Source organism: Ahaetulla prasina, chromosome 5 (genome assembly GCF_028640845.1).
Source record: "Ahaetulla prasina isolate Xishuangbanna chromosome 5, ASM2864084v1, whole genome shotgun sequence".
Taxonomy (NCBI): Eukaryota; Metazoa; Chordata; class Lepidosauria; order Squamata; family Colubridae; genus Ahaetulla; species Ahaetulla prasina.
In genome coordinates this window covers 20182951-20255039 of record NC_080543.1, presented here as the reverse complement: position 1 = coordinate 20255039, position 72089 = coordinate 20182951, and the positions used below count along the sequence as shown (strand labels likewise).

The 72089-nt window shown below is 39.6% G+C and overlaps 2 protein-coding genes across 3 annotated transcripts; both read left to right on the top strand.

The window, feature by feature from the left end:
- The first annotated feature begins 20647 nt into the window (after positions 1 to 20647).
- On the top strand, positions 20648 to 33712 carry LOC131200037 (stromelysin-1-like). 2 transcript variants are annotated; one of them, XM_058186352.1, is made up of 10 exons: positions 20650 to 20808; positions 21673 to 21917; positions 22030 to 22178; positions 23459 to 23584; positions 25815 to 25976; positions 26292 to 26448; positions 27197 to 27330; positions 28351 to 28510; positions 32351 to 32451; positions 33082 to 33712. In XM_058186352.1, exons 1-10 carry the CDS (start codon positions 20719 to 20721, stop codon positions 33180 to 33182), a joined length of 1425 nt encoding a protein of 474 aa, XP_058042335.1. In that variant the 5' UTR covers positions 20650 to 20718; the 3' UTR covers positions 33183 to 33712. The 2 variants fall into 2 exon arrangements, with proteins under 2 accessions (XP_058042336.1, XP_058042335.1); XM_058186353.1 differs by lacking the exon at positions 23459 to 23584 and having other exon boundaries at positions 20648 to 20808.
- A 19316-nt stretch (positions 33713 to 53028) lies between these two features.
- On the top strand, positions 53029 to 66152 carry LOC131199619 (interstitial collagenase-like). The gene is made up of 10 exons (XM_058185581.1): positions 53029 to 53194; positions 53717 to 53961; positions 57257 to 57405; positions 57516 to 57644; positions 58553 to 58714; positions 59456 to 59573; positions 60533 to 60666; positions 62688 to 62844; positions 64379 to 64482; positions 65848 to 66152. The coding sequence occupies exons 1-10, from the start codon at positions 53087 to 53089 to the stop codon at positions 65949 to 65951; spliced, it is 1410 nt and encodes a 469-aa protein (XP_058041564.1). The 5' UTR covers positions 53029 to 53086; the 3' UTR covers positions 65952 to 66152.
- Positions 66153 to 72089: the final 5937 nt, after the last annotated feature.

The following is a 72089-nucleotide window of genomic DNA, read 5'->3' as shown; positions in this document are numbered from 1 at the left end:
ATGCACCAAGACAAATTCCTTGTGTGTCCAATCACACTTGGCCAATAAAAATTCTATTTTATTTTATTCTATATCTGCAGCATGTCCATTGCTGACCCTCAACTAGTGCTGCAGAATTTGTGCAGGATGAGTGACAATGACTGTTTCGCATCCGTGATATTCCTTAAGTCACACCAGGAGTAAAATCTACTGACCTTCCTTACCGGTTCGGAAGTGCATGCACCACGTGCACGTGCTTGTTTCAGTCATGTGCGCGCACACGCCTCACATGTACGCACAGACCTTTTGCCCCTGCACAAAACCTTCTGCGAATGCAAAGAAGGTAAAACTCACATTACTTCCTGGTTAAAACCAGGAAGTAATGACACCCAGGCGATGTCGTGTCCCACTCCTCCGCTGACGGCCGGGTCAGGGAAATCCGAATCAGGCGTGCCTCTGTAGCTCTGCCAAAGTCCTAGCAAAGTCCTCAGGGCAGGCAGGAGACCAGAAAGTGACTTCAGCAAGATATGTTTAGACTTTGCCTGACTCAGAGAATGCCAGAAAGCAGGTCCTTTATATAGGCCATGGGGTGTGGCTCCATGACTCAGCATTTATCCAGGCCTGCCCCTCCCTTCCTTCTGTTGCCTCCGTCTATCAAGTCTTCTGACGCGAGGGTCACTCCAGTCTGCAGCTGTTGGCAATTGACCTCCCTCAGGCTCACATGCTGTGGAGGAGGGGGAGGGGTCTAGTTGCTCCGTTTGCCTGGGCATGGAGCCAGAGCTGGGGGCTGGAGATACTTCCTCCTCTTCAGCCTGTCTGGGCATGGAGCCAGGGCTGGGGCCGGGAGGCATACTAGGACATTCCTCCGTGTTCGGAAGCAGATAAGAAGGCCCCGGCTGTGGTGAGATCGGACGAGACACAACAGGTAGGTGGGCAGAACTTCACTCCGCCATCGCTAGTGGATCGCTAACCACTGCCCATGATTGCTACTGGATCGCATGATCCGGTCCAAACTGGGAGCATTTCACCCCTGAGTCACACATATCTCCTGGGTGGTGCTAAACAATGGTTATTTCAAGGTGAGAAGTGTAAAGTAAAGCCTCAAAAAATATGGCAGCCAATTATTTTATTATTCATTTATTTAGCATATGACAAAATAAAACATCAATAGATATAGAGATAGAGATATATAGTAGACAATACAAAATAGGAGATAATATGTTAAGATAAAATAATAATAAAATCACTATAACATGGAGCCATTATTCCAAACTGGTTTCCTAGATTTAAACCTGGTTAATCCTAGTGATCTCCTGGTTAGATCACATCACACCCTACTAAATTATGCCCCAAGGTATAGGAAAAGGGTAACTTTCAATGACGCAAATCTTTAAACAGTCTTTATCTGGAGGAGATCTTCATTTTCCGGGGAAAAAATATTTTGTATTTTGAAGCCTGCATTCAATCCTAAAATCTATAAATGAGTCAAAGAAGAAATTCTAAGCCGATGCAAGAGTAGTTGCAAAATACAAGGAAGCAGTATGAAAAAACTGGAATCAGTAGCTCCAAGGGAAATTTGTCAAGTTAATTAAATGAGATTTCCTTGGAGGCATTTTTTTTTAAAAACCGTTGGATCATATCCCTATGTTTTAGTTTGTACTAATGGTGCATTTGGCATTCAGTTGGATCCATTCCATACATCACTTTTAAAAGATTGTTTCAGCTCATGGCTAACTACCGAATCTAGTATAAAGGAAGGCGGTTTCATCCCTCATTCAAAATCTGTTTCATATTCATATTTTCAGAATGCTGACTTGGTCTTTTTTTTTTTAATTTAAGGATGTTAATCATATGTCACTGCAGATGAATAAAAAACCATAAAAATCCTCACATGCGAGGATCTCATCTTCAAAGCAGTTTTCAAGCAAAGGACCAGAGTGACTTCTGAATGTTTTGGGAGATATAACTGATGGTTTTTTCATCCTTTGCTACTGCACTAATGAGAGTGAGCTTCAACGTTAATCCTATAAGTCAGTGATGGCAAACCTTTTCAGCACCAAGTGCTGAAAAGGGAACACTTTGTGTGTATATGCACACTCGTCAAGACTGTGACCAGGAAGAGGAGATGCCCAGGGGCCATGCATGCCCCGGATAAGGTACTTCTGGTTTCTGGCTTGTGCATATGCACCGACCGGCAAGTCTTCTGGTTTCTGCCGCCCATGCGCATGAGCCAATCAAGAGGCTGGCATGCATGTTCATGCTGGAAAACGGAAGACCAGCTCTTACAGTTTCTGGCACTGCTGCACGCACAAAGGGCAGATGATCGTTGCGTGTGCATGCATGCCAGAAACCTGGAAAAGGAACAGGTGATGCTGCACATGCCAGGCAACATGGCTCCATGTGCCACTTCGGGCACACGTGCTATAAGTTCGCCATCACAGCTATAAGTGGATCCCATTTTTTGGGGGGGAGATATCTCATGCAAGGTAAAATACATAGGACATCTCTATTTCTGTCAATACCACAACCATGTGATCTGAGAGACAATAACTAACTACAAAGTCACTTGTTCTGAGGTAAAATGGGATTTCTAAAGCCCCCCCTTAGTTATATTTGCCTTATAACTAGTATATTGTTCTCTCAAGTTGTACATTTAAAAAAAAAAAAAACTTATATTTATATGAGCCATGATGGTGCAGTGGTTAGAATGCAGTACTGCAACCTACTTCTGCTGAAGTAGTTCGATTCTGACTCGACAGTTCGATTCTGACTTGCTCAAGGTTAACTCAGCCTTCCATCCTTCTGAGCTCGGTAAAATGAAGACTCAGATTGTTGGGGACAATAAGCTGATTCTGTAACCTGCTTAGAGAGGCCTGTAAAAGCATTGTGAAACGGTATATAAATCTAAGTGCCATTTCTATATGTATTATTCATTTTTCTGATTTGTAAGCATCCCAGACTCATCAAGGAATCAGGCAGCTTCAAAATTGGATAAATAAATAAATATTTACTAACCCTCGTCCGAGTCATTTCTATGTATCTTGACCAGCACAGAGAATAGAAGGATGTCTCGAAGGAAACCACAATGCCTTCTTCCAATCTAATGTATATTTCTGGATAAAATTGTTGAATCCAACTGTTTACCCAGCTTTGTAACCATCTAATAGGGGCATTACTCAATCCATATTTTGTTGTCTTCTTTACTGAATCTCAGGGAAGTCATTGTTAAATGTTTTGTTCAGGTCAAGATATACTATGTCTACTGCATTCCAGTGGTCAATTAAATTTTCATCAGGAAAGGAAATCATTCTAGACTTTTAACCATTATATCACACTGTGCCGAACATATTACAAGCAGAGCCACAAAGCAAAGTCATGCTATGTGTACAAGATGCTAGTTGACTCCATGCACGAACAAGCAACATCCTGTCTCCTGTGGAATTATTTGCAAATTAGGTGCAGCCCAGAAAATAGAACATACCAATCTCTCCACTCCCATGCTAAATGTGTTTGCAAATAATGTATTTACATAGATTGGCCTGATAGCAATAGGTAATATCAGTAGAAGGTGGTATCTTTTCTGCATAAAGCAGTAATGATCATGGCAAACTTGACAACACCCAAGGAACCATGGTGACACAGTGCTTAGAATGCAGTATTGCAGGTTAACTTTGCCCATTGCCAGGAGTTCGATCCTGATCAGCTCAAGATTGACTCATCCTTCTATCCTTTTGAGATTGGTAAAATGAGGACCCAGATTGTTGGGGGTAATATGCTGACATTGTAAACCATTCAGAGAGTGCTGTAAAGCACTATGGAGTGGTATGTAAGTCTAAATGCAACTACTATTTCTCTTCATTCTAAACTTGAATTTTATCCCCAGCTTTCCTAAAGCCAGGTTTTTAAAAAACAGCAATATTGTTCTGTCCTCCCTCGCCTCCGTCCAAGTGAGGGCTTAATTAGCCGGCACTATCAGCTCTGGCAGCAGAATAGCCAGCGTCTGCCAAGAGCCTCTGTTATCTTTCATGACGTTGGTGAGTCACCCAGAAACAAACTTCAGCTCTTAATCAATGCATTTGCATGTTACAAAGAGACACAGCAGCTCTAACTGCCTTTTATATCCTGTGGGATGTGGCTCCATGACTCAGCACTTCCTGGGCCTGCCCCACCCCTGCTTCTGTTGTTCCCTCCTCTCCTGCCTACGAAACCTAGGGTCCAACCAATCCTGATTGCCATCAGCTGGGTCTGAAGGCATGGCCTGGGGGGGGAAGAGTCAGGAGACGGAGGCCTCGTTATCTCTTCCAACTGGCCTGTTTCTGGCTCCTGGAGCTGAGCCAGGGAAGCCGGTGCTCCCGAGGTAAGTCCTGATGGCCCTTCCCCCTCACTGTCCAAGTCACTTTCTGGCAGGAGGGCCGGCTCGGGGGGCGCAGACACAACAAATATTTACCAAACACCTATAACTGTATTTCCTGACTTTGGCACCCTCCACGTGTATCTTCAGCTTCTGCAATTCCTAGACAGCACGACAATTGCAGAAAATTCTTGGGTGTTGAAGTCCACACATCTGGAAGTTGCCAAGATTGGCAATACCAATCAGCAATAGTCATTTCACCTTGTACCTAGCAAAAGTAGGGACACTAAGAAGTAAGAGGGAGATTCCACCGCAAAATCACTAGGAAGCACAAGAGACAAAAAATAGCCCAAACTCATACAGGAAACGCCATGCTCAAGAAAAGACTGAAGGTGTTGGATGTTTCACTTAGATAACGGAGGAGCTGGCACCTGGGTCTGACAAAAACTGTGAAGTCTGGAAATCATTGAATAAACCAGTGACGGCGAACCTTTTCATCACTGAATGGCCAAACTGAAATGTGCATGCATGCATACATGCACCGGAGTGCCAGAAACCCAAAGACCAGCTGGCCAGCACATGCATGCCATTTTTTTGCCATTGGGGCCATTTTCAGGGTATTTTTTGGGCCATTTTCAGGCTGGTTTTCGGGCCATTTTTTGGTCCGTTTTAAGGTCATTTTTTTTTGTTTGCTGTATTGGGGCCTTTTTCAAGCTGTTTTCAGGCTGTTTTTTGGTCCGTTTTCAGGTCACTTTTTGTTGTTTTGGGCCTTTTTCGAGCTGTTTTCAGGCTGTTTTTGGTCCGTTTTCAGGTCACTTTCAGCCCTTTTTGAGCCATTTTCAGGCCATTTTTTGCTGTTTTGAGGCCTTTTTCCAGCTATTTTCAGGGCCTTTTGGTCCGTTTTCAGGTCATTTTTCGGGCTGTTTTGGGGCCTTTTTTGAGCTGTTTTCAGGCCATTTTTTGGGCCATTTTCAGGCAGTTTTCCAGTGCTCCGGTGCCCACGAAGACCAGCTAGCATGTGCGCACTGGAAACCAGAAGAGCAGCTGCCCACAGAGAGGGCTCTGTGTGCCACTTCTGGCACGTATGCCATAAGTTCACCATCACAAGAATAGACTGTGCATGAGTACAACAAGATGCAGAGATACTCTGAACAAATGAAGCTATCCGGTTGCTTCTGCTCTTTGTAATTGTGTTGACATGCAGACAACAACACATATATATTCCTGCCCTTTGTTCACTGATCAGTGTACACTTGAGGATCTCAGGGCAGAGCAATAGAATGCAATAAATGTTGCTAGTTTCTGAGCAAGATTTGCTTAATTTGTCCACATTTTAATCTTGTATTTTATATTTTAAATTTTATGTTGTATAGAATCCCTTATTTTAATTGTGATACTTCTGACAGGAATAAACAAAGAAGCACTAGATTATAAATTTGATGAGCAGAGATTTGCAGAAGTAATGTTAATTCAAAGAAATAGAATCACCTCAGCATTTGCTCCATCCTGTATGCTCCAATTACAACCAGGAGCACCTTTTCAGATGTTTCACTAGGGGCACATCTGTACATTCTGCTTGCTGGAAATGCAAATTCTCTTCTGCCATGTTTCAAAAATTTGCTTCAAAAGTACTGTTTCCCACCTTGAGATGTTTTCTTCCAGTCTAACAACATCCTGAATCTCATCGGCTAAAGATCCTGGTATATTCCTTCCTTTACAGCTGTTGATCATTGTCCTATATAACCATTTCATTCTGACACACTATATTCCCAGGTTGTCATTAAGCTATCTTTTTCTCCCCTTCTAGTCAATCCAACAATGGTCCATAAAGCTGCCCAGAGTTGTTGTTTAATAAATTATGATGTTGGATTTGGCATTTTTTTATCCAGTCTATTGAGTTCTTCCCAAGAACCCGGATCAGGCAGATGTTTGATGGTGTTAGACATATTGACAAAGGATGCAAGCTTTTCCAAGTAAAGTTGCCTTTTGCAATTGACTGGTGGTGATTTTGTCAATGCCAATGTTAAAGTGTTGCATCCAAGGCACTCATTATTATTGATACTATCTTTTATTTATTTATTTATTTATGGAGCATAATTATTCTACTTTTTTAAAAAAAATAATTTTTATTGAACAGTTTGTCTTTAAAAACTACACAAAAAACAATGACACATATATAAAAACAAAATACGTCAAGACATAACGTATTGAACATTACATAACATTAATGGTAATTTTACAGCATTCTGTATCGACATACGTATTTTGCTTTTGTACTTCTCTAGTTCTATTTACTACTCAATAGTGGGATATTCACATTACTCCAACATATATCACATTACTCCAACATATATATATATATATGTATATACTTGTTTTCTGAGGTTTTCGCAGGTGTTTGTATGTAGATCTTTGGTTATTTGGGTTTTCTCCCGCATAAAATTGGAAGTGTCTTGCTCCCAGAAGCACAAAGCTGAAGCCTCAAGATGACGAATGAGATTTCGTCGAAACGTCTCCAAGACACTTCCAATTTTACGCGGGAGAAAACCCGAATAACCAAAGATCTATATGTATATGCATATACATATGCATATACATATACATATACATATACATATACATATATATATATATATATAATTTATTTTATTTATTTGTCACAACAATATATGTAGGCATCATACAAAAAGATTGTATAGTATATGGACATATATATGAGTAAATATTAGGAGGTATAAGCATATATATATATATAGGAAGAAGAAAAGAAAAAACAATAGGACAGGAACGGTAGGCACGTTTGTGCGCTTATGCATGCCCCTTATGGTCCTCTTAGGAATGGGGTGAGGTCAATAGTAGAAAGTTTTTGGTTAAAGCTTTTAGGATTATGAGAAGAGACCACAGAGTCAGGTAAAGTATTCCAAGCACTGATGATTCTGTTACAAAAGTCATATTTTCTGCAATCTAGATTAAAGCGGTTGACATTAAGTTTAAATCTATTGGTTGGTCTTGTATTATTGCAATTAAAGCTGAAGTAGTCTTTAACAGGAAGGACATTACAATAGATGGTTCTATGAGTTAAACTTAGGTCTTGTTGAAGGCGACGGAGTTCCAAGTTTTCTAAGCCTAGGATTTCAAGTCTGATGGGATAAGGTATTTTGTTGTTTTCAGAGGAATGGAGAACTCTTCTTGTAAAATATTTCTGGACACGTTCAATTGTATTGATGTCAGAGATGTGGTGAGGGTTCCAAACAGGTGAGCTGTATTCTAGAATTGGTCTAGCAAATGTTTTATATGCTCCGGTTAGTAGTGTAGTGTTTTTGGAGAAGAAGCTACGCAAGATTAGGTTTACAACTCTTAGAGCTTTTTTTGCTATGTAGTTGCAGTGGGCTTTGGCACTTAGATCATTTGACATGAAAACTCCAAGGTCTTTAACGGGATGTAAAATAATGTCCATCAAGTATGTACTTAGTGTTTGGGTTCTTTTTTCCTATATGTAAGACTGATATATACAGTACATACATACATACATACATACATACACATATACATATACATATACATATACATACACATATTATAATATTCATTGTTCTTATCTACATTCATATTCATTTACATTTACATCTCTTTATTTAATGTTGTTCAGTTACTTTAATTTAAGTTTCATCAGTATTAAGTTAAACATTTCTTGTTCTGGTTTCTATTTTTGAGCCAACTGTACCTTTTATTCCATATTTCATAATATTCCGAATCCTCTCTCTCTTTCAACTCCATAGTTATTTTATCCATCTCTGCGCATTCTAGAATTTTCCCAGTTACTGTTTTGTCTGAGGGTATATTTTTTTGTTTCCAATTTTTTGCAAATGTGATTCTTGCTGCAGTAAGTAATTATTCTACTTCCGTCTGCATGTCTTTGTATTTTGTGATTCCCCCCCCCACTTCTTTCTCTTTTATTCTGCTGTATCCAGGTATTTTCAGGTCTGCTGTCCAGTTTTTGTTTTTATTTATTTGTTTGTATGTTTCGGCTTTCTTATTGACAGATCTGGAGGGTTTTGTGGCAGGTGCCTGTCTCTTTGATTTCTAAAATTCCAAATAGATTTTAACTTCTTCATTTTCTATTGCTCTGTCTAGTTTGTGGTCCCACCAATTCTTGCTTGCAGGCAAATGATATTTGTGGCAGATATTGTTGCTACTTTGTCATGCCATTGTTTGTAGTCAATCTATGAGCGCTTCCTGCAGTAGCTCACTAGGTGGTGGTGATAGTAATAATGATGATGCTGATGACCATGATGCTTAGTAACATCTAGAATTTGATTTTCATAAAGCCCTGTATTGCAATGTCTCACTTTCTCTTAAAATAATGATGATGCTTAAGACCGTGCCTAAGATGGCGCCGACGAAGGCTGCCTCGGTGAAATGCTCTCTAATTGTTTCTTTATTTCTAATTGTTCTCTGTGACTCACTACGGATTTCCTACTCACGAGACCATCTGCTAAAAATTAAGGAACATTTCTTTAAGGAGCAGCTTTCTTTAATCTCACCCCCGCCTGTCTTTACAAACACGGAGGAGATTCTAACACAGGAGGAGGCAATTCCCACGGAGCCATGGATTACTAAAAAAACCAAACGACGGAAACGAAGGAAACGAGGTAAACGATCTGGGATCTTAATCAAGCTAAGAACTCGCACCTAAAACTCCTCTGCCTTCAATTTTCCTAACAAATATACGCTCACTTGCAAATAAGATGGATGAAATACTCCTCTTAAACAAATACTATTCTGATTTTCGCAATTCAGCAGTCCTATGCTTCTCTGAAACCTGGTTAAATGAATCCATTGAAAATAGCAGCCTGAACATTCCAGGATTTCAAATTGAACGATCAGACAGGGTTCCAGAAACATCTGGCAAAAAGAAAGGAGGAGGCTTATGCCTATATATTAATTCAACCTGGTGTCAAGATTTTAACATAATTTACAAATTCTGTGACAACAATTTAGAGACTCTAATTATCAACTGCAAACCTTACTATTCGCCTCGTGAATTTTCCTCATTTCTTCTAATTGCTGTTTATGTCCCACCACAAGCCTGTGTAAACGAGGCATTACGAACTCTAGCTGACCAAATCATGGAGGCTGAAGCCAAACACCCTGATTCACTGGCCATTGTTTTGGGAGATCTAAACAAGGCAAACTTAAGGAAAGAACTACCAAAATACTTTCAGCATGTCAATTGTCCCACCAGAGGCAAGAATACTCTAGACCACTGCTACACAACACTAAAAGATGCCTATCGGTCTTTACCACGTGCAGCTGTAGGACACTCTGATCATTGCATGATTCACCTTGTACCTGCTTACAGGCAAAGACTTAAAGCCATAAAACCAATAATTAAATCAGTGAAAACCTGGACGGAGGAATCAGAATTAAAGCTACAGGCATGTTTTGACTGCACTGATTGGAATATTTTTAAAGATACCTCTGCAGACCTGGATGAACTCACAGATACTGTAACATCATATGTCAGCTTCTGTGAAGACCTATGTGTACCTACAAGGAACTTGCGAATACACAGCAATAACAAACCTTGGTTTACACCTAAACTTAAGCAGCTACGACATTCCAAAGAGGAAGCCTACAGAAAAGGTGATAAAATGCTGTACAATCAGGCCAGAAATGCACTAACAAGGGAGATAAGAGCAGCAAAAAGAAGCTACTCTGAAAAGCTAAAGAATCAATTTTCAGCAAATGAACCAGCAAACATGTGGAAAACTCTTAAAAATATCACCGGCTATGGCAACCCTCCTTCCCAGGCTGAAGGTAATCAACAACTGGCAGATGACCTGAATGAGTTTTACTGCAGGTTTGAAAGGAAACTACAGCCACCTATCTCCACAACCCCCATCTCAGACACAGCAACAACAGCCAAGCCTCCTACAACTGTCCCCATTTCATTGGGTTCACAACCGCTAGTGATCACAGAAAAGGAAGTGCAGGACCTATTTCACAGACAAAAGCCAGGAAAAGCTCCAGGCCCAGACAAGATAACTCCTTCTTGCTTAAAAGTCTGTGCTGACCAATTGGCCCCCATCTTCACCCATATTTTCAATAAATCACTAGAGATGTGCTATGTTCCTTCTTGCTTCAAACGCCTACCATCATCCCAGTGCCAAGAAGCCCACCATCAAGGAACTGAATGACTACAGACCAGTTGCTCTAACATCTGTAGTCATGAAAACCTTTGAAAGGCTAGTGCTTTCCTACCTGAAAACCATCACGAATCCGCTTTTAGACCCCTTGCAATTTGCATACCGAGCAAATAGATCAACAGATGATGCTGTTAATATGGCTCTGCACTACATCCTACAACATCTTGAGTCTCCAAAGACCTATGCAAGGGTCCTTTTTGTAGACTTTAGTTCAGCATTCAATACCATCATTCCAGACATTCTTCTAACTAAGCTAAACCAGCTACAGGTACCGGAACAGACTTGTAAGTGGATCACAAGCTTCCTAACAAACAGGAAGCAGCAGGTGAAGCTAAGCAAGATCACATCAAATACCTGTACAATTAGCACAGGGGCCCCCACGGCTGTGTGCTCTCCCCACTTCTCTTCTCTCTGTATACCAATGACTGCATCTCCAATGATCCATTTGTTAAGCTACTGAAGTTCGCAGATGACACAACAGTGATTGGTCTCATTCGAGACAATGACGAATCCGCATACAGACGAGAGGTCGAACGACTAGCCTTGTGGTGCAACCAAAACAATCTGGAACTGAACACACTCAAAACCGTAGAAATGGTGGTAGATTTTAGGAAAAACCCTTCCATACTTCCACCTCTCACAATACTTGACAACACAGTATCAACAGTAGAAACCTTCAAATTTCTAGGTTCTATCATATCGCAAGATCTCAAATGGACAGCTAACATCAAAAACATCATTAAAAAAGGACAACAAAGAATGTTCTTTCTGCGCCAACTCAGTAAGCTCAAACTGCCCAAGGAGCTGCTGATCCAGTTCTACAGAGGAATTATTGAGTCTGTCATTTGCACCTCTATAACTGTCTGGTTTGGTTCTGCAACCCAACAAGAAAAACACAGACTTCAGAGGATAATTAGAACTGCAGAAAAAATAATTGCTACCAACTTGCCTTCCATTGAGGACCTGTATACTGCACGAATCAAGAAGAGAGCCGTGAAAATATTTGCAGATCCCTCGCATCCTGGACATAAACTGTTTCAACTCCTACCTCAAACGACGCTATAGAGCACTGCACACCAGAACAACTAGACACAAGAACAGTTTTTTCCCGAAGGCCATCACTCTGCTAAACAAATAATTCCCTCAACACTGTCAGACTATTTACTGAATCTGCACTACTATTAATCGTTTCATAGTTCCCATCACCAATCTCTTTCCACTTATGACTGTATGACTATAACTTGTTGCTGGCAATCCTTATGATTTATATTGATATATTGATCATCAATTGTGTTGTAAATGTTGTACCTTGATGAACGTATCTTTTCTTTTATGTACACTGAGAGCATATGCACCAAGACAAATTCCTTGTGTGTCCAATCACACTTGGCCAATAAAATTCTATTCTATTCTAAATATATGTATCTTTATGCCGCAGTGCAGCCCTATTGGAACAAGGCTACAAGCCTTCAGTAATGCGTCTTTGCTTCCATGAAGCTAAACCATCAGTTCTTTCTTCTGTCTGTGGACCCTCAATGGAATGGAAGAACAAAGAACAACCTGTTTACTTTGTATTGTTATACCTTGGAGAAGCAAAGATACAGTAAAGGAGAGGCAGACTGCATTAGTATCAAAAGAGAGAATATAAAAAGATAACTGAAGGAATCCATGTATGCAACCATCTAGGACAGAGGTCTCCAACCTTGGCAACTTTAAGCCTGGAGGACTTCAACTCCCAGAATACCCAGCCAACACTGGCTGGGGAATTCTGGGAGTTAAAGTCCACCAGGCTTAAAGTTGCCAAGGTTGGGGACCCCTGATCTAAGAGAACAAAGGAAAGAACATGGATATTGAGAATGGAACATTCCCAAAAAGGAAAAGGCTGGTACTGAGCCATGGTGGTTTGAGTGCAGTACTGCAGGCTACTTCTGCTGACTGCCGGCTGTCTGCAATTTGGCAGTTCAAATCTCACCAGGCTCAAGGTTGACTCAGCCTTCCATCCTTCTGAGGTGGGTAAAATGAGGACTCAAAATTGTTGGGGGCAAAAGGCTGACTCTGTAAACCATTTAGAGAGGGCTGTAAAGGATTGTAAAGCAGTATATATGTCTAAGTGCTATTGCTATTGCTATTGGTACAATAACCATTCAGAAGAAAAACAGCGCATCTCTCCTGCAGGCATCACATAAACATAAAAAGTGGGTGACATTTGATTGCATCTGCCATCATAACATTTTGACTCTTTTGGGATGTCCATAGTTGTCCACTTGAACTCATGAGAAACAGGAGATAAAACAGAAGTCTCTTTAGCATGAGTCACAGCCCAGACAAAGTACTTGCACGTAGAGCAATTAGGTTCCCGAGAATTTGCAGAAGGAATCCTCTTGGCAACGATATTCTCAGAATAAACGTCTTAGTAAACTACATTTGCTAAATCACACATTTCCTTTTCCTCTCATCTGTACCAAAAAATAGACATTAGGGGTGGGGAGAATCCTAACAAAATTTGTTTCTTTTACTGTGAGAGAAAAAAAAACCCAAAAAACCTGCCAGTTAACTAGCTAATTCTGCAATCACATCAAAGCAAATTCCTTCTTAATCTAAATATTTAAAGCACTAATAGTATGCCAAAATCGGAAGTGTGCTTCTCAGTGGTGGGCTGCTCCCGGTTCTGTCCGGTTCTATAGAACCGGTAGTAAAACCGGTGGGAGGCTCCATCCACCCTCCCCGACATCATCAAGGGGCTTCTGTGCATGCACGTGCTCCCATTGCGAACCATTAGTAAAGGTAAAGAACCCACCCCTGGTGCTTCTCCTTCAAAAAAGGCTAAGGTGTTTTTCTACTTTATTCTCAAAGTGCTTGAAGGCATCTTTTCCAGGTATATAGTATAATGGTTAAGGTATGTGATGAGGGAAGAGCCAAATTTAAGTCTACCTTCAACCTTGGGGACTTATTCTTTCATCTCAATCCACTTTACAAATTTGCTTTTATGGGGGTAAAATAAGAGAAGATTCCTCCCATATACACATACCAATATGACTTTAACTGTAGGAGATAGTTGAGTCCAGTGGTGGAATTCAGTTTTTTTTACTACCGGTTCTGTGGGTATAGCTTGGTGGGCATGGCAGGGGTTAGTGGGCGTGGCAGGGCAAGGATACTGCAAAATCCCCATTCCCTGCCCACTCCTGGGGGAAGGATATTGCAAAATCTCCATTCCCACCCCACTCTGGGGCCAACCAGAGATGGTATTTGCTGGTTCTCTGAACTACTCAAAATTTCCACTACCAGTTCTCCAGACCCTGTCAGAACCTGCTGAATAGCACCCCTGGTTGAGTCCAAGGATGGGGGTCAAATGTATCCTCTCTATACCCCCATAAGAGACTTAAGTAAGAGACTCTTATCAATTTGCCTTAATTTAGAAGATCAGATTATTGTGTATAGTTTGCATGGAATAAACTCATAGTGCTTTTGAATTCTATCCTGGTTCTTGATTTCCTGCACTGGACATTAATCTAGAGAATAAGCAAAAACATGAATAAATGCAATTTGAATTGTATTGGTGTAGATAAATTCAATAGGCTTGCAAAGATATTCATATACCTGAGTCATTGATGATCCTAACACTCCTTTTTCTGTTTAGCTGTGGCACAATACACAACCACATTTGCTAACAATTCTTCTCATATAAATGCATGACTTCTCCCTTATGATTTATTTTCTCCTAGAATTGTAACCTTTGTTATATTAATAAAAGGCCTTTGATTCACAACTGGATATCCCAAGGATGTTCATAATGGTTGTGTTTACAACTCTCCCATTCAAAGTGGGATGTTATTCACATTTTTCAAAGATTAGGAATCTCTCTATAAAGTGTTCTCTTTCTGGACACAAAGGAAGACAATCGTTGACATATAATCACGTTCATCCTTAACTCTGTTAAGCCATCTTCGTTGCTCTTAATAGCAGAAGATCATTAGAACTTGCTAGTTTTAATAAAATAGCTGACCAGAACCCAGCAGCACATGCAGATGTGAACACACTACTATTTGTCCATGTATTTCTACAGGAACTATGCTGATTTCAAGTAGGTATCCAGATGGAATTTGTTGTGCTAGTTGTCTATCTTTTCTTTTCTTTTCTTTTATGCACACTGAGAGCATATGCACCAAGACAAATTCCTTGTGTGTCCAATCACATTTGGCCAATAAAAAAATTCTATTCTATTCTATTCTATTCTATTAAAACCTTACATGGCACAGGTCTAAGTGACACATGGAATTTCTTGTCTCCAATGGTTGCTGCCTATCCCACCAGTGTCAGGTCTGTCCGAGCTTGGGAAATTAGGAAAGAAAGACCCTTGACTCCATTGTAGAGAAAGGTAAACTTTGACTAAAGGCCAAGTGGCATTAAAAAACCAGATCTGAACATTCCCGCATAAGCCCAGATCACTAACCCTCCCCTCCCTCTGGTCATCTCCCTAGTGACCAGGGAGAAGAGACCAAGATTCCCTTCTCATTTGAGATAAGTTTCAAATAAGAACTTGTAAAGAAAAGAATCCATAGGAAAAACAGAAAAAAAATTAACTGAAATAAAATTTTAGAAATAAAATATTAATACCATTTCAAATATCCTTCAGAAAGAAAACAATCTTTTAAACTGGAAAGCTATTAATAAAAATGAAGTTGTGTTGAACTTCAATTCCTATTAAACCTTAGTCATCTGTAATGGTAGGAGTTGATGTCTACCAGAAAGATCTAACCTTATGGAAAGGAGGAAGGGACGGAGGGAGGGAGAGAGAGAGAGAGAGAGAGAGAGAGAGAGAAAAGGACAAACACTTTCTTAGAAGTATTTTTCAGCCACTGAACACATCCCGTTTCTGGCCCAAATTTTTTTTTATTTCTTTTTGTCACAACAGTATACACAAACATTGTCATAAATAAAACGACATATCTTGAAGAATATATATATATATATATAAGTAAAAAAAATATGCATCAACTATATTAATTTGATATAATGAAGGGAACAATAGGACAGGAACGGTAGGCACTTTTGTGCTCTTATGCACGCCCCTTATAGTCCTCTTAGGAGTGGGGTGAGGTCAATAGTAGACAGTTTTTGGTTGAAGATTTTGGGATTTTGAGTAGAGACTATGGAGTCAGGTAATGAGTTCCAAGCATTAACAACTCTGTTACAGAAGTCATATTTTCTGCAATCAAGTTATTAATTTAGAACACATCTGGGATTAAGTATAAAATAACAACTGCTAAATGCCTCAGTAGAAGGCAGGTTTGTGCAAGAAAAGGTGGGTATTCATAACCCTGAGGCAAAAGATAAAAATCACAGAAACTTTGTACAATAATCTGAGGAAAGTTCAGAAATAGAGTGTGTTGAAAAGGCAGGGAAATTCCCTAATTAAAAGGTGTATCTGAGCCTGGGCTACCTCAAGCGTCATACAATGTAATGCCTCCATTTACAACAGGAATTTCTCCCACCTAAACTCTACATCTGCTTAGGAAATCTCCTGTCTGTTGGATCGGGCGATGGAAGAGACGGACACGGTTCTTCAGTAACAACAGCTTTTTATTAGTAGACCAGTATAACCCAACAATAGGCTCATCTGACAGGTTGCCCTTTTGTAGGGAGCTGTTAGACGGCCTAGCCAATGAGCTTCCAGTATTTTCCCGCTGTTTTTTTGGTGGACCTGAGTGAAAACTATAGCTCACTCCTTATTTGGTATGTAACACCGTCAGCATCAGAATTTGGAAGAACAAGGATTCCAGGAGGAAGAGGAGAATAATTTGGCCAACATAATGTGCTTTATTAAATGTCAGTGAAGACAATCCATATTTCTTTGCCTGTTCAATATGCAAGCATATCATTCAAAAAGGTGCGTCAAGATGTCCATCTAGAAGCCTTGAATCATCCATAGCTTCTCGACAGGTCAGGGTAGCTGCCTGGAGGCCCATCTGAGGCCTTCACAGCAGAGCAGTTTCAAGAAGATCCAGATGGCTGTTTTGCTCATTGAATGCCATGCAAAGCTTAATGTTGGCACTATACCAAAAACTACACAACTTCTACACAAACTGCACTATAGTTTGTGTAGAAGTTAAGGCATCAAACTAGAAACTGGGAGTTTGTGAGTTCTAGTCTTGCCTTGGGCACAAAGCCACATGTGTGCCCTTGGGCCAGTTGCTCTCTCAGCCCTATGGAAAACCATTTCTGAAAAACTTTGCCAAGAAAACTGCAAGGACTTGTCCAGGCTCTTTCCAATAATTAGACACGATTGAATGAAGAAAAAAAAATGTCTGCCATAGACAGCCAATTGGTAGAAGAGGGACATTACTGTGAAAAAAAAATCAGATTTGTTATGGGAAAGAGAACTTGAAATGTGTATATGCAGAATATACAACAAATGTATAAAATATGCACATTTATATACATATCTCTTGCCAGGGATGTCAAACTCATGACGACAGGTCATCACGTGATGTATCGCAACTTTCCCCCCCATTCACTAAACCGGGGGTGGGGATGGCCAGCACAGCACATGACCTATCTGGCCCGTGGCCCGCGAGTTTGACACCCCTGCTCTATACTGAGTTTTATAATTACCCCTTGGATGGGGTTCCAGGAATGGGTTCTCATCTGAAATGTTGTCGTGTCCCACTCCTCCGCTGACGGCCGGGTCAGAGAAACCCGAATCAGGCTTGCCTCTGCAGCTCTGCCCAAAGTCCTAGCAAAGTCCTCAGAGCAGGCAGGAGACCAGTAAGTGACTTCAGCAAGATAAGTTCGACTTTGCCTGACTCAGAGACTGCCAGAAAGCAGATCCTTTATATAGGCCATGGGGTGTGGCTCCATGACTCAGCACTCATTAAGGCCTGCCCCTCCCTTCCTTCTGTTGCCTCCGCCTATCCAATCTTCTGATGCGAGGGTCACTCCAATCAGCTGTTGTTGGAAGTAAACTTTCCTCAGGCTCACATGCTGTGGAGGAGGGGGAGGGGTCTAGCTGCTCCATTTGCCTGGGCATGGAGCCAGGGCTGGGGCCGGGGGATGCTCCCTCCTCTGCAGCCTGCTTGGGCATGGAGCCAGGGCTGGGGCCGGGGGATGCTCCCTCCTCTGCAGCCTGCTTGGGCATGGAGCCAGAACTGGGGCCGGGAGGCATACATTCCTCCGTGTTCGGGAGCAGATAAGCAGACCCCGGCTGCGGTGAGAGCGGACAAGACACAACAAATGTGTCTCAAAATGACAGTGACAATCTTATGGGTGATGGAGGTTGCCCTTGCTGTTATTAACTTACAAGTCAGATAAGATGTATGGATCAGTGGTGGGATTCAAAAATTTTTACTACCAGTTCTGTGGGCATAGCTTGGTAGGTGTGGCTTGTGGGTGTGGCAGGGGAAGGATACTGTACAATCTCCATTCTCACCCCACTCCAGAGGAAGGTTACTGCAAAATCCCCATTTCCTCCCGATCAGCTGGGACTCGGGAGGCAGAGAATAGATAGGGGCGAGGCCAGTCAGAGGTGGTATTTACTGGTTCTCCGAACTACTCAAAATTTCCATTACCAGTTCTCCAGAACTGGTCAGAACCTGCTGAATACCACCTCTAGTGTGGATGCTATTTTTCATGGATATCTCCTACTCTAGAAGTCTGTGAAAAAAAATCCTTACAAGATAGACAACATGAAAGGAAAGACATTATGGAATGTCATGAAAGAACATCTAATTAAATGAAGATGTCATGAAAGGACAAGATGTAATAAAAGGACATCTTAAAAAAAAAACATCCTGGAAAAAATACCTTACAGATTTTTTTGGAACAGGAAATGGGATAATCCATACCATTATAATAATAAAAGTGAGAACTAAGGTATAACAGAACAATCTCCAAGATTTAAACTGGACCAGTCATATCTGATAGATAGGACCTTCTTTTAATATTGGTCTGACCTCAAATGTTTGAGGTGAAAGGTTTAAGCAGGGAAAATGGCTGATGACCATGCTACTTTCCTTTGCGTAAGAGAGCGTTGGAGATTCAAGATATATTTGTAATTCTTGCTTTCTCAACAGAAAACAATACCCAACTAATAATGAGCTATCCCTCTCCTGAAGCATCACCCTTATTTTATCTCACTTTTCAGATTGCACACATTTTATACTTCAATTTTTTTTTCACATCCATATGCCACTTTGAAGGGTTAATTGACCATTGTAGCAGACATGATGAACTTGCAGCTGTCTTATCACTCCATTTTGCGATTGTTTACCTACTCTTAAGACAACATTTGACTGGTCCAGATATGTACCACCAACTCTTGGAGGAAGCATTATTTAACATGTCATTTTTATGTACTGTAGCCAGACATTAGGGATCAGATCTCAATCTTGTAGTCTAGCCATAACAGCGTCATATTCAACACTGTGGGGTTTATTTCTGAATAAATATATCCTACTATCAAATCATTCATCTCCTTTAGAGAGAGACTGGAAAGCAGGAGATGAGGTGGCTACACGATACAATATTTCCTGAAAGTTTTTTTCCCCCCACATATTTTTAAAACATTCAATGAAATTCAAAACAACGATTCTGGAAATCCCAAGAAGCCCCAAAACTAAGACTGCCTCTGGCCTTCTTCATGACAACAAGGCTACAAATTCGCACATTGTATTCCCATCCCTTCCCCAACCCAACTTTGTCTGTTCACAAGATGATGTCATTTTGACAGTCATCAGTGCTTTCCTCTAGTCTGAATTCATATGATTATGACTTGCAAATAATCTTAAAATGTTAGTCATCCAATGCCAGGTCTGCACCCTATAAGGAATTGATTGACATAAGTTGGTAAACATTTTTAGTTCCTTGATTACATTCTAGGTAAAAACTAGGTAAAAACTGGAGCCGTATCGTGGCGTGACCTGATGAACTCATTCTCTGTATGAATTGTATGCATAGGGTATTCACCAGAGATGGTATTCAGCCGATTCGAATCGGTTCACCTCAATCGGTCTGCGTCAAGTGCCCGATCTTCGGACCTTCCGTCGTGAGCTCAAAACATATTTATTCATTAAAGCGGGACTGGCATAATTAGTGATGTACTTTAATTGGGGTTTTAATATTTTTTAACTGTTTAATTTAAATTTTAATAATCGGCCTTTAAAATTTGCTCTTTTTAATTGTTGTTTTAAACTGTATATATCTTTGTTTTTACTTCGGCTGTACACTGCCCTGAGTCCTTCGGGAGAAGGGCGGTATAAAAATTTAATAAAATAAATAAAAATAAATAAATAAACCAGTAGCAGAAATCGTGGGTGGGCTCACCCACCCGCTCCAGCTCTATGTCATCCTATTTAGGCATGTTTTTGAGGCCGGGCGCATGCGCGGAAGGCACGCGCGCTCGCATTTGCAAACGGGTAGGGAAAATAAGGGACGCGGTGGCTCAGGGGCTACGACGTTGAGCTTGTTGATCGAAAGGTCAGCAGCTCAGTGGTTCAAATCCCTAGTACTACTATGTAACTGGGTGAGCTCCCGTTACTTGTCCCAGCTTCTGCCAACCTAGCAGTTTCGAAAGCACGTAAAAATGCAAGTAGAAAAAATAGGGACCACCTTTGATGGGAAGGTAACAGCGTTCCATGCGCCTTTGGCATTGGCCACATGACCACGGAGACGTCTTCGGACAGCGCTGGCTCTTCGGCTTTGAAACGGAGATGAGCACCGCCCCTTAGAGTCGGCAACGACTTGCAGGTATGTGCGAGGGGAACATTTACCTTTACCTTTATGGAAAATAAGTGAATACCACCCCGGGTATTCACGTATATACATATGTGCATGCATACACAGTTACAAAACTAGAGAACATACAAAGCATATTGAAGTTTATGTTTCCACCTAACAGTTAGAACATAAATGGGAACTGTTTCCTATGCCTAAAGCATGGATGATTGCAACATCTGCCATGATGAAGAGTGAAGAAATCATATTAAATCATTTAACACAGCACACTTGTTCTTTTTTCCACATCTCCCCACCCCCCCATATCCTCTGTCATCGATTAGGTAATCATTTCAGTTGAGGCAAGCTTAAATCAATTTGCAAGGCACCGAAATGCTATATAAGTAGACAGCACATCTTAAAACTAGCTACCCCTTGCCTTGGCTTGGAAGCAGAAAAACAACAGCCAGGATGAGAAGCCTCTGGCTTGTGCTCTTTGGTGGGGCAATAGCTTTTGCTTTGCCTGTAAAACATGAAAAAGAAAAAATGCTTCTTATGCAGGTAAGGCCAAAGAAGCAAATGGAAGTGTATATTGATGCAAGGTAACTGTATATTTAAAATAATGTAAGAAATATAAGCAATAGCACTTAGACTTTACAGCACTCTAAGTGGTTTACAGAGTCAGTAATGCCATTAACATTAACTATCTAATCATTATGTTTTATTTATCACACACATACATGCATACATATAATTATTTTGTCATCTTCCAGAAGTACATAGAACATTTGGGATTAATAAAAATAGAGAAAGGTGAGAAAGAGATACGAAAAGCCGCACTCTTGCAAAAGTTGAAAAGTGATAGCTTCAAGGAATAGAGCAGTATCTATTTATCTGGAGATCTAGTATTACACAATAAAGTGTTTAACTTGTATCTCAGGTTATGTTTTATATTTCTAAACAAACATCTAAAATCTAAAATGTAATCTAAAATCCATGTAAAAATAATGGAAAGAGCAACTGCGTTCAAATACCAAAATATTTTCTTACAAAGAAGACTTATCATGAATAATAGTTGGACTATTCACACACATCCCAGGAAGTATTGTGGACAGTTAAAATGATGAAGAATTTGGGAAAATCTAATTTTTACATCCAGCTCAATGCTGTAATGGAGTACAGAAAGCTGCGAGAGCTGTTATCATCTACAATATTTCTACTCTATGGTGATGCTGGATAGATTGCTGATAATTGATTCTTTTGTCCTCTAATTTCTATCTTTTATAAAACGTAGAACAAGTATAACTAAACTGATGTGTTCATATTGGCCTTAAATAATTAGATATGCATTTGACCATAGACTTCTTAAGTCATTTTAAAATGTAAGCAAATTGATTAATAGAAGTATACAATTTTCTATTTCAGAGGTATCTAGAGAAATATTACAACTTTACATCAAATGGGCAACAAGTCTTTAGAAGCAGAATCAGCAGCTCCATGGCGAATAAGATCAGAGAAATGCAAGCATTTATCGGATTAGAGGTGACAGGTGATCTAGACTCCAATACGCTGCAGGCGATTCAAAAACCCAGATGTGGGAATCCAGATGTGGGCCAATTTGCCTTCTTTGCAGGTCAACCCAAGTGGCAGAAGAAACATCTAACCTACAGGTAATCTTTCGACTCAGGTTCTCAAAGGAAAGGTTGATATAATTCATATAGATGCTGAAAACTTGAAAGGAAGACTTCCTTCTGAATTTGGTTCCCGTTTATTTTTTCAAAGGATACTGAACTACACACCAGATATGAAAAGAGTCGATGTTGATGAAATCATTGACAAAGCTTTCAGAGTTTGGAGCCGAGTTACGCCTTTGACATTTGAGAAAGTTCTAGGTGGCAATGCAGACATATTTATCTCTTTCCATTCTGGAGGTAAATTAAGCTATTTTACATATACAATAGTGGGACCGTGGTGGCTCAGTGGCTAAGATGCTGAGCTTGTCAATCGAAAGATCGGCAGCTCAGTGGTTCGAATCCCTAGTGCCACATAATGGAGTGAGCTCCTGTTATTTGCCCCAGCTTCTGCCAACCTAGCAGTATGGAAGCACGTAAAAAATGTGCGCCTTTGGCATTTAGTCATGCCGGCCACATGGTCACAGAGACGTCTTCGGAGACTGCGGTAGCTCTTCAGCTTTGAAACGGAGATGAGCATCGCCCCCTAGAGTTGGGAACAACTAGCACATATGTGCGAGGGGAACCTTTACCTTTACATGTACAATCTGATAATATATTCCACATATAAAGGGTTTATGGAAATATTTAATGCATTCATAATTCTTACATCAGGCTTTTTCTTAATCTTAGAACTTTTCACTTGCCAAATGAAATACACTTTCTTCCAATAGTATTTAGATTTCTTAAACTATTTGACATCTCACTTTAGAATTCTAGGGCTTGAAGAGCAACACTTAGAAGTGTATTGTGTCCTCATAAAAATCACACCTAGTTGGTGTCTAACATTTCTTTTCCTAGAGCAAAGATTTATACTAGAATTCCAACTTTTTATTACTATAATTATCCCAAAGTAACATCACTGAAATGAAGTTGATCCCACCCCACAAAAAAGTAGACAGAAACAAAATTATCTACACAAACATCTTGTGCGATGTTGTGCATCTACATGCAACTCCACGTACGCAACAACTGATCCCTCACTCTTTTTGAAGTGACTTTGATGAAAAACTTGTCTCTCTTTGTTTTTATAAACAATCTTGTTAAATTCATGATTTTATTATCCCTCCCCATCTAACGATTGCAAAATTGACAGATCTATTAATGATGTTAGTTTTCTGACTGGGAGCCCATCATCAATGTTTCTGTTCAGTATCTTCAAGCGTCAGAGTAATTTGTTGGCATTCCAAAATTAAAGTCATTAAATTCATTAGCTTGTTAAAATCCTCGATAGAAATAAATTTCAGTTCATCTGATCCTCCTCACTTCTTCTGTTGAATCCAAGTCCAATTTAACACATTCTCAGTTTTGCTTGAACCTGATGAAAAACGAAAGATGATGAGTATTACTGTAGTTTAGAAGATGGTGTATTACAGAAAATCTATTTCTAAAGTTTCCCCAAAATATTAATTCATGTCACGGACTTCACTAAAGCAATGTCTGAGATGAAGATGATAAAATATTTTTTCTGTTATATTTAGCTCATGGAGATTTCTATCCTTTTGATGGACCTAGTGGAACACTTGCCCATGCTTATGCTCCTGGTCCTGACATTGGAGGAGATGCCCATTTTGATGAAGATGAATTCTGGAGCTATGGTGTAGAAGGTAATTTTGTTGTTGTTAGTTGTGAAGTCGTGTCTGACCCATCACGACCCCATGGACAACATTCCTCCAGGCCTTCCTATCCTCTACCATCTTCTGGAGTCCATTTAAGCTCACGCCTACTGCTTCAGTGACTCCATCCAGACACCTCGTTCTCTATCGTCCCCTTCTTCTTTTGTCCTCAATCATTCCCAGCATTAGGCTCTTCTCCAGTGAGTCCTTCCTTCTTATTAGAGTGGCCAAAATATTTGAGTTTCATCTTCAGGATCTGGCCTTCTAAAGAGCAGTCAGGGTTGATCTCCTCTAGGACTGACTTGTTTGTTCACCTTGCAGTCCAAGGGACTCGCAGGAGTCTTCTCCAGCACCAGAGTTCAAAGGCCTCCATTCTTTGGCGTTCAGCCTTTCTTATGGTCCAACTTTCATAGCCATACATGTAGAAGTTAAATAAAGATAAAAGTTAAAAATATAAATAAATAAAAAGATAAAATAAATAAATAAAATAAATAAAATAAATAAAATAAATAAAAAAATAAAAAAATAAATAAAATAAATAAAAAGATAAAAGATAAAAGGATAAAAGATAAAAGATCCCTCGCATCCTGGACATAAACTGTTTCAACTCCTACCCTCAAAACGACGCTATAGAGCACTGCACACCAGAACAACTAGACACAAGAACAGTTTTTTCCCGAAGGCCATCACTCTGCTAAACAAATAATTCCCTCAACACTGTCAGACTATTTCTGAATCTGCACTACTATTAATCGTTTCATAGTTCCCATCACCAATCTCTTTCCACTTATGACTGTATGACTATAACTTGTTGCTGGCAATCCTTATGATTTATATTGATATATTGATCATCAATTGTGTTGTAAATGTTGTACCTTGATGAACGTATCTTTTCTTTTATGTACACTGAGAGCATATGCACCAAGACAAATTCCTTGTGTGTCCAATCACACTTGGCCAATAAAATTCTATTCTATTCTATTCTATTCTATTCTAAAGTTGTGAGAACAAAATCATATTAAACATTGTTCTTAAACATCCCAAAGATGCTTTTTCAAAAGGCAGCTGGGCTTTGTTTTTCCTTGAAGAAAAATTTGCTTCTCATCCAAAAAGCTTTTTCAGTTCTGAAGCTTCTTGGATGAGAAGCGAAACATTTTCAAGGAAAAACCAAGTCCAGTTGCCTATTGAAAAAGCAGCTTCAGGCCAGCCATGACCTGGATGACTCAGAATCTCCAGAGACGTTCTTAAATATCCTTGCTTGCCCTCAATAACAAAATTGCACAGGAAAATAAGATTTATAGTGACAACTTACCAAAATGGGGTGATAGCTTTGCTCAAACTATGTTTCCTCTCATAATTGCAGTAATTTAAAGCAATAACATGTGAACATATTAGAAATGTTATTATAGGAGTTTTTTGACTGTATTTTTAAAATGAGATAAGTACAATTACGGTTACGTTGACGCCTACATTGATAATATATTTTGGTTCCCATTTATGTTTAATTTTTCTTTTCATTGTTTTCATATTGACTTTTAACTAGTCAACTAAAGTTGAATAAATAAATAAACAAATTAGCAAGCAACATTGTATTGACAAAAGCAGGAGCTGGCAGGGGACAGAGGCTAAAAAATATAAAAACAGAGTGTAGAGCTGAAGAAGCTTCTTGGATGAGAAGCAAAACCAGGGGTGGGCTGCTGGGGCTTTGCAGGGGTTCGGGAGAACCTCTAGCTAAGATTCTGTGCAGGTCAGAGAACCCCCAAATCCCACTCCTGGCTGGCCCTGCCCACCCCACCCGGCCCCTCCCAGGAGTCCCCATGCGGCCTGTTTTGGATGCAGGTAAGTGCAGGCCATGCACGGAGGCTTGGGGAGGGCAAAAAATGGGCCTACTGGAAGTTCGGGCCTCTGGAGTCTGGGAAGGCCATTTTCGCCCTCCCAGAGGCTCGAGGAAAGGCTCCGATGCCCAGGGAGGGCAAAAACGCTTCTCCCCCACCGTGGTGCGGGAGGCTGACTAGGCCATGCCCACCATAGCCATGCCCACCATGGCCACAGCCACCCAGCAACTGGGCAGAGAACCCCTTGCTAAAATTTTTGAAGCCCACCCATGAGTAAAATGTCTTCAAAGAAGAACCAGAAAGTAGAGTTCCCTCTTGAAAAAGCTCCTTTTAGATAAGATTTAGAATGGGTGTTTACAATATGATGTTTCTTATCGCCCACGTAGGTACCAATTTATTTTATACTGCTGTTCATGAGTTTGGCCATTCGCTTGGACTCTTCCATTCTCGAGATCCTAATGCAGTGATGACTCCAACGTATAAGACGCCCACGGCAAATCAACCGATTCTATCTCAGGATGATATTGCTGGCATCCAGTATCTCTATGGTAATTCAGAAAATGTGTGCAATCTAAAATATTGTGCCCTTTAACCATTTCTGAACTGAGAGAGAACAAAACTCAGGCTCAGTTATCTAAAATGTCTGCATGTTTTAAGTCACCTCTTATCAGCATGTAGATAAGAAAACATCAGCTTTTCATCATCCTAAAATGATAGTTGGGATTTCAGCTTCCAGCCAACACAAATCTTTGAAGGTTTTCAGATTCTGGAATTTATGCAAAACTTTCTGTATATTGTATGCTTAGTCAACAGGGAAGGATTTTTTCCCCCCTGCTAATTTTATGCATCTGACGTTCTTTTAGGAGCATCATCAAATCCACCTCAAGACCCAGTAGAAAAGGATGAACCAAGAAAGCCCAATAGCCCAGGCAAACCAGCATTACCGTCTGCTTGCAATCCTGGTTTGACATTTGATGCTGTGACCACTTTTCGGGGAGAAATAATGTTTTTCTGGAATAAGTAAGGCCTGTAATTTTCAGCTAGAAGAATCTTCTTCTTCTTCCTCCACCTCTTCCTCCTCCTCCCCCTCTTCCTCTTCTTCTTCTTCTTCTTCTTCTCTCTCTCTCTCTTTCTCTCTTCCACGCACATGCACAATAATGCTAGAAAATGGCAAGAAAGTTGCCAAGTTCTGGTCATGTGACAGACCTTGCAACCGGTAGTAAATCCAAGTTGGTTCCCAAGCATCGAAAAATGATCACATGACTGTGGGGAGAGGGCAGTCCTAATTTCAAGGACAGGTTATAAGTCCCAAAAATCCTAGCTTTTTTGAGTTCCATCGTCACTTTGAACAGTCATTAAGCAAACAGTCATAACTGGAGGACCACCTGAAATACTTATATAAATTTTATCAATTCAAGACTGTAATCATAGTTAACAATCCTACCTTCTGTTTTAATACAAAAATTCTATGAAATTATCTTACAGGCTGCATGCAGCCAGAGGATAATAAGTTGCTTTTCCAATGATCTTTCACAGTTAAAAATTGAATAATAAATCCTAATATCAAATAATGACCTGAATGCCTGATAGCATCTAAGATGTCTTTCACAGCACCTCATTTCTTTTTCCTTTTTCCTTTTCTAACTCCTGTCTCTCTCCAATTCAGGAAAAAATGCTGTTGCCAAGATTTGAAGTTTCAGATATTAAAAGTTATTTTAAAGTGCTTTCAGAGGTGAACTGCTTTAAAACATATATGTGTTTTTAATAGATATTTTTGGCGAAAACTTCCCCAGTACACAGAGATTGAATTGAATCTGATTTCTGAATTTTGGTCATTTCTACCATCTGGAGTTGATGCTGCTTCTGAAAATAATGAGAAAGATGAGACATTTCTTTTTAAAGGTAAGCTATTGTTATATATATACTAGGGCTCTCCTGCCCTTGTTCTGTATTTGATTCAAAAATTTATTTTCTTGAAAATCTGGATAAGAAAATAACACATCTTTGACTCTTTAAAGCAGTCATCTCTTTTCCTGGAATTGTGTGGCAGTCTTCTGCAGATGTAGGGACATCTTTGAAAGATACAGCTTCTTTAAAGAGTTGCAAGTTGGGGCTAAGTTCATGCTCTCATGTTCCCTAAAGCAGGAGTCTCCAACCTTGGCAACTTTAAGCCTGGAGGACTTCAACTCCCAGAATTCGCCAGCCAGCAAAGTTGGCTGGGGAATTCTGGGAGTTGAAGTCCTCCAGGCTTAAAGTTGCCAAGGTTGGAGACCTCTGCCCTAAAATATCTTTTGGGAGTCAGATCCATGGTGCCGTAACACAACTGTGAATTCTGGGGTAAAAGTACCAATTTAGCAAAAGAATTTTGCTTCATTCGGAGAGCAAATAATCTCAGGCTGTCTTTTTTATGTTGCCTGGTGTCAGGCCTGGAAGCCATACTACCCTGGTGTCTTCAGGATCCAGGCCTGCCACAATCCTACCATGGGAAGTTGGGAGGGGGGATGACATGAGTGAAGTAGAATTAGCCATAACAAAACTTTGCAGAGAAGTTCAAGGCCATGGTATCCGACAGCTGTGCAGAGAAGAACGTGGAAGTTGTCTTCTGTACGTGAAGGAACTGATTGGAGCAGTGGTGGACATGTGGGAGAAGTGGGCAAGGTTTTGAACTTTCTTTTCGGTGACGAAAACCCGGAAGATCTCAGATTCGGGTTTTCCACAGATGTGCCAATATGACATCTCCAATAAAAGTTAGCTTTGGGGAACTGCAAGCCTTGGAGTTTGATTTCGTTGGGGGTGTTACTTGGAACCCTGACATTAACCTAAATCTGACACCCGGTTTATTTAAATTACAGGCACTTCTTGCAGGTTTCCTACTCATTCACTTCTAGAAATCCTTGGTACTCATAATCTGCTTGATTACAGGCAACCAGTTCTGGGTCGTGAAAGGAGATTACGTGCTTCCTGGGTACCCCAAGACCATCCACAGTCTGGGCTTTCCAAAAGATGTCACAAAAATTGATGCTGCAGTTTTCAGTGCCAATGAACAGAAGACATATTATTTTTCTTCAGATAGATACTGGAGGTATGACGTAAAGTCAAATGCAATGCAAGAGGACTTACAACTTACTTTCAAATGTCTTAGGCAAACATTTTAAAGAAAACATGCTAAATTTTAAATCCAGCATACATTTGAGACTAATAAAACTAATATAACTAATAAAATAATATAACTAATATAATAATAACTATAATAATAAATAATATAACTAATAAAATGGTCATTTCCTTGGCTGTATATTTCATCCCCCCCCCCAAATGTGGATAATTCATAAAAACAGTGCAGATCATTTGTAAGTATAGTTTATTTTAGTGGCAAGTGGCAACATGTTCTATTGCATTATATTATATTGAAGAGCCAAGGTGGCGCAGTGGTTAGAGTGCAGTACTGCAGGCTACTTCAGCTGACTGCTAGCTGCAGTTCGGCAGTTCAAATCTCATCGGCTCAAGGTTGACTCAGCCTTCCATCCTTCCAAGGTGGGTAGAATGAGGACCCAGAATGGTTGGCGGCAATAGGCTGACTCTGTAAACTGCTTAGAGAGGGCTGTAAAGCAGTATGAAACAGTATTTAAGTCTAAGTGCTATTGATATTGCTATACAATTAAAACGATATGGCATTATTTCATTTCCAAATTGATTAGTGCCCTCTAATGGTAGCCACAGATATTACTTGATTACTGGATAAAAATTTATTCTTTTCAGAAAGCAATTACTATAGAGCTGGATTTGGGGGAATGAAAAATAAATTGAATTACAGTACATTTTGATGTCTATAAAGTGCATTTATTGATTAAGCCAATAAGGATGAAACCTTATGTACTGTATTTTAGACTTCAGATCTAATCTATAAATAATACAGATTAGTAAAAGTTATTAACCTTGGATACAGAAGGTCCCAATTTTAATTTCTGCCAACTCCAGAGTGGAAAAGTCTCTGGTCTTGGTCCAGAAAGCCTCTGTCAGAGTACTGATGGCTTCCTTGGCTGATCAGTGATCCAGCTCAGCTGAAAACAGCTTCCAATTTTCTTTCAACAAAGCAGTTTATAAGTTTCCATTGTGAAAGAAAACATTAGTCCAAAGTAGCCTGTAGGAGATGGCCAGACTAAATCCAGGGAGGGGTCAAGCACATCATTAGTCTTGAGTCCCTTCTTATTCCTGAAGCTTATTTGTACCCTATGACTATCATTAAGTGTTGTACCTTATGATTCTTGATGACGGTATCTTTTCTTTTATGTACACTGAGAGCATAGGAACCAAAACAAATTCCTTGTGTATCCAATCACACTTGCCCAATTAAAAAAAAATTCAATTCAATTCAATTCAATTCAATTCAATTCAATTCAATTCTATTCTATTCTATTCTATTCTATTCTATTCTATTCTATTCTATATCCACAAGAGATTTAAGTCCAGGCTTCCTTGAATTCCATTGACTTTATCTACCGCCAATTTACTTTTGAGTATTAGTTCAGATTCTTGTAGAGAGTACAAGAATAACTTTATATTCATTTGAACTGCCTTGGCTCCTGATTTTTTCTTCTGCTCTTGACAGAACCTTTAGTCTCCACTGACAAAATTCTAATTTCCATATTTTCCATATAATGATTTTTAGCACTATTCTCCTGTGTTTGGTCAGACTATCTTGAGTATTATGTTTGGTCTGCAGTATCACTAGTTAAAAGGGATGCAGAAAAACTGAAATATGTTCAGGAAAGGGCAACAAGGGTCATCTAAGGACTAGAAACTAAATTCTGTAATGGGACATTTAAGGAATGGAAAATATGTACACTTATGAAATCTGAGAAGGAATGCGAGAGTACTCTTCAAATACCTAAAAATATGTTACACACAAGGTCAAGAAAGGCCTGTTGTCTCTTGTTCCAGAGTGCAGGACATGGCATGGTAGATATAAATTATGGGAAGACATTCCAAATGAATGTTAGAAAAACTTCCCAACAGCAGTATAACAGTGAAAATTATTATCCAAAGGGGTGGTGTTTTCCCTCCATTTTAGGTACAAGCCTCCTGCCTGGGATTTTTTTTCTTATTAGTTTGACAAACATGTACAAGATATGTATAAATATGAACATGGACATGAATGAAGGAAATGAATACAAATAAATGGGGGACAATAGGACAGGGACAGTAGGCACACTGGTGCACTTATGCAGGTCCCCTTTACGGACCACTTAGGAATGGGGTGAGGTCCATGGTAGACAGTTTAAGGTTGAAACTGTGAGGGTTTGAGGATGTAATAACGGAGTTGGGTAGAGCATTCCAGGCACTGACTACTCTTGCTGATGTCGTATTATCTGCAATCGAGTTTGAGCAGTTTACCTTGAGTTTGTATCAATTGTTTTCCCATGTATTATTGAGGTTGAAGCTGAAGAAGACATTGACAGGTAAGATGTTGTAGCCGACAATGTTGTGTACTGTGCTTAGATCAGAACGCAGGCGGTGAAGTTCCAGATTGTGCAGGCCCAAAATTGATTGCAGAAAATGTGACTTCTGTAACAGAATTGTTAGCGCTTGGAACTCACTATCTGAGTCTTTAGTCTCTTCTCAAAATCCCAAAAACTTCAACCAAAAACTATCTACTATTGACCTCACCCCATTCCTAAGAGGACTATAAGGGGCGTGCATAAGAGCACAAAAGTGCCTACCATTCCTGTCCTATTGTTTCCTATCACACTCCAGAAGATAGGCTCAAGTTACAGAAAGATCTTGACAGACTTGAACATTGGGCGCTATCTAACAAAATGAAATTCAACAGTGAAAAAAGTAAGGTTCTACATTTAGGCAAAAAAAACGAAATGCACCGGTACCGTATATGTGGCACCTTGATCAATAGTAGTACCTGTGAGAGGGATCTTGGAGTCCTAGTGGATAACCATTTAGATATGAGCCAGCAGTGTGCAGCAGCTGCTAAAAAAGCCAACACAGTTCTGGGCTGCATAAACAGAGGGATAGAATCAAGATCACGTGAAGTGTTAGTGCCACTTTATAATGCCTTGGTAAGGCCACACTTGGAATATTGCATCAGTTTTGGTCGCCACGATGTAAAAAAGATGTTGAGACTCTAGAAAGAGTGCAGAGAAGAGCAAAGAAGATGATTAGGGGATTGGAGGCTAAAACATATGAAGAACGGCTGCAGAACTGGGTATGTCTGGTTTAATGAAAAGAAGGACTAGGGAAGACATGATAGCAGTGTTCCAATATCTCAGAATCTGCCACAAAGAAGGGGTAGTCAAGCTATTCTCCAAAGCAACTGAGGGCAGGACAAGAAGCAACAGATGGAAACTAATCAAGGAGAGAAGCAACCTAGAACTAAGGAGAAATTTCCTGACAGTTAGAACAATTAATAAGTGGAACAACTTGCCTGTAGAAGTTGTGAATGCTCCAACACTGGAAATTTTTAAGAAAATGTTGGATAACCATCTGACTGAGATGGTGTAGGGTTTCCTGCCTGGGCAGGGGGTTGGACTAGAAGGCCTCCAAGGTCCCTTCCAACTCTGTTGTTATATTATGTTATATTATATCAAATTAATATAATTATTGCATATTTTTGCTCATATATATGCTTATATGATATGTAGTTATTTTATGTTGATGCTTGTGTATATTGTTGTGACAAAATAAAAAAAAAATCAAGCCTGGAGACATAAGCCTGGGGGCATACTTCCGTCACCTTGTGTCACAAGATGAGCAACATTTAAATTTGATTTGATAAATTTGATACATAAAAGCAAATACTTTAATGTAGATTTCTTTTCTGGATGCTGAACTTGGATGCCTTTCAAATCTATGATTCTAACTCCAATTTTGGTTTGGCTTAAGTTTCTTCCTTTTTCCTTCCTTTTCTAAGTTACGATGAAGACAGCAAAACCATGAACAGGAGGCCCCAAAGGATCCAAGATGGCTTCCCAGGTATCTCAGGCAAGATTGATGCTGTCTTCCACTACAATGGTAAGCAACAACTTTTAGAAGACATGAGTAGGGATTTTGTGCCAATATGGCTCTTTTTTAAGGAAACGTAAACAAAGCACAATTGCCTTGAGAATGATTAGGAGAAAGGTCCATAATCAGGAACTCTGAAGGGCTAAATGATTTAGTTATGTCCTTCAGGATTCCCTCATAAGGATATTTTTTGGAAAAGGATATATTAAAGCAACTGTAATCAATCTTTATTTGTTTATTACAACCTATAGGCGATGCCAGTCAGAACCAACCTGGAGTGGCAGATTAACTGCTTGCAATTGTAATCATGTAAAATTGAATTCAATTTTCATTTAAAATTTATATTTGTCCATTGATTTCAATGCAAACCTCTCTTTGCTCGCCAAAGAATTGTACCCCCCACCTCACCGCAGTTTGGATGAGTAACACAAATCTTAAACCCTTAGTTGCTTTCTCAATTTTATTGCTTGCAAAATGTAGATAGAATCTGTCAGAAAAATCATTTTGGTCAAGTTCATTGTTGCATTTCCACAATAGTTGATGTAATTATAATGACTCTACCCCTTGGTAAGTATTTTTTCCATTTGTTTGAAAATATACATTATATTCCTTTATGTTTGCTTTCTTTCCCCTTTGTAGATGTATTGTACTTCTTTAAGGGAAGAAATCAATATGAGTTTGATCCTAACACCAGAAGAGTTACTCGGATCCTAAAGGCCAACAGCTGGTTTTCATGCTGAGAAGATAAAGAAAAAACTGACAACTGGCTAGTTTACATTGAATGTAATCCAGTGTTTTGTATGTGTGAAAATATAATAATTAAAATAATATAATGTAATGTAATATAATGTAATATAATGAATATAATATAATAATACAATGCAATACAATGCAATACAAGACTACTTCAGCTTTAATTGCAATAATACAAGAGCAACCAATAGATTTAAACTTAATGTCAACTGCTTTAGATTGCAGAAAATATGACTTCTGTAACAGAATCATCAGTGCTTGGAATACTTTACCTGACTCTGTGGTCTCTTCCCATAATCCTAAAAGCTTTACCCTAAAACTTTCTATTATTGACCTCACCCCATTTCTAAGAGGACCATAAGGAGCGTGCATAAGCGCACAAACGTGCCTACCGTTCCTGTCCTATTGTTTTTCTTTTCTTCTTCCTATATATATATATGCTTATACCTCCTTATATTTACTCATATATATGTTTATATACTATATAACCTTTCTGTATGATACTTACATATATTGTTGTGACTATATATATATATATATATATATATATATATATATATATATATATATATATATATATATATATATATATATATATATATATATATATATATATATGGTATTCTATTGATTGGAATTATTATCCTATATATGATAACTGAGGCAAGATTATTGCACTCACAAAAATGGCTCAGTGGCTAAGATGCTGAGCTTGTTGATTGGAAGGTCGGCAGTTCACCGGTTCAAACCCCTACTGCCATGTAATGGGGTGAGCTCCTGTGATTTGTCCCAGCTTCTGCCAACCTAGCAGTGCAAAAGTACGTAAAAAATACAAGTAGAAAAATAGGGACCACCTTTGGTGGTAAGGTAACAGCGCTTTCGGCATTGAGTCACGCTGACCACAGTACCACAGAGAACATCTTCGGACAGTGCTGGCTCTTTGGCTTAGAAACGGAGATGAGCATTGCCCCTAGAGCTGGAAATGACTAGCATGCATGTGCGGGGGAACTTTTACCTTTACTTTTATGTGATAACTGAGGCAAGATTATTGCACTCACAAAAATGGAAAGACTAAAATACCTACAACAGAGGAATGAATGGTGAAGATGACAGAACTAGCAGAGATGGCAACATCAATTTGTCTGATTAGAGACAAAAAAAAACAATTTATTAGTGACAGGAAGTCGCTTATGGACTTTTTTCCCGAAAAAAATAATAAATTGTGATTTATGGGTTTGATGATCAGAAAGGGTAGATTTTGGAAAGAAGGAAATGATGTTGTCATCTTTGGAGAGAGAGAGGGGGTAAAATATAAATCTAGTGGGACCTGCTATTACAAAGATCAGAAACTGCTCCTTTATAACTTTTTCTTTCCTTTCTTTTTATTCTCTACTTCTGTCTTGGCATGTTTTCACTTATTCTTTTTCTTTACTTTTTTTTCCTTTCAAAATGTGTATTGCTCTTATTTTCTTAATTTTTTAAAAATAAAAATTATATATGTAAAAAGAAATCAGCTGTCCTGTCATCAATTCGCCTTACCTAAAGATTATAAATCAACTGTGGCGAAATATCTATGTCTATGAGTAGAATGATCCTTTGGATTCTGCTAAAACGTCCTGCCAATTTTTTAAAATGGGCCTATATGGCAGGGAATTTCAATCAAAACAGTGCCAGTGGTGGATGCCACTGTACGGTTTGTGATGGCAGCTATCATTTTATTATGAGTAAAAATAAAAAAGTAGGCCTACAAGGAAGCCATGTCAATCCATCTCCATGGATACTGTTAAGGATAGTCTTGTCCAGTGGTGGGATTCAGCCACTTCGCACCACTTCGGGAGAACCCTTTGTTAACTTTCTGAGCAGTTTGGTGAATTTGTTGTTGGAAGAAATCATTAGGGCAGAGAACTGGTTGCTAAATTATTTGAATCCCACCACTGGTCTTGTCTCACAACCGATGTTGTGGGCTATTGAGCAGAGTACCCTTTGAGTTTACGCCCGAAAGCGACTGAGAATGATTGTGGACAATAACAGTTAACATACAAACAACTGGGTTTTGATAATATTTTTCTTTTAGGGAAAAAGTAAGATTATAGTCCAAAAACAATCCAAGTCATACACCTATAAAGTGAGATAAAGATCAGTCCAAGGATATTTTTCAAATATAAAGTCTTCTTACCAGTTGTAGAAAAATACAATAAAACAAATCTTCTTTAGTTTAATTCAGGAACAAAGTTCAATATAAAAACAGTCAATAAAGATTAAAGAAGCAATAAATAGCAACGATCAAGCAATGATCATGCGTAGAGATCAAATATAGAGTTACAGCATATCAGCAGGTAAAATGGTGTAGTGTCCATACAAACTCAAATTCAGCTTTCCTTAAGTACAGAGCTCAGCCATTCAGGATGCATGATGATGCAACAAAGTTTTTAAAGCTACATAATACGTAATAGCTACAAACACACAATGTTGGTTTATATATTTCTTGACCAACCAGTTGGGCAATAACAATTTCCTAACAGATACCTTTAGCCATTTGTTATCTGAACAAATAAAAGTGTTCATGCTACCTACAGGCATTTGGCTAGCTGTACAATCAAATGGCGCCCATTCATATCTTTCTCATAGAAAGACCAGTTTAATTATTCTGCTACGTCTGTCAGAAAATCTGGTAGATGTTCTTCTCGTCCCTTACACAACAAGGTAAATAAATAAGAAGAAACTTTGCTGCCCCTTTAAGATATATCCAAATTTGGCTGTTTGAATAGGCTACCTCACTGTTTCTCAACCTTGGCCACTTGAAGAGGTGTGTGAGACTTCAACTCCCAGAATCCCCTAGCCAGCCATGCTTGGGAAGTTCACATCTCTTCAAGTGGCCGAGGTTGAGAACCATTGGGCTACCTCATTCTGCCGAATGGAAAGCCTGTGTCTCTTATCCATAGACATAATATTGAAGAGCGGATTTTATTTATTTATTTTATTTATTTATTTTGTCACACAGTATATAAAAGCATAAGCATGAAAATAACTATATAATATATAAGCATATATATAAGCATAAGTATGTAATAACTATATTAATTGGATATAATGAAAGGAAACAATAGGACAGGAACAGTAGGCACGCCCCTTACAGACCTCTTAGGAATGGGGTGAGGTCAATAGTAGATAGTCTTTGGTTGAAGCTTTGGGGATTTGGGGAAGAGACCAGAGTCAGGTAGTGTATTCCAAGTATTAACAACTCTGTTACTGAAGTCATATTTTCTGCAATCAAGATTGGAGCAGTTAACATTAAGCTTAAATCTATTGTGTGCTCGTGTATTGTTGTAATTGAAGCTGAAATAGTCTTCAACAGGAAGGACATTGTAATAGATAATTCTATGAGTTAAACTCAGGTCATGTCGAAGGCGGCGGAGTTCTAAGTTTTCTAAACCCAGGATTTCAAGTCTGGTGGCATAAGGTATTTTGTTGTATTCAGAGGAGTGGAGAACTCTTCTTGTAAAATATTTCTGGACACGTTCAATTGTACTGATGTCAGAAATGTGGTATGGGTTCCAAACAGTCGAGCTGTATTCAAGAATTTGTGTAGCAAATGTTTTATATGCTCTGGTTAGTAGTGTAGTGCTTTTGGATTTTTGGATTTGGATTTAGGAGAGAAGCTTTTACCTCCAGTGCTTCATAAAAACTTCAAGGTGATTAATGTAGAGTGTCTGTTATGCACACTATAAAGTTGGATTATACTGTAGGCTGGTTTTGTAACCCCTGGAAACTCCTAAAACAATTAGAAAGGATCAGAAGTATTTCTTATAAAGCTTACCACATAGGATAGAGTTCCAAGACAAATAAATCCATTCCATCATGGTAATAAAACTCTTCCAGGCATTCATTGACACATATATTGCAATAAAACAGAGAGAAAACATGACATAAACCGTTTGACATTTGAAGTTCATTATTTTATTTTCAATGGAGTTCCACCAATCCTGAGCCCTACTTATACGACTTCAGAGTTGTTTAGCACTTAACAGTTGTTTGTCTGTATATACTCCCTGCTCAAGCATGCCAGACAAGATGTAGTCTAATCTCTTCTGCAAAATCTCCAGCAATGAAGCACCCATAGCTTCTGGAGGTAAGCCATTCCACTGATTACTTGTTCTCACTGAGAGGAAATCTCTCCTTAATTTCTCCTTAATTCTAGGTTAGATGTCTCTTTAACAGATCTTCCACTCATTACCTTTTGCCTTGCCTTGAGAAGCTTTAGAAAGTAGACCAACCCCTTTTCTCTGTGACTACTCTTGAAATATTGGAAAACTCTTATGTCATTCCTGCCTTCCATTGAGGACCTGTATACTGCACGAATCAAGAAGAGGGCCGTGAAAATATTTATAGATCCCTCACATCCTGGACATAAACTGTTTCAACTCCTACCCTCAAAACGACGCTATAGAGCACTGCACACCAGAACAACTAGACACAAGAACAGTTTTTTCCCGAAAGCCATCACTCTGCTAAACAAATAATTCCATCAACACTGTCAGACTATTTACTGAATCTGCACTACTATTAATCGTTTCATAGTTCCCACCACCAATCTCTTTCCACTTATGACTGTATGACTATAACTTGTTGCTGGCAATCCTTATGATTTATATTGATATATTGACCATCAATTGTGTTGTAAATGTCGTACCTTGATGAACGTATCTTTTCTTTTATGTACACTGAGAGCATATGCACCAAGACAAATTCCTTGTGTGTCCAATCACACGTGGCCAATAAATTCTATTCTATTCTAGAGGAGGAGTGTCAAATGGGCAGCCTGTGGGCCGGTTGCATCATGTGCAGACCATGCCCGCCTCGGCTCCACAAAGGCAAAAAAAGTCATAATATGTCCTGTGATGTCACGTGACATGATCGAGTTTAACACCCGTGGACTAGAGGAGGGGTCTCCAACCTTGACAACTTTAAGAGTTGTGGACTTCAACTCCCAGAATTCCTCAGCCAGCTTTGCTGGCTGAGGTATTCTGGGAGTTGAAATTCACAAGTCTTAAAGTTGCCAAGGTTGGAGACCCCTGGACTAGAGACATACCCAGTTCCTGCAACCATTCATCTTATTTATTTATTTATTTATTTATTGCCCAGGGGTACTATTCAGCAGGTTCTGACAGGTTCTGGAGAAATTTTGAGTAGTTGAAATTTTGAGTAGTTTGGAGGACTGGCAAATACCACCTCTGGCTGGCCCCAGAGTGGGGTGGGAATGGAGATTTTGCAATATCCTTTCCCCAGGATTGGGGAGGGAAGGGGAATTTTGCAGTATCCTTCCCCTGCCACATCCATCAAGCCACACCACACCCATCAAGCCACACCCACAAAACTGGTAGTAAAAAAAAATTGAATTCCACCACTACTTCAGACCCCTAATCATCTTTGTTGGTCTTCTTTGCACTTTCTATATTCTCAACATATTTTTTTTTTTTTGCATCATGGTGACCAAAACTGGATGCAATATTCTAAATGTGGTCTAACTAATTCAATTCAATTTGATTATTCAACAATAAAGTACATCCTGGTGTGTTATTTATGGTGAGAAAGAGGAATTTCGTGGAAGCACCTATAACATGATTTGAAGTTTCTGAAACTTTTCTGCTACATTCCTAGAGGAATATACTCATTTTTACTTCATAGAAAAGTAGAGATCTGTTGAATATTAGAAAATTCCACAGTGCAGCCATCTGGATGGCTCTCTGCACCGAGCCATAATTTCCATCTAAATTGTGTTTGCGTGACATCACAACAGAACTACAAAAGGGATAGTTTCATTGTGACCCAATGATGCACATTTGATCATTTGTTTTCTTTTGCCAAACACCCAATACTAAATATCTGGATTGGGGGTCCTTTCCATGCTTTAGTTATTAAAGCAAAGGGAGTCAAATAACAGTGGGTAATTGCTGGGTTTCCTGGATTAAGTTGAAGGTTGAAATGAATTATTTACACTATCCTTTTTAGTTGTAGGATTGTATTATCTTTCACTAACAAATATGTTAATTACATTATTATTGCGATACCAAATGAGGAAAGCATGACAGACAGACAGACAGATAAGTAGAATAGAATAGAATAGAATAGAATAGAATAGAATAGAATAGAATAGAATAGAATAGAATAGAATAGAATAGAATAGAATAGAATTTTTTTATTGGCCAATTGTGATTGGACACACAAGAATTTGTCTTGGTGCATATGCTCTCAATGTACATAAAAGAAAAGATACGTTCATCAACAATTCTAAGGTACAACACTTAATGTTGATAGATAGATAGATAGATAGATAGATAGATAGATAGATAGATAGATAGATAGATAGATAGATAGATAGAAGATAGACAGACAGACAGACAGACAGATAGATAGATAGATGATAGATCTGTAAAGATGGATAGTGAGATGGCCAAAATTTGGTGGAAAAATAGCTTAACCATTAAATTTATATTCTGTCTTTTTTACTGATCAGGAAAACTGAAAAACGCCTGTAGATACTTTACACTAGCTATATTCATAAAACATTTAAATCAGGTTAGGACAACGTGTTAAATTTGATAAGTATTAACCTGAGATAAGTTTTATATAGTATAGGACATTATGAGAGTTCATTTGATTAGTTTACAGCTTAATGTGTCCTCCAGCCCAAGAAAATGGATTGAAGTAATAATCAGATTCTGTATTTATGAACACAACTATGGAATCAGATCATTAGTTCATCTATCTCGTCTGTCTACACTTGCTGCTGGTTGTAGGCTATCTTAACTGGGTACTTTTGATGTACCATTAAACTCTATCCCTGAAGCTATGGCCTCTCTTAAGCATAGATCAAGAAGCAATCAAGATCAAGGAAGGTACTAATACCACTCTATAAAGCCTTACTAAGACCACAGCTAGAGTACTGCATCCAGTTTTGGTCACCACACTATAAAAAAGATGTTGAGACTCTAGAAAGAGTGCAGACAAGAGCAACAAAGATGATTAGGGGACTGGAGGCTAAAACATACGATGAACAGTTACGGGAATTTGGCATGACTAGTCTAGTAAAGAGAAGGACCAGAGGAAACATGATAGCTAGTGTTCTAATATTTGATGGGCTGTCACAGAGAGGAAGGGGTCAAGCTATTTTCCAAAGCACCTGAAGGCCAGACAAAGAATAATGGATGGAAACTGACCAAGGAGAGATTCAACCTGGAAATAAGGAGAAATTTTCTGACAGTGAGAACAATCAACCCATGGAACTACTTGCCTTCGGAAGTTGTGGGAGCTTCATCACTGGAAGCTTTCAAGAAGAGACTGGACTGCCATCTGTCAAAAATGTTATAGGGTCTGCTTGGGGGGGGGGGGTTTGGACTAGATGACCTACAAGTTCCCTTCCAACTCTGTTAATCTGTATTTGTATCCATTTAAATTAACTGACAAGATCCAAGACCTATGAAGAAAGCATCATCATGAATATTTGGGATCTAAAGTTTATGCCACGTTCTTAGACTAGTTCCTCAATGCAATTACTAGGATGATGCATGTAGTCTTCAGTCATTCTATTTTCTCACATTTCTCAGAAACAGTCATTTCTCCAGTCCAGTCCAATATGTTTATAAGCCATTACTAAGATAGGGGAACTTCCCTTGCATCACTGCTCTTACATTATTCACATCCAGTGAAGCTTCCCAGGGCGTGCTGAAGCTTATTAGAAATAGGCAGCCATTCCTGTAACAGCAAAGAAAGGACTTCAAACGTACATATCCAAGCACTTCCTCCTCTAGATAGAACTGTGGGAGAAAATGATGTTTTCTGGAAACCACAGGACAGTTACAGTATTTGACTACCAGGAGGAATTGACAACCAGATTACAGGTGTATTATGTGAACAACAGACTTCTGGTACAGGGGTGACGTTTTTCTATGCTGGGAGCGTGTGATAAATTAACTTTGCTCCTTAGAAATTGTCAAAAAAAAAAAATCCAGTTTGTAGAAGAAAGAGAGAAAAAGTATAATGACTTAAGAAACTGGTCCACTTGGGAACATCCCATGTCTAATCTAATCCCCTAAATCAGGGGTCTCCAACCTTGGCAATTTTCAGACTTGTGGATTTCAACTCCCAGAGTTCCTCAGCCAGCAAAGCTGATTTCACTGAATTAGAATCAATAAAGGGTTGTAATACAGACTAATTCACTAACTGTGGAGTGACCTGAGGTCAGTTTTCTTATCGCGATTCATATATTATAGTAATCTGTTCATCAGTACAAGACTGTTTTGTGTCATAACTATTTTGTGAATGTAGATAACACAATTTATCATCTCAATCTCAATTGCTACATTTTCCTTCTCCCTGCCTTTTCCTTTAACTCTTTATCCCCATCTGCACAGTCATATATGTATATATTCTTCCCATAGGATAACATTCTATTCATTTGTTTCAATTCCTACCCGAAAAATGACGTTATAGAGCACTGCGCATCAGAACAACTAGACACAAAAACAGTTTTTTCCCAAACGCATCACTTTGCTAAACAAATAATTCCCTCAACACTGTCAAACTATTCACGAAGTCTTAATCTTCTCATCTTCTCATCTTCTCATCGTTCCCATCACCCATCTCCTTCCACTTATGATTGTACGACTGTAACCTTGTTGCTTGTATCCTTACGATTTATATTGATATTGTTTCCTGATTGTTTATTTGTACCCTATGACTATCATTAAGTGTTGTATCATTAAGTGTTAAATTTGTTACCCTATGACTATCATTAAGTGTTGCACCTTATGATTCTTGACGAATGTATCTTTTCTTTTTATGTACACTGAGAGCATATGCACCAAGACAAATTCCATGTGTGTCCAATCACACTTGGCTGATAAAAATTCTATTCTATTCTATTCTATTCTATTCTATTCTATTCTATTCTATTTATCTGATGAAATGCGCAATTATTCTACAAATTCTTGTATTCTAATAACTGTGGTCATTTTTATGATGCCACAAAACAGCAAGGATTTTTCCTGCAACGAACTAACATTGAGATCCTTTTTCTAGAAATTCCAGATGCACAGTGCAAATCTGGAAGAAATATTAAGGGAAAATAATGTGAAATCCTTCATGTTATATATTAGTAAGATTTTGTTCATTAATGCATGCAATGAATAAAGAAAGATTTTTCTATTTTATACAGCAATGTCTTCAACATCCGGCTGAATAGCTAGAATATATTTTCTAAAAAGTTACCCATGTTCAGCTGCTAATTTTTAGTGATAATAAATTGGCAGCTTTAAGATTGTCATAAATATGCTTTTAGACCTTTGTTATAGGTTTATGTATTTCTGTTTTCATCATCTCTATGTTTCCTATTCAGACATTGTTTTCCACAGCAGTAAAGTATTATAAGCATTTTAATCTCGTCATGTAGATGGAACTTTGTCACTTGTCTTTCTACTAATTTGGAGTTTTCTCACTGTTAATTAAGATGCTAAGAAAATAAAATTAGAAAGCATCTTCCATGCCTCTTTTGTTGCATGTTGTTTATTTCCCCCCCAAAAAAATATTGTTATAATACAATTTAAGCAGGTAGCTCACCATTGGCTTTGCTACAAAAAGTGGGGAAAATAATGACTAACTTTTAACAGTGATTCAATTTGCTAAACCATGGTTTATATTCCCACCAACACTGACAGGGCAAGTCCCTAGTTTGTAAAGAGGCAGAGAAACCCATTTCCTTCTAGCACTGATTATGTTACCTACCGTATTTTTCGGAGTATAAGACGCACCTTTTTACCCCAAAAACGAGGCTGAAAATCTGGGTGCATCTTATACTCTGAATGTAGCTCCGCCCACCCACCAGCCCCCACCCTTCGGACATTTTCGACCTCTGCATGCCACATTTTCAAGCAGTTCCAGGTGGCAGGGATCTGAGTTGGGGCACAGCCTGAGGAACGAGCTTCTTTGGGACGGTCTGGGGGCAGGGGAATCTTCCCGGCAGCTTCGGTGAACAACCAAGGTGAGCCCCAGAGTTTGCAGCTGGTTCCCCCTCTGGCCGCCCAGCGGGCAGCTCATGGCAGACAATGGCCACAATGAGTTCACTCGCCAGCAATGTGAGGAGTCACCGCCACCACCTAAGCCCTCTCCATGCCTGGGAGCCTCTAAAGTGAAATGTCTCTCCTTTCCAGACCGTCGCCTGTTGGCCCGATGCAATTCACAGAGCCGCGTTTCAGGCGACAGCCAGTTCCCCTCCAATGTGCTTCGGGGAACCAGGGTGAAAAGCATTTTCAGGTGCCAGCGCAAGCCTCATGGCGTGCTTTTGGATTCAGGGAGGAAAGCGCTTTGCATAGGATAGCAAGGAATGGAGGCGGGGGGGTTGATCGGTCATTTGAAGGGGAGGGGGAAGATGCACGCTCTTAACTGCACGTGCTGTGGTCGGTGTTGGTGGAGGAGAGGCGGAGGAGCTGGGGGTGCTGATGCTTTGGGAAGGAAGGTGAAAGGCAATCTCCCTCAGCTTTTGTGGGCGGGCGCCACTTTTGCCAATGTGGATTCCTCAGGTTGCACCTCACCTCTTCAGATTTGCCAAAATTGTCAGTTTCATCCCACCCCTTTCCACCTTCCCCAGCACTGTTTTCGGAGCTGCCTCTGAAGGGGCAAGGGGCAACCCGAAGAAGCCACATTGGCAAAAGCGGCGCCTGCCCACGAAAGCTGGATGCCAAAAAGGGAGCGTGTGTACACGCGCGCAGCACCAAGTGACAAAAAGGGAGCACTTGTGTGCACATGCGCACTCGTCAAGGCCGCAAACAGGAAAAGGAGCTGCCCAGGGGGCATGCACACACCGGATAAGGTACTTCCAGTTTCCAGTAAGTGCATGTGCGCTGGCCAGCAAGTCTTCCGGTTACTGCCGTGCATGCCCATGCGCCGATCAGCTGGCCGGCATGCATGCTCACGCTGGAAAGCTTCCAGTTTCCGGCACTGCCGCAGGCCAGCTGATCATCGCGTGCACATGCACACCAGAAACACGGAAGAGGAACAGGTGAGGCTGTGCGTGCCAGGCAACATGGCTCCACGTGCCGCTTTGGGCATGCGTGCCATAGGTTTGCCATCACAGGTCTAGTCATATTCAATATGATATGATTCAGAAAACCCAATGAGAAACAAAATCAGAGACTGAAGAATGAAGAATGAGTCAGTGTGTTTGGACCCACGCCTCTTAGAAATGTTTATACAGCTGGTTTAGTTAATATAGTAACACACCTTTACATATAAGTCCTTTTCACAAGATTTTCAGATGAAGCATTTACCTGAAGTGGAATCTTTTCCGGTTTCTGCTGTTCTGGGCACAGTTTTTTTCTGGTATTTGTCTCATAAGATGTTTTAATATAAACTGTTTAAAAATGCTAAAAAGATAGGCTTCCATAAAGAGTTTGGCTTAGGAAATATGGGGAAAAACATGTATGGAAAAAGCAATTCCCATGCAATGAAAACATGGCTATAAATAAGGGGAAGTCAGCTTTTGAGTCAGAAAGGCAGAAGAGGAGATGTCCAAATACAGATATACAGCTTTTCGTTTATTTGTAAAACGTCAGTGAATGGCGAGAGGGGAATCAAAAAATGAACTATATCTAGAAACTGAGGGTAATTAAGGTTGTCATGAGATGCTAGCTCATTATCTGATATTTCAACACAACATCACCACTTCCCTTTGTCCCAAAACATCCTGTTCTGTCTTCTTTACCCAAAACAAATGTTAGTTTGCTGCTAATGGAGTCATATAAATCAGAACACTGGCAGCCATGACGAATAGCGTTTGATTCTTATTACAAAAGTCTAGAGGAAATTGACTTGGTGGTCCAGCTGTGTGAATGTGTTGAACTTCATTCAACTTTCAATTGTTCAAACTTTCTTTCAGCCAGAAGAGATTCTTGGTACTATGCACTATATTATATTATATTATATTATATTATATTATATTATATTATATTATATTATATTATATTATATTATATTATATTATATTATATTATATTATATTATATTATATTATATTATATTATATTATATTATATTATATTATATTATATTATATTATATTATATTATATTATATTATATTATATTATATTATATTATTATCTGCCTATTTAATATATGCACAGCACATCATGAGAAAGTTGGTACTAAGATTGCCGGGAGAAATATCAACAACCTCAGATATGCAGATGATACCACTCTAATGGGAGAAAGTGAAGAGAAACTAAAGAGCCTCTTGATGTGGGTGAAGATCCGGCCCTCTTCATTTCTGGCAAATAGATGGGGAAGAAATGGAGGTAGTGACAGATTTTATTTTCCTGGGCTCCAAGAATCCTGCAGATGGGGACTGCACCCAAGAAATTAAAAGACGCTTGCTCCTGGGGAGGAAAGCTATGGCAAATCTAGATAGTGTACTAAAAAGCAGAGACATCACCCTGCCAACAAAAGTGTGTATAGTCAAGACTATGGTTTTCCCAGTTGCAATGTATGGCTGTGAAAGTTGGACCATAAGAAAGGCTGAGCGCCAAAGAATTGAGGCCTTTGAACTATGGTGTGGGAGAAGACTCCTGCAAGTCCCTTGGACTGCAGGGCAATCAAACTGGTCAGTCCTAGAGGAGATCAACCCTGGCTACCCTTTAGAAGGCCAGATCCTGAAGATGAAACTCAAATACTTTGGCCACCTAATGAGAAGGAAGGACTCACTGAAGAAGAGCCTAATGCTGGGAAAGATTGAGGGCAAAAGAAGAGCGGGATGACAGAGAATGAGGTGGCTGGATGGAGTCACTGAAGCAGTAGGCGTGAGCTTAAATGGACTCCGGAAGATGGTAGAGGATAGGAAGGCCTGGAGGAACATTGTCCATGGGTTCACAAATGGGTCGGACACGACTTCGTAACTAGCAAAAACAACAATGCACTATTCGGTATCTTACCAGCTTATGTAGCTTGCCTAGAGGCTCACTGATGAAGGAGGAATCAGGAGCCTACAATTCCCCACAAAAGAAAATTAACACTAGCCATGAAAAAGCAAGAACTTCCACATAGAATAAGCTTGTTAATGGTTTACTGTGATCTTCCAAATGCAAATCCACATGAATCATTGTAACACCAGGGGGAAATAGATTTACCATACTTTGATGTAAAGTAAGCAGAAGCCCTTTTCAGGAAGGGCTACAAAAATAATTACTTAAGTCAGGTTAATGGGTTCAATTAGAACAGTGACAGGTGTGCTATTGGCGGATCTGAAAGGACAAGTTGAAGTAGATCATCCTGGAGAAGATCAATTTATGTGGTCACTAAGAGTCAGTGCCAACTTGATGAAACATATGAATCATAATTTATTTTTTAATAAAGAAACTGTGAATGTTTCTAATTTTTTAATATCTAACATTTATACCAGTGGTGGGTTTCAAAATATTTTACTACCAGTTCTGTGGGCGTGGCTTGGTGGGTGTGGCTTGGTGGGCGTAGCAGGGGAAGGATACTGTAAAATCACCATTCCCTCCCCAATCCAAGGGAAGGTTATTACAAAATTCCCATTTCCTCCTGATCAGCTGGGACTCGGGAGGCAGAGAATAGATGGGAGCAGAGGCAATCAGAGGTGGTATTTATCAGTTCTCTGAACTACTCAAAATTCTGCTACCGGTTCTCCAGAACTGGTCAGAACCTGCTGAAATCCACCTCTGATTTATACCCAGTGCTGCCATTTTCCACACTAAGTAACATTCTAGTGGGAAAAAAACCCTCTCTGGGTAGATGGCACACCTGGGCCATCTGTGGCACACCTGGGCCTCTGTGGCTCAGACTGGTAAGACAGTCTGTTATTAATAGCAGCTGCTTGCAATTACTGTAGGTTCTAGTCCCACAAGGCCCAAGGTTGACTCAGCCTTCCATCCTTTATAAGGTAGGTAAAATGAGGACCCAGATTGTTGGGGGCAATAAGTTGACTTTGTATATAATATACAAATGGATGAAGACTATTGCTTGACATAGTGTAAGCCGCCCTGAGTCTTCGGAGAAGGGCGGGATATAAATGCAAATAATAAAAAAAAGTTTAGATGATCATCAAATGGCAACCAAAAAGTTTGGCTGGCCTATGTAATGTTGTTGTCATCTAATGGTCATCCAGATCATCACTGCAGCCCAGATAGGGCATTCTACAGCAGGGGTGTCAAACTCGCGGCTCGTGGACTGGATGTGTCACACACTGGCCACACTCACCCCTGGTTTAGCGAAAGGGGAAAAAGTTATGATACGTCATGTGATGACAACATGACAATGTGGGTTTGACACCCCTGATCTAGAGAAAGAAGGTGTGCTAAAAATTATGTGGAAAGGAAAAAAAAACATTTTGGTAGTAATAGAAGTTTCATAAGATTTTTAATCATAGTTTTCTGATAATACCTCAGGGTTTGCATAACTATATTCCAACTGAGACTACATTTGGTTTTTCAGCTATATGTGATGCAAGGCAAAGTAACCTAAGAAAATCTGGGTAACACCAAAAAAAAATGTGATTCAATTATTCAGGTCCCATACCATGTTAGACTTTATATGTATTACCCTATTTTTCGGAGTATAAGATGCACCTTAGTTTTTGGGGAGGTAAATAAGAAAAAAGCTGATTGGCAGATGGATTGGCCTCCTGGAATACCCTCAACCAGCTGTTCCCAGAGGTGAATTTTAGCAACAGGTTCCTTGGTTGTGAGCTCTGTGCCTTGCTTTTTCTTCTTCTTCTTCTTTTTTTCCCGCCTCTGAAACTTCTGAAACTCTGTTTCAGAAAAAGCTTTTTTTTCTGCCCCTGAAAGCCTCCAAAACAGCTTCAGAAAAAAAGCTTCTGAAGCTCTGTTTGGGGGCTTTTTTTCTAAAGCTTTTTTTCTAATGCCTTTTTTAGCCTCTGAAACCTCCCTACATTCGAAGTATAAGACACACCCAGATTGTCACCCTCTTTTTGGAGGGGAAAAGGTGTGTCTTATACTCCAAAAAAAGGTAATCAATAGCTTTAATTACACCCAGACAAAAACCGGGAGCTAGTACAGCACATACAACAAGGATGTAATTTATATAAATGTAGGGACACCCAACACTGCATGTTCCACTGCATTCTGGACCAGTTGTATCTTCTGGGTAGTCTTCAAGGGCAACCCCCTCTCTAGTGCATTGTAGTAGTCCAAACAGAAGTAACCAAGGCATGAGTGACTGTGGGGCCTCCCAATCCATGAAAGGTGCAATTGCTTAAGAAAACAAAGGTTCTCCTAGTTGCACTTGCCACCTGCTCCTTGAACAGTAGCTTTAAATCCAGGAGGTCCCCAAATTGCATACCAGTTGCTAATTGTTAATACAGAAAAAACTCATGTCTGTCAAGTGCCGGAAATCGGGAAACCCAGGCAGCTCAAATGAATTTATTGGTTTATTGCAAGCTTAAGTTTTCTACAAGAATCTGACCTATTACCGGTCAAAGCAAATTGGCAGTAGATAAGAGTCAATGGAATTCAAGGTGGGCTAGACTTAGATCTCTTGTGGGCATGAAGGGACTCGAGGCTGATGATATGTTTGACTCCATCCTCGGGGTTCAGCCTGATCGTCTCCTACAATACCTTACCTTTACCCTTGTTTGGTCTATTGTAATGTGCTTTATGTAGATCAGTCTTGAGATCTGAATAAACTTTCCGGATTCTGAGTAAAATATAAAAGTTTGCTGTAGAACAATTAATGTTCTACATTAATTATTATTAATATTTAACAATAAAGAATTAAAGCCGTGAGGACCTTGTGCTCTCTGAGGTTGGTTGTTTTTTGCAGATATTACCTTATCATACTGGGTAACACCCTCAATGCACTGCAAATGTCTGCAAGAAAACAATCAACCTCAGAGAGCACCACGGACCTCATTGTGCATCCCTGAGCTACAAATATTCTCTTCTATCAGAACCGAAGCTGTTGAGAGAATTTCTCAGGCAAATTACTTTCACAGAGCTTTACTTATAGGTTGAGTACTAGAACAAAATCATCATCATCCCAGAATTATTGAGAGTCAGGTGGCATATAAATTGAAATCATCATCATCATCATCTCTTTGTTTCTATTTTCACATAACTGTTAGCCTTCCCAGTAGTACACCCATAGAAAGCAGAACTCTGAGGCAGGTAGAATTCCTCAAAGAACAATGTATTGGATACATCATATCGGCACAACTGGTAAAAACCGACTCTGAAAGTCCCCATGGTTTTCACCTAATTAAAAAAGTGAACGTTCCCCCTTTCCCCAAGTCATCAGTAGCATTGTCCAATAGAGGTGCTGGCCGGTTGCTTGGTTACTCCATTCCTCCTCTCCTCAGCACCTGTTGGACTGTCCTTGGTTCCCACAGGAAAACTTTTTGTTTTGACTACAAACCCCCAGCCAGAGGTGGGTTTCAGCAGGTTCTGACCAGTTCTGGAAACCGGTAGCGGAAATTTTGAGTAGTTCGGAGACCACCTCTGACTGGCCCTGCCCCCATCTATTCACTGCCTCCTAAGTCCCAGCTGATTGGGGGGAAATGGAGATTTTACAGTATCCTTCCCCTGGAGTGGGGTGGGAATGGAGATTTTACAGTATCCTTCCCCTGCCATGCCCACCAAGTCATGCCACGCCCACCAAGCCACACACACAGAACTGGTAGTAAAAAAAATTGAAACCCGCACCACTGCCCCCAGATATCTATTTTTCCCCCTCCTTATCTCTTCTTCTGCCTTGTGGAAACCCTGAAGCCTCAAATATGGCCTCAGCCAGGTTCGCTTCAGGGTTGACAATAACTGAATGGAGGGGAAACTGCATTTCTTGCCCATTTCTAAAAATTCTCATAGTTGGAATATGTAGGTCTTCCATTTCCTTTACTTGTGAATGTCCTATCTTTTTCACTTCAGTGGTCTGCAGCAGTAATGAAATCCAAATTTTTTTACTGCTAATTCTGTGGGCGTGGCTTGGTGGGCATGGCAGGGGAAGGATACTGCAAAATCCTCATTCCCTCCCCACTCTGGGGCCAACCAGAAGTGGTATTTGCTAGTTGTCCAAACTATTTAAAATTTCCACTACCGGTTCTCCAAACTGCTAAAAATTTCCGCTACCGGTTCTCCAGAACCTGTCAGAACCCACTGGATTTCACCCCTGGTCTGCAGTCTCTCTGGCTTCCCATGTTTCAACTAAATACCAAGCAACTTTCGCTCAGTGGTTTTTTCAATCAAGAAAAAATGAAACACTACAGAGAAAACAGAAAAGGAAAATAAGCTCAACTGTGCCACCTCGCAGAAATATAGCTCAAAAGCACCAACTGGGTTATTAGTGGAAAAACTAAAACATTCCAACAATGAGGGGCCAAAAGAAGGAAGGAAATTAGAAGACAGATTTCAACACATTCGGTAAAAACATTTCCTTAAATAGTGATTTTGCCTTGTTCCTTGGAGTACCAGATTTACCCTGCAAAAAAAACAAAACAAGGAATCACACACAATGTGTTATTAAGATGGCGTCATCAACATTCATTACTTCAAAGAAGTGGTTTTCATGCCCAGCATATTTCAGAACGTAATGTTATCCAAAATAAGATTATTCACTTTCTTAACCCTAATATCCCTAGGGTAATGATCAAATAAAATAGTAATATAATGGTTCTTTGCAATTCACGGTGTTGGTTACTAGATTTAAAGCCCTGCATGACGTGAGTTCAGGTTCATCAGGGACCATCTCACCCCAAAGGGACAGGTCCTCTTCACCAGTGCCAGGAGAGGCGGTGTGTCACTGTTTTTAATAAGTTGCCCAGAGTCATCTTGTGGCAAGATGGACAGCAAACCAATGTAATAAATAAATAAATCATAAACACCATTTAAAAAAGTTTCCCTTTAGCAACTTCCTTTTGTCTCATGAAAATCATATTCAAGAGTCAAAATGTGGGCATGACCATGGGAAAGACAGAACCTTAAACTGGTCAGGGAAAATGCATTTACTCTAAATTAGTTTCAAACCCAAGGTCAGATAAAGTGCATCTCATCAAGACTTCCAAGTCAGTCTTGACTCCTAACAAATGCCCAGACAAGTTCCTTTTAGAAGTAGTTTGCTCTTTCCTTCTGTTTTATTTTATTTATTAAATATATATGCCCCCCCATCTCACTCAGAAAAGCAGCTCTTCTTAGGTTGGAGAGAGCAGTTGATCCAAACTGGCGGCTGGTAGCTAAAGTGGGACTACAATCCATGGCCTCCCAGTTTCAGGATCAATGTTTTAAAATGACTGAAGCAAAGTGACTTTCATAATCTTAGGGTACTGAAACTAGATGATGATCTGGCTGAACTTTTATGAATTATGTTGAGAAATCATTTTGAAGTGCCAGATGACTCAAAGAGAACACACGTTTTCCCTGTCTTCAAAGTGTGGGTGGCGGGGAGATTCTGGAGGCAGGAAAACAGTCTGTTGGATATTGCCAGACAGATCTAATTTCTCCTCCTCTTCCTCCTCCTCCTCCTCCTCCTTCTTCTTCTTCTTCCCCTCCTCATCCTCCTCCTCCTCCTCCTTCTTCTAAATTCCCTACATGATAGAAATGCTATACAGGTACTTCTCAACTTATGACCACAATTTAGCCCAAAATTTATGTTGCCAAGCGAGACAGTTAAGTGGGTTTTCCCCCATTTTATGACCTTTCCCATTGACTTTCCATGTCAGAAAAATCACAAAAGGTGATCACATGACCTTGGGACGTGGCAACCATCATAACTCCACAATGTTCTGATTTGCTAGTTAGTTAAGGTTAGCCTGGATGGATTACCCATTAAATGGATTCATAATGGAGTCAAAGACTGGATCAAGAATCTGGATCGAAGAAGGATCAATCTCAAATGAGGCATTGAATGGTATCCACAAGGTTTGGTCCTGGGACCTTCTTTTCAGTACACTAATTAAATTCTTAAATGAAAAAGGTAGAGGGAATGCAAATGATACAAAACAATATGGAGCTGATAATAGAAATAAAATTAAAAACAACTGGGTCAAGTGAGGAGAATAGCATTTAACAGAGGTATATGCAAAGTTCTTCATTTAGGAAAAAAGAAATCGTAAATGCAGTTCTATGACAACATCTCTTATCATAGTAAACTCCTAGTTCTTGTGATAAACATCTTGGAACAGTAATTAATTATAAATCGAAGTGAGGTGGTTGCAAAAAGAGGAACATGAATTCTCTTGGAAGATTTTTTTAAAAATTCCTAACCTAAAGTATAGGATAATATTGCCCAGAAAAGTAATAGATTCAAGCAAAGATTAGAAGACTATCTGTCTCAAATATTTTGGATTTTTGTACTGAGCAAAAGGCTGGACTCTGTGACCTCAATGACCTATTCCAACTCCAGGATTCTCTGACTGGTTATGAAGTCTTGTACATATCTTCCTCTTTTCTAAACTCAGCCTAAATATCAGTAAAATAAGGGTTTCCCGGGAGTAGATATCTTCAAAAGACCAACAATCTAAATGAGATGCACACCCCGGGAATATCCTTCTTTCTTTCAAATCCTGTCTTTATTTTGACTTGTAACCTTCGGTGGTGAGACCTGTGTAAGGTGAAGATAATGCTAAGAATTACTATTTGTGTATGTTCTCATAACTGGGGGGGGGGGGACTCTTCCTTTTTTTAAATTAACCCAAGGAGTTGTGAAAATGTTATTGCTCATGGATGAGTCTTCCCTTGATTGCCAATCAGAGGCTAATGAGTCAAAACAGAGATAAATGTTCAACTCCTATATAAATTGAGGATGGTCAAAACCCAGAAACATTCAAAGGGAATAAATATTTTTTAGAACAAGAAGTGTCTGCAGTGATTTTAACGATGACAGGACTCTCAGTTTGGGTGTTCCTGTTTCTCACGTGCAACTTATCTGCTTTTGCCACTCCAGTGAGTTCTCCGATCAATGATGCTGACATGGATTTAGTGAAGGTAAATATACAGACAAAAATTGCTGAGATTTTAGCTGAACTCTAACTTTACTGAACTCTCATTTTAACTCTTCTGTCCTGGACTAGTTTTTTCCCCTATTGATGTCAGAATTACCTTTGTTTCTTGTGAGATGTGTCTCATCTTTTTTACTATGCTTCATAGCAAAAGTGTGGTTATTTAAGATAGTGGGTTAGAGTCCATTTCTGTAAACAGTCTGTCCTCCTTAAGCTTGCACCATCATTAAAAAAAGCTAATTCTCTTTAGGGGTTCATTTTGTTAAAAAAAAGTGAACTCTATTTCCTTCAATCTTCAAATTTATGAGAAGAATCTTCATGGTCTTCCCCAAAGCCATAGATTGATTTTTGATTATGCTGGGTATGATTTTATGTTGTTAATGCCCACATTAATGACAAGGAAGGATCTGAGAATCATAGAGGTCCATCAAAATTTCCCTCATTTGGTTTCTTTTAATTTATTTTTTTTTAAAAAATTCAGAGTAACTTGACTTTCGTTTCCTATCAGAAATACTTAAAGACCTTCTACCAATCCAACGATGAGAGAAACCCTAAGATCCGTATGGATGAAAATGAAATCTTGACTAAAGATCTCAAAAAAATGCAAGAATTTTTTGGCCTGAAAGTGACTGGAAAGCCTGACCTGAAAACTTTGGCAATGATGAAGAAGCCCAGATGTGGTGTACCTGACTTGGGGTCATTTGTTCTTTCAGATGGCAATCCTAAATGGGAGAAAACCAGTATTACCTACAGGTAAAATGATTTTTTAAAACAGGTATCAGCTTAACATACAGATAGGGGTATCGGGGGAGGGGGAGACAAAAAGTCAAAATCACAATCACATGATTGAATTCCCGCCCCTTTCATATATAAGTCACATGATTGTGACTGCCATCTTCCCTTTTTCTGAACCTCCTTCCAACAGAATCAAAATGCATCAAAACAAAATATGAGCTTTGATTGGTCTTAGCATCCAGTCCATTTAGTCATGAGAAATTTCTATTAATGTTTTCCAAACTTTCTAATTTTATGGCATATTTTGCATTTTCAAAGACCTGTTTAAGACTAGGAGATGTTCAGAAGCAGAATTCCTGTGTCAGGGACCAGCCTGGCCGCTCTCTGACAAAGAGTATTTACTTTCTGAAATCAGAGAATGCTTATCAGTCAAACTAAAAGCTTTAACATCGATTGAGCTGGAAGAAGATGGGGGCCATCACATCCAGCAGAATCTCAAAAGAAACTTGTGGCTGGAAAAGAGGCAACTTTTGCACCAAATCACTTTTAATTTAGTATTTCATTGTTTTTTTAAAAAACAAGAAACCCAAAAAGAAACTTCAGAGCAGCAAATTAAATCAGAATCTCAAAAGTGAAAAAGAGATCCTTTCTGCTCACTCGGATCCAAATCATTGTCTGCCATTATTATTATTATTATTATTATTATTATTATTATTATTGTTATTGTTATTGTTATTGTTATTATCTCTTTTATTCATTAAACATGAAACTCAGTCAACTGGACATTTAAAAATATGTCACAAATACAATTGACTGGTGCTAATAGTTGATACGGGTTGCTGTCAGCGTCCTAGTGTCAACCAAGTATCTTCATAAAATTTATGATTTTTTTTTTGCAGTTCTGCTGGTGTTATTGCAGGAAGCTGCAATTTCTTGATGTGTTGTTGTTGTTGCTGTTGTTAATATTATTATATAGTTTATTCATTAAACATGAAATTCAGTCGTGAACATTTAAAAATGTATCACAAATATTATTAACGGGCACTGATGGTTGATACAGGTTGCTGCCAGCATCCTAGGTATCGACCAAGTATTTTCTTAAAATATATAATGTTGTTGCTGCTGTTGTTGTTGTTATTGTTGTTGTTGTTATTATTATTTATCTTTATTCATTAAACATGAAACTCAGTCAACTGAACATTCAAAAAGGCATCACAAATACCATTGACTGGTATTATTATTATTATTATTATTATTATTATTATTATTATTATTATTATTATTATTATCATCATCATCATCATCATCATCATCATCATCATCATTATCATCATCATCATCATCATCATTTATTTATTTTATTTTATTTATTATTCGAATTTATATACCGCCCTATCTCCCAAAGGACTCAGGGCGGTTTACAGGCATATAAAACATCAATATCAATATACAAATTAAAATAATCCTTAAAAAACTTATTCTAGCGCCCGAATTATTAAAAATAGAAATATAAATATCAAATATAAATATTAAAATCAATTTAAAAGCCCTCTAAATTTAAAAATCTAAGCCAGTCCTGCACAGATGAATAAATGTGTCTTGAGCTCATGACGGAAGGTTCAAGGTCAGGAAGTTGACGGAGTCCTGGGGAGTTCGTTCCAGAGGGTGGGAGCCCCACAGAGAAGGCCCTTCCTGGGCGCCGCCAACCGACACTGCCTAGCTGACGGCACCCTGAGGAGTCCCTCTGTGAGAGCGCACGGGTCGGTGAGAGGTATCTGGTCGCAGTAGGCGGTCCCGTAGATAACCCGCCCTATGCCATGGAGCGCTTTAAAGGTGGTCACCAAAACCTTGAAGCGCACCCGAAGGCCACAGGTAGCCAGTGCAGCCTGCGCAGGATGGGTGTTATCACGGGAGCCACGAGGGCTCCTCTATCACCCGCGCAGCCGCATTCTGAACTAACTGCAGCCTCCGGATGCCCTTCAAGGGAAGCCCCATGTAGAGAGCGTTGCAGTAATCCAGGCGAGACGTCACAAGGGCGTGAGTGACCGTGCAAAGGGCCTCCCGGTCCAGAAAGGGGCGCAACTGGCGCACCAGGCGAACCTGGTAGAACGCTCTCCTGGAGACGGCCGTCAAATGATCTTCTAGAGACAGCCGTTCATCCAGGAGGACGCCTAAGTTGCGCACCCTCTCCATCGGGGCCAATGACTCGCCACCGATGGTCAGCCGCGGATTTAGCTGACTGTACCGGGATGCCGGCATCCACAGCCACTCTGTCTTGGAGGGATTGAGCTTGAATCATCATCATTATCATTATCATTATCATTATTATTTGGAAAGGAGCATATTACTTTAAGCCCTTGTGAAGAGAAATTCTGCTAAGGCCTTCCCAGACTCCATTTAATATGATTAATTTCCATTTGAGTCACTTAGGGGACTCTGTGGCTCAGGCTGCTAATGCAGTCTGTTATTAACAGCAGCTGCCTGCAATTACTGCAGGTTCTAGTCCCACCAGGCCCAAGGTTGACTCAGCCTTCCATCCTTTATAAGGTAGGTAAAATGAGGACCCAGATTGTTGGGGGCAATAAGTTGACTTTGTATATAAATATACAAATAGAATGAAGACTATTGCTAACATAGTGTAAGCCGCTCTGAGTCTTCGGAGAAGGGCGGGATATAAATGTAAATAAAAAAAAAAACTTTGGTCTAGTGGTTAAAGCAACAGATTAGAAAGTTGGAAACCATGAATGAATTCAAATCCTATCTTAGCCATGAAAGCTGGCTGGCTTGGGGCCGGTTATTCTCTCTCAGCATCACTCCCCTCGCCGAGTTATTGTTTGAGGAAAATAGGAGGAGGAAAGTGTGTTGGATACATTCACTCCCTTGAGTTATTTGTAAAAACCTGAGTCCTCGGAGAAGGGCAGTATAAAAATACAATCAATCAATCAATCAATCAATCAATAAATAAATAAATAATAAAGGTGGGATATACATAAAATAAATTTTAGAGTCAACAAAACAGCACTGCTTTCTGTATAAAACAGGGCTGTCAAACTCGCAACCCGGGCTGGTTGCATCACATGCTGGCCACGCCTGGTTTAGCAAAGGGAGAAGAAGTCCCGATACGTCATGTGACAACACTGTGACGACATGAGGTTGACACCCCTAGTGTAAAAGATTCCTTTCCTGCAGGCTCAGACAGAATTGAGATAACTCTGGAATCCTAGAAAGCTGCTGTGACTCAGTATCTCCAATACTGGTTTAGTTAGACCACTCTTGTGGCTGCCTAATAATTTACTCCTCTTTCATTTTATAGGATTGTAAGCTACACTTCAGATATGCCACAATCTGATACAGACGAAGCCATCAGAAAAGCATTTGAAGTCTGGAGCAATGTGTCACCTCTAACTTTCACAAGAATCTATGATGGTGAAGCGGATATCATGATCTCTTTCCATACCAGAGGTAACCACATAGGCTTAGCCCTGAGCTGAGCCTGGCTTCAGGGACCACTGTTTAAGCAAAAAAAAAAAAATTAACTGCCTAATTGAACTACTTACTTCTTCTACATTTAGACCATGGTGATAACTCTCCTTTTGATGGTCCTGATGGAATCCTGGCACATGCTTTTCAACCAGGGAAACACATTGGTGGAGATGCTCATTTTGATGAAGAAGAATTTTGGACAAAAGATGTCCCAAGAGGTATGTCTAAATCATTCTTGAACTGTAAACATGTAGATTATGCAAGGATATAAGCACCTGAAATTTATCTACAGCTGCAGCCAGATGAAATGGTAGACCTGGAAATATCTGACAGCTTCCCCAATATAGGCTACAATCCAGGGGTGAAATCCAGCAGGTTCTGACAGGTTCTGGAGAACCGGTAACAGAAATTTTGAGTAGTTCGGAGAACCAGCAAATACCATCTCTGGCTGGCCCCAGAGTGGGGTGGGAATGGAGATTTTGCAGTATCCTTCCCCTGGAGTGGGGTGGGAATGGAGATTTTACAGTATCTTTCCCCTGCCACGCCCACCAAGCCACACCCACAGAACCAATAGTAAAAAATTTGAATTTCACCACTGCTACAATCTCCCAGAACCTGAATGAACTTAACTAGGAATTTACTTTATTTACTTAAACTGTAAACCAGTAGTTATCACAAGTAGTTGGCAGTCACTGAGCAGGCTGAATGGTAGACCCAATTCTATTTCAAATCCTGCATGGCTTCCTCTCCATAAAGAAGGGTTTTAGCCTTTCCTTTCCCATCTCCTCAAGTCTTCAGATTTATCACCCAACCTACACTGCCTTCTCTATTGCAGCAGCTTTGTTCTGTTGCAAGCAATGGAAATGAAGTTTACAAACAAAAATATTTATTTTAGAGACAAATAAAACATGTTTTAATTACTTATACAACTCATGGGAGGGAACCAAGTCCCTCTCCTTCCCTGTCAACTATGATTACTAAACCTAGATGGGACTGTTCCTTTTTCTTTACATGCTAAATGCTGGATTTTGATTTTTTTTTTTAAATCTGAAGGAGGAGTAGATCAGTTATGAATTTCTTATTGCTTTCCACAAAAAGGATTTTCTTTTTCATTTTTCTCCCCTAGGCCGCAACCTATTTCTTGTTGCTGCTCATGAGTTTGGCCATTCGTTGGGTCTGTCTCATTCCACGGATGTTGGGGCCTTGATGTTTCCTAACTACTCCTACACGGCGCCAAAATTATTTCGTCTTCCGCAGGATGATATCAATGGCATTCAAGCCATCTATGGTAAGGCCAAGGGAAATCAAAACTTAAATTGAATGGGGTGCTCTTAGACTAGAAAGCATGCCTTGGTGAGCTTTAGTGGCACAGTGATTAGAACGCAGTATTGGACACTCGTTGCCAGGAGTTCGATCCTGACCGGCTCAAGGGAGACTCAGCCTGCCATCCTTCCAAGGCTGGTAAAATGAGGACCCAGATTGTTAGGGCCAGGGGTGGTATTCACTTACCTTTGCTACTTTTTCGCAAATGTGAGCATGCACGCAGAGCGTCAAAAACGGGACGTGATGACATCTGGGCGGGTGGGTGGAGCTTCTCACAGCCGCTGCTACCAGTTCACCGGTTCAGCTGAATACCAGCACTGGTTGGGGCCAATAGGCTGACTCTGTAAACTGCTTAGAGAGGGCCGTAAAGTACTGTGAAGTGGTATATACATTTAAGTGTTATTGCTATTTTGCAACTTGATTACCAAATGTAAATAAATATTTGCCAAGCCGTACAAACCTGCTAACTGCAAGCTCCTATTCATTTAAGTAAGATTTCCAAAAGAAAAAATTTGGATACCTTGTAGCTAACATATTCTTCCCAGTTATATTCCTTAAAATAGTGTAATAATTCATTTCATTATAGCTAAAATTCCCCACTGCTAGCAAAGTCTCATTGGAATTTATACTACTCCAACACTAACATTAAGGTAGCAAATCTTGATAATTACAATTGTTTTTAATATCATTTTTTATTATTATTTAGGAAAATCAGACAGCCCAATACAACCAACAGGACCCTCTACACCAGAAGCATGCTCTGCTAAGACTACTTTTGACGCTGTTGTCACCATGCGTGGAGAATATTTGTTCTTTAAGGACAGGTAAGTTGCATTTTTAAAATACTTCTTATAGTTTGAATAATATTTTCCCAATAAACAGGATACGACCCTTATATCAGGGGTATCAAACTCAATTTCATTGAAGGTCACATCAGGGTTGTGTTTGACCTTGGGGAAGCAGGGGGAGAGGATGGCCATATGACGTGGCCATGGGATGTGGCCAGCTTGATGTCACCTGTTGAGGCCCTCTGCCTGTTGTGTCTTGCCCGCCCTCAGAGCAGCCGGGGCCTTCTTACCTGCTCCCGAACACTGAGGAATGTATGCCTCCCGGCCCAAGTCCTGGCTCCATGCCCACACAAACTGCAGAAGAAGGAGCATCTCCCGGCCCCAGCCCTGACTCCATGCCCAGGCAAACGGAGCAGCTAGACCCCTCCCCCTCCTCCACAGCATGTGAGCCTGAGGAGGGTTTATTCCCAACAGCTGCTGAGTGGTGTGACCCTCGCATCAGAAGATTGGATAGGCGGAGGCAACAGAAGGAAGGGAGGGGCAGGCCTTAATGAGTGCTGAGTCATGGAGCCACACCCCATGGCCTATATAAAGGATCTACTTTCTGGCAGTCTCTGAGTCAGGCAAAAGTCGAACTTATCTTGCTGAAGTCACTTACTGGTCTCCTGCCTGCTCTGAGGACTTTGTTAGGACTTTGGGCAGAGCTGAAGAGGCAAGCCTGATTCGGATTTCCCTGACCCGGCCGTCAGCGGAGGAGTGGGACACAACACTGCCAGGAAAAACAGACCACACAGAGGCACCATAGGCTGGTCCTTCGCTGTTTTCAGGGCAGCCCCGCGGGCCAGATCTAAGCACCACACGGGCCGGATCCAGCCCACGAGCCTTGAGTTTAGCGCCCCTGTCTTATATTATTATGATATGGAACTCCAGCTAATTTTTTCCCTCTTTGAAAAGATGCCACATTTGGTAATATGCCATTTCTGTTTTATTATTAGGCACTTTTGGCGTAAGCACCCTCAGGTGTCCAATGTGGAACTGTATTTCATTTCTCTTTTCTGGCCAACTCTGCCTTCCAGTATCGATGCTGCTTATGAGAACTTTGAGCAAGATAACGTTTTGGTTTTTAAAGGTGAGTAATGAAAATGCTTTGATTTCCTTATAAATTTAATGAGGCTTGTTTTTACCATAGGGGAAAAAGAGTTGTTAGGAAAGAAGGGGGATCCTGGGTTCAATACACCAATGTCTATTTCGTTAATCTTTCTTTTTAGGTTATTCTAAACACTACTGTATTGTAGTGTTTCTTAACAAGGTGGCTCAGTGGCTAAGAGGCTGAACTTGTCAATCGAAAGTTCGGCAGGTCAGCAGTTCGAATCCCTAGTGCTGCGTAACGGGGTGAGCTCCCGCTACTTGTCCCAGCTTCTGCCAACCTAGCAGTTCAAAAGAACATAAAAAATGCAAGTAGAAAAATAGGGACCACCTTTGGTGGGAAGGTAACAGTGTTCTGTGCACCTTTGGCATTTAGTCATGCCAGCCACATGACCACGGAGATGTCTTCAGACAGTGCTGGCTCTTTGGCTTTGAAAGAGAGATGAGCACGGCCCCCTAGAGCCGGGAACAACTAGCACATATGTGTGAGGGGAACCTTTACGTTTACCTAGTGTTTCTTAAATGTTTTTCTCTTAGGACCTCTTTCCCCATTTAAAAATTACAGTGGGACCCCAAAAGAGCTTTTGTTTATATGGGTTGTATTTATCAATATTTAATCCTATTAACAATTTAAAATGATGCACTCACTGCCACTACTACTTCTCAAACTTGTTTGATGAGCTGTGACAAAGTAAGGCAAATATACATGTCCCAGGATAATGTTGCAGGATTCAATCAGGGTCAGTAAACCAGGATGAGAGGTTTTATTTTCTGGGTTTTCAGACTTGTGTTGGAGCCCATCTACAAGGAACTTCTTTGTAAAAATTGTATTATTTTTTTAAAGGATGGGAAATAATTTTGGTTTGGTGGACCTTTGATAGGGTCTTGGGGGGGACACCACCCAATGGTTTTAGAACTACATGTTAAGAAATACTGGCTCATGCTAAGCCATACACCCCAATAACTGGCTTCATTGATCATATTAAGCCAAATCTGAAACACACACACATTTCACATTATGGTTTACTACACTGTCTGAATTCCTCCCAGTTGGTAAATAGCGATAGGAATAGCACTTAGACTTATATACCGCTTCATAGAGCTTTACAGCCCTCTCTAGGTGGTTTACAGAGTCAATCTATTGCCCCCAACAATCTGGGTCCTCAGTTTACCCACTCGGAAGGACAGAAGGCTGAGTCAACCTTGAGCCTAGTGAGATTCGAACTGCCAAACTGCTGGCAGCCGGTGATCAGCAGAAGTAACCTGCAGTACCACACTCTAACCACTGCGTCACCACGGAACCAATTATTCAGAACAACTCATAGCCTAATCTGACTTTGTGCTGGCTTTTCTTTAGCGTGACTGGAGGGCAGATAACTCAGTTCTTGTCTTGTCTGGTCTCCTTCTGCCTAATTTTTCAGCTGCTTTTCTGGTTTTTCTCTGTATTTTATCAAGATGGCTCTGCTGCCAATGAGTACTGCATTTCAGCCGGCTGGAAAGATCTAAGCCAGATCCCAACATCCTACAGCTGCCACTTGCTCTTTTTTAAGTTTGTTCTCTCCACAGAGAACAAAGGTTTCTCCTTCTTTCCTAACAAGTATTTATTTCTAGAAATAGACACACAGATCCCTGAGCTATGAATGCCCACGTGTAGAATTTTAAGCATCTAAAAAAGCTCCATCTTTCTTTTAAAACCAGTATCCAGTTTCTCCAGATGCTGCATTTAACAGTGGGAAACATGACAAGGCTGAGAAGTGATCATTCTTTCAATACTGAAATAATGTTTTTCTTAACCAAACTTGGGGAAAGCCTAGAACAGGGATGTCAAACTCAGAGCCCACGGTCCAGATGCGTCACACGCTGGCCACGCCCACCCCCAGTTTAGCGAAGGGGGGAAAAGTCATGATACATCACATGACGATGACATGACGCCACAAGTTTGACACGCCTGGCCTAGAGTATCAAGAAATAAAATTACTCTAATATTACTTCTTCTCTTTTTAGGAAACAAATATTGGGTTCTAAGTGGATATGATGTAATTGGCCAGGCTCAAAGTATTTACAGATTGGGATTACCAAGAAATGTGAAGAAAGTTGATGCTGCATTCAGTGACCCAGAAACTGGGAAGACCTATTTTTTCATTGGGAACAAATATTGGAGGTACGGATCAGCGTTCTGCAATCTTAGTACGAATTGCTTACAATGTTGTTAGTCTTAAAGTATTAATCTTTAATAAGCAATATATAACTGAAATGTAGTATATAATAGTGTATCGGTAAGATGGTAATCAGAAATGGTCAAAATCTGCAAGATGACTGCATTGTGAGCCAAGCCCAAGGCCTCTTGTACATCAATAGAGCATGAAAGTATAACATAGATTTTCTTTGACTAGCAACATCTGCTGCTGATCCAATCAGCTGCTATCCTGGAGGAACACAACCAAGGAGAACATGCTAGAGTAGACCTGTTGAACTGGCTGCCCATGGGCTGGATGACTCACGCACAGGCCATGCCTATCCCGGCTTCGCAAAGGCAAAAAACATTGTGATAGGTCACAATATATCACGTGATGCAATCAAGTTGGACACCTGTGCGCTAGAGATTCTCATGTTTCAGTTCTGCTTATATTATTTGATGATATAAAGCAAAGCATATTTCCCATAAGGTTCTTTTAATGCTTAACGTGTGAATATTCTACTTGAATATTTGATTCAAAGGAAATGCAGTTGAATTTGGTCAGAATAAAATCATGAATTTTCAAATCATCTGAGTAGAAGAAAAAAAGAGAATTCCCTATTTGATTCTGGAGTCCAAACAGATTCAGTAACTCAGTTTGGTTATGCAACTGAATTTATTTTCCACTGAAATCCACTGGGCTTTAAGCACGATTAACTTCTTCAAAGGGAACGAAATCCAGTTATTTTAAGCTGGACCTTTCCCACATTTCTTCCCGAAGTGGTATTCAGCCGGTTCGAAAAGGTTCGCCCGAACTGGTAGAGGACTGGTAGAGGAGTTCGCACTAGAGGAGACCCGCCCTCCCGCCCCAGTGCTATGCCATCCTATTTAGCCAATTTTTTTCGAGGCCGAGCATATGCACGGAAGGTGCGCATGCAAGCAAAGTGTATGCGTGGAAGGCCGGGTGCCTGCACAGAAGGTGTGCAAGCGCATGAAGCAAACTGGTGGTAACAATATCTGAAAACCACCACTGATTACTTCACGGCAGGTAGCCTTTTTTGGCTTGTGGCTGTCCTCATAATTCAGAAGCTGAGATAGGTTTTCATGACTCAGAAGGTGACTGATTCTCTGCACCTTTTTTAAAAGTACTACAACAACTAAACATCGAAAATTTGCAAGTGGTTTTTGAGAACACCTGGGTGAACTTATCCAGCATGGGAACTTTTCAGGGTTAGGTCTGCCTTTGAGATGTCCAAGCAATATCAGCACTGTAAGATAAACTGCAGAGTTTAAAAAAAAAAAATAGAAGGCGGCAGGGACAAATCTTCATGGAGATGCCCATAAAGTCATTTTTTTTTTCCTTAGAAAGAAAAGTATGTTGAGGAAATTTTCATTTCCTGTATTTGGCTTGGCTTCTTCAATTGATCATTATCCACTTGAATCCTTTTTCCTTTAATTAAAGAGTCTTCTATAATGCATTTCAATAATGTAATTATTTCAATTTGTAATCTCCATTCAGATACAATGAAATGGAAAAAAGCATGGAAAAAGGATACCCTAGAAATATAGCCCAGGATTTTAAAGGGATTAAACCCAGAATTGATGCTGCTTTGTATGAAAATGGTAAGTAAAGGACTCATAGTAGAAAAACAAAGTTTACCTAGGATTCAGTGACTTAACTTTTATTTATATTATCATCAGCATTATTAAATGTTTCCTTCCCAGTATAATAGAACATACACAATGGGTTTACACACTGTACCGGGCATTATAACTTTTAAACCGTTTGTATTTAGGAGGCCCTTCATTTTAGATTGTGTTCTTTATCTTCATTTTTAAAAAATCACATGGGAGTTGTGGCACCCTAAAGACTAGCAAATGTAAAGTGTACAAAAGCATCTATCATCTATTAATTCAGCAAATAAAAATAAATGAAGCCTGTAGCTACAATATGTTCATGCATTAAATCTAAGTGTTGTGAATCATAGTTTGTGAAATAAAATACGAGCAGCCATGACTTCAGCACTAAATCACAATGGTTGGATTCATATGGTGGATTGTCATTGTGGCTTAATACCTTGTATGAACCCAGGCACTAATATGTGTAAATCATGATGTAGGACAAACCCAAACAATCACTGATTCATAAACTATGTTTAAACAAAGTTTAGGCAATATGTAATCCAAGTCTCAAAAATAAACAAGATATACCTTTGCTTCCCTCCTCCCCCCGCCATTGGACATTATTGTTGGCTTAAAGTTACAGAATCTCAGTTTATCTTAAGAACAAAGTCTGTTCTGATTTATATTGTCATGAATGTTTTTCATGACGTCCTCACTCATTGCATTATGGCGTGGTACGCCGGCTTGACAGCCGCAGATGAAAAGATATTACAGAGGGTGATGCGCACAGCACAAAACATCGTGGGCTGTCCCCTGATACCACTAGACAACATCGCTAGGGTTCGCTGCCTTAGAAGAGTGAGGAAACTCCTCAGGGACAACTCACATCCTGGTTAGCGCTTCTTTACTCTCCTGCCATCGGGAAGGAGATATAGAAGTATAGGCAGCCGCACAAATAGGCTGAAGAACATTTTTTATCCCTAGGTTGTCAGGCTTCTGAATGGAAAATAACTTTGCAACAACACAGTACGATTAACTTGTGTGGCAGCGCAATGTGCAATAGGATTGTGTGCTTGTTAGTAGGATTCACTTGGTGTTAGGGATTTTGCTTTTACTGTCTTTTACTGTGAGTTGTATTGGGTTGGAGGGAGTGCACAAAGAGAGGGTCAGCCAATCTTGCTGTACACATGTTGTACTCTAACAATAAAGGTTTTGAATTTGAATTTTGAATTGAGTTTCTGCACACCTAGCTCAAATCTTCTTGAATTCACATTGGAAATCTGTAAAGAAAATGTTACCTTTAGGTCTGAAAAAACCCAGATTTTTTAATTTATGTTTCTTTCTTTCCTTCCCCCCCCCCCCCAGGATATATCTATTTCTTCCGAGGAACAAAAGTGTTTCAGTTTGACCCTAAGAATGAAAGAATTGTTCGGCCCATTCGAAGAAGCAACTCTTGGCTGAACTGTTAAAGCATTTAATCAATGCTACCTATGGGTGATAACTAATTCTGATTTATAGGCATCACAGAATTTAACAAGCTTGACTGAGAATGCAGTAATAACTTGTGATTTTGTATTTGATATGAATGTAAAGCAAGTTCTGCTGATTAACTACATTAAACTCTAATATGTAAATGTAAACTATGCTGCTCATTGAATAAACTATTTATTGTGAAAGATACGGTGATTGCTTCTTTTGTTTGAATGCATGCAAATATTACTACAGTATTACCCAAGAATTACATTGCTGTACTCTGGAGTAACTAATTTATGAAATTTATAAGGTGCTGGCTAAAGTAGCCTAAAGCACAGAAAAGAGAAATAATATTTAACCATATTAACTTCGACGTATAAAATACTTCATTTACCGTGAATTGATTTGAGAAGTCACAGATCACCATTGAAAATGTTAATTCACTTCACTGAATGTGAGGCAATATGAGAAATTCACATTTGCTGTTTGATGTATAATATTAGTCACAGATGTAAAAATTTCCAACAACACATTTTCATAGTACAGTCATCCAATGATGAAGTACATTTATGAATGAGACTTTCAGCCATCCTGATATTCAGGATAAAAATGTAGCTAAAATATTCTGCAGTATACCTCATCTACTATGTACTTTATACTATGGACTCCATAATAATACACATTATATTACTATTATTTCTGCATCACAATGTATCCTGTAGAATTCAGTCTGTACATTTAGGCCTGTAGGAAGAAGGCCTCTTACTGGAAGAAAATGTCAATAATGTCCAAAGTGTATTTTAGAAAAAAATAGAAATATTGGGAAGGTAAGAATTCTGGATTAGACCAGACTCTTGTCAGTCAGTAATTGTCAGGTACCTTTAGAGATGCAATTTTTTCAGGAGATAACTGGACTTCCTTGTTTTTTCTTTAGTGAATCTCTACAGACTTTTAGAGATGCAACACGACATTCTGTGTAGGGCACACAAACAGCTACAAGACAGAATTGCCATCAATTCAGTGATGACTTCTAATTACTGTTTACATATAATTTCAGAGTTTCCTTGGTATCATATGAAAGCAGTTTTCCAATACCGATCAAATTCTCTTCATATTTTTTTAATGTTTTTTTGCCTTTCTGTTTTTCTACCTCATTCTCATTCTACCTCAGGGGACTGGAGGGGACTGGAGGCTAAAACATAGAAAGAACGGTTGCAGGAACTGGGTGTGTCTAGTTTAATGAAAAGAAGGACTAGGGGAGACATGATAGCAGTGTTCCAATATCTCAGGAGGTGCCACAAAGAAGAGGGAGTCAACCTATTCTTCAAAGCACCTGAGGGCAGGACAAGAAGCAATGGGTGGAAACTAATCAAGGAGAGAAGCAAAACTAAAACTAAGAAGAAATTTCCTGACAGTCAGAACAATTAATCAGTGGAACAATTTGCCTTCAGAAGTTGTGAATGCTCCAACACTGAAAGTTTTTAAAAAGAGGTTGGATAACCATTTGTCTGAAGTAGTGTAGGGTTTCCTGCTTAAGCAGGGGGTTGGACTAGGAGACCTCCAAGGTCCCTTCCAACTCTGTTATTCTATTCTATTCTATTCTATTCTATTCTATTCTATTCTATTCTATTCTATTCTACCTCATCCTCATTCTACCTCATTTTTTTTAATTTGAATTTATATCCCGCCCTTCTCCGAAGACTCAGGGCGACTTTACATTGTGTTAAGCAATAGTCTTCATCCATTTGTATATTATATACAAAGTCAACTTTTATTGCCCCCAACAATCTGGGTCCTCATTTTACCTACCTTATAAAGGATGGAAGGCTGAGTCAACCTTGGGCCTGGTGGGACTTGAACTTGCAGTAATTGCAAGCAGCTGTGTTAATAACAGACAGATTTAGTCTGCTGAGCCACCAGAGGCCCTGGTGACCTCTGGTGTTTCAGAGCTTTATATTATGATTATGTGGAGGAAAAGGATGTTATTGACCTTATTTATCCATCAGTTCCATGTCCCATGAGCAGGGTGGCTTCATGTTGTCCTTTCTTTGTATCAATCTAGTTCTCACACTAGTGACAAAACATGGGACCAAATCTGACATTGCAAAAAGAAGGAACAGAGACAAACAGGCCTGTCCCAGGGAGATAAGCCATCTGTCACACAGAACAGGAAGGAAAAGGAAATGCAAGAAGTTTGGAGTGCAAAAAACAAACTGAGGGCAATACTTGAGTTGCAACAGGGACTGAAATTCTTTTCTTATGGCTTCCTAACTTGCTACAATAATTATTATTTGTTACTTCTGGCTGCCAGGGCTCATACTAACAATTTACAAATGAAGGATTCCATCAGCTTGAATTTTCATTAGGTCAAACTCTAATCCTATTTCTTGGAGGGAGGATTAGTGAGCCTTGAAGAGTGAATAATTGCATTAATGTTAGGAAACTGCCAGCTATGATGGAAAGAGGGGTCAAGTGAGGGCCTAGCTTGGAGTCATTGCATTGTGACAAGTGGCATAAAGCTTTACCTCCTTCAGGAGCCATGAAGCCTTATCTGGTCGTTCCCAGGGGAAGGCAAGTACTCTGGTGAAATTCTTGTAGCAAAAGTGGTAGACATAAAGTTACCAACTTCAACTATTCGTGTGTGGCATTGGCTACTTGCATCTGGCAATTAATGGCTATAAGGTTAAAATATCTCTTTGCTTCTTTATGCCCTCACCACATTTCCAGAAATGCTAGAATATGGCTAGGGCTAAAATTTTTAGACTTATCACTTTGAGAACGCTCTGCAGAATGAAAAATGTACATTGGCTACAGCTTCCAAGACATTTTTGTACTTTTAACTGTAGATTATGCTTTAAAATCAAAACGGCTGTGTTTATATCACATTCTTGGCAATAGTACGACTTGTTTGGTTCTGCTGAGCGTGTTGTGTGAAACTTTGTGATCAAGGTTTATTGAGCATGCCAAAGTTAACTGAGAATGATCACAACTGGAAATCTCTTTTTGAAGAAAGGTACACAGGTTTCTAGTACAAATCACCATGCTTTCAATTATTTGGTCTCCAAAAGCTTTATTTTATAAGCACTGGAAAACAAAAAGTTGAAAAAAGACTTTGTTAGAAGTCAGACATACTTCTGTAAAAAAAGGAAAACAACCCAGCAACCAAAAACCTTTGGCTTACTTTCATCTCCAGATACGTTTGCACCAGCAAAGAAATACAGTTTTATTTAAATAGAGATTGGACCGAAACTAATTTTAAATATGTTATACTTGTATAGAAATTATTGTTTTATGGATTGACATTTTGCTCTCCTGGATTTTGTTTCACTTTGCATTTAACTATTTTTTTTTTGTTGTTGTTGTTCACACAACATGCTTTAACCAGGACAGGTAAAGACTGAGCATTCATACAACATAATAAATTTTGCTAATGGTTATCTTGTTTCAGTTTTTTAAAACTTAGTATATGTTATGTAAATAAATCTGTTCTGTTAGTTGTAAACCTGCAAGATCATCAACAGTTATGCCAAGACATCTATGAGGGAGAGTCAAAAAAAAAAAAAGTCAAGATGGCAGCTATGGAAATATAGACGCCCTTTTACCCTTTTTTTACATGTGTTGCTGTGTGAGCTGTGGTGGCGCAGTGTTAGAATGCAGTACTGCAGGCTAACTCACTGCTCACTCCAGGAGTTCAATTCTGAACGGCTGAAAATTGAGGTTTGTGAAATAAGGACCCAAATTGTTGGGGGCAATAGGCTGACTCTGTAAACCGCTTAGAGAGGGCTGCAAAGCACTGTGAAGCGGTATATATGTCTAAGTGCTATTGCTGTTGCATATAAAAAATAAAAGCAGGGTTTCAATCACATGATCATGTCTGGTATTAGATTTTGGGAGACCTCTATGAAGGCCTCTGGACATTAGTCCAACAACCAGTTCTCTAGAATAGAAGGTATTTAAGCCTAATCTATCAGAGACCCACTCAAGGCTTCTGTCAGCTTTGGAAGCCGTATTAGTCTGGAAGCATCCGTGCTGCCATTTTCTCATGTGTGAGAAAGTAGGAGGTGGTGGGATTTAGTAGACAGTTTATCTTTAGACATAATAGCATTCTTCCTGTTGGTCAAGGTCAGGGCGATTCTGCATCTGGAGAAGGAGTTGACGGAGTGCTGTCTCGAGATGGGACAGTTGGTGATTGGACCATGTGATCGACTGCGGAGTCAGGGGATGGTTTTCTGAGGTTTTGACTTACTGATTTACCCAGATGTATCAGTTTACCTATCCTAGTAAATAGAACTTTGAAAAACGTTTGCTTCGGAGTTTTTACTTGGAGTGGTGTTTGTTTTTTTTTCTGGAACGCTGACAGCTTCAACACCAGCCAAGGAAAAATGGCTCCAGAAAAATTATATTTATAAGGCATCCAGGGTTGCTTTCTCACTCATGAGGAGTTCTGCTTTTGGCTGTTTAAGAAGGATCTACTTTGTTTTGCAGCAAACTCTATCTCTGCCCTCTGTGCTTCTTGGTTTCTATGTTAAAACAACTCTTCACAATGCCTCACTACCCTCAAATGATCAAGATTTCCTTGGTTTGCCTCAGGATTTTTTTGGAGTAGGCTTTTTATGACTGACTTGCAGCTCCTATTTCCCAAAAAAAGAAAGGATGCAGAACACAATTGAATTTCTTATCCATCAATGCTTAAATGTTTTATTCGTCCTAACGCTCCTCATGGAGTTTGGTTTTTCTGTGGTCCAAAAACATTTTAAAATACCGGTATATAGCATATGCCTAACCAGGAAATGGCAAACTAATTTGGGAGTGCATGTAAGGTAAGAACCAAGAATCAGGTCTTTTCTGGCTCTTTGGAGGTCTAATGTGTTTACTAATCAGTAAGGCATGTTATGCCATTAACCAGATGCCATACTGAAGGGGTATAAGTTGTTGGTTAGGCAAGAGCTATAAATGAAACAAAACAAATAGAAGTATTGCCTCAGTGTGATGAAACACAGGGAGACAGGAAAATTAGTAAACAGTGTAGCCTTCTACATTTACAAAGAAAAAAATCCCATGTGGTTTTGCTTTAGTCAAGCCATTAGTTTAGCATTTTCCATAAACGTTTCAAATATTTTGAAGACTTTCCTGGGAAGTGTCTTACTTGACCTTGGATATACAATATTTTTCTTTAAATCATTCTCTCTCTTTTTTAAAAGAGATCTTTATGTCTTTTTACCGAACTATGAGTTTACTACAGCTTAAAGGAGGCCAAAATACTATAGAAGGATATCATGGTAACATTTCAGTTAGGTAAAAAACATCATCAGCCTATCAAAACAATAGTTAACAGGTCTGTCTTGTCCACACAGGGGGATTTGAGGTTTGCACATAACTAAAATTTTCCTTTTATGCTTTTTTTCTAATCTTATGACCTTGGCTGATCTCAGGTTTGGCTACAGGCCGTGAGTTTGACCACCCTTGACCTAAACAGAATTCTCTCCCAGCACCAGGCCATATTAAGGGAGTGAGTATTGGATTAGGATCTCGGTGGCATGGTTGGAAGACGCTTGCCTCCCATTCAGAAGGTTGAGAGTTCAATAGCAGGTAGGGCCAGATGTTTCTCTATCCTAGGGCGCAAAGAAAAAATATCTGCTATGAACTCTGCACGGCATCAGGGAGGGCATCCAGCCAGTAAACGCTCAGCTCCATCCAGTTGCTCCAACTCTATCCTGAATTAAGGGATTACAGGGTCATAAAAGGGAGTTTTTATTGTTAGATTAGGATCAGCTGGGAAATGCACTTTGATTTGACTCAATCAACTGTTATGTTAGTACCAATCACCTGTCTCATTACCAAGCCAAAGTTATATTATGCTGGTATAATTTCTACCACTGTGCGGAAAAACCATGTTAAACCAGCTATCTGGGGTAGGTAAAATGAGGACCCAGATTGTTGGGGGCAATAAGTTGACTTTGTATATAAATATACAAATAGGATGAAGACTATTGCTAACATAGTGTAAGCCGCCCTGAGTCCTCGGAGAAGGGCGGGATATAAATGCAAATTTAAAAAAAATCTTCCTTATCACCTCTGGATATACTTATGAGATTATTTTAACAATAGTGCTTAGATTTATATACCACTTCACA

Coding starts and splice junctions, on each gene's coding strand:
- LOC131200037 (XM_058186352.1), top strand. CDS start 20,719: ATGAGAAGCCTCTGGCTTGTGCTCTTTGGTGGGGCAATAGCTTTTGCT. Junction 22,179..23,458: donor TATCTCTTTCCATTCTGGAG/GTAAATTAAGCT, acceptor TGTTATATTTAG/CTCATGGAGATTTCTATCCT. Junction 32,452..33,081: donor TGCTGTCTTCCACTACAATG/GTAAGCAACAAC, acceptor TCCCCTTTGTAG/ATGTATTGTACTTCTTTAAG.
- LOC131199619 (XM_058185581.1), top strand. CDS start 53,087: ATGACAGGACTCTCAGTTTGGGTGTTCCTGTTTCTCACGTGCAACTTA. Junction 62,845..64,378: donor ATTGGGAACAAATATTGGAG/GTACGGATCAGC, acceptor ATCTCCATTCAG/ATACAATGAAATGGAAAAAA. Junction 64,483..65,847: donor TGCTGCTTTGTATGAAAATG/GTAAGTAAAGGA, acceptor CCCCCCCCCCAG/GATATATCTATTTCTTCCGA.